This window comes from Macrobrachium nipponense, chromosome 37, assembly GCF_015104395.2.
Source record: "Macrobrachium nipponense isolate FS-2020 chromosome 37, ASM1510439v2, whole genome shotgun sequence".
Taxonomy (NCBI): Eukaryota; Metazoa; Arthropoda; class Malacostraca; order Decapoda; family Palaemonidae; genus Macrobrachium; species Macrobrachium nipponense.
In genome coordinates, this window is record NC_061097.1 from 45,722,536 (window position 1) to 45,788,282 (window position 65,747).

At 36.3% G+C, this 65,747-nt stretch overlaps 2 long non-coding RNA genes across 4 annotated transcripts; one reads left to right on the plus strand and one right to left on the minus strand.

The window, feature by feature from the left end:
* Positions 1-7,120: 7,120 nt before the first annotated feature.
* LOC135208979 (uncharacterized) lies at positions 7,121-38,213 on the minus strand. The gene is made up of 5 exons (XR_010313268.1): positions 38,150-38,213; positions 36,040-36,107; positions 11,601-11,716; positions 9,789-9,897; positions 7,121-8,554 (listed from the first exon to the last, which is right to left on the minus strand). It is a non-coding gene; the product is annotated as an uncharacterized LOC135208979 (long non-coding RNA).
* On the plus strand, positions 28,939-33,214 carry LOC135208978 (uncharacterized). 3 transcript variants are annotated; one of them, XR_010313266.1, is made up of 4 exons: positions 28,939-29,130; positions 29,428-29,565; positions 31,046-31,125; positions 32,806-33,214. It is a non-coding gene; the product is annotated as an uncharacterized LOC135208978 (long non-coding RNA). The 3 variants fall into 3 exon arrangements; XR_010313265.1 differs by having other exon boundaries at positions 28,944-29,125; XR_010313267.1 differs by having other exon boundaries at positions 29,074-29,176.
* Positions 38,214-65,747: the final 27,534 nt, after the last annotated feature.

Sequence of the window (65,747 nt, forward strand, 5' to 3'; positions counted from 1 at the left end):
CCTATTTAGTAGCTATAGAGAGATCTTGTTCGCAGTGAGACTTTTCTCTCGAATGACAGTGTCACAGTAACCATGTAATGCAGAATCGAAATGCGTCACTTTAATTTGTGTTCAAATTCTTACCTATAAATGCTTACAGGTTATGTTTCTAGTCTTTGCAAGGGGCAATGGTACGTCAACGAAGCGGAAATCAGTCCAATATTGAAAGCACTGCTTTCGACTTGATCAAGAAATCGAGAGAAAATGGACCCCTTTTGACAAGAAGTTTTCTTTGGAGTTTCAAGTGTAGGATGAAATGGGCTGTTGTCATTAGCCTATAACAAGATGCTATATAAACAAAGCTTCAGCCAACGGAAGAAGTAATAAACCACCAAAGTCTTTGGTAATACATCGTTCTTATGCCCTTTGTCGTTGTGGAGGCCTCTGATTGGCCCAGAACAGTCTTCTGCCACAGTTCAGTTCAATTCTCTGTGAACTCAGACCCAGTGCACACCTCAACACAGTACAGCTCTAGACTGTGTAACGTTTGGTTTGTGTCTGTGGCAATTTTAAACCTAATTTTCCCCGGTAGATCTATAGTACTAGTCCGCGGCGGCCTAGACTATGGCAGTTGCGGTTTTCTATGCAGTTTTACCTCCTGAACAAGAATTTAAAGTAATATTTATTCGGACGACTGTAATTAACCCCCAGGGACCAGTACTAAACATGGCGAAATACATTGGACGCCCCAATCCCTAGTGAATGTCGTATCCGCGGCCCGCGGGTACGTTCCTTGCAGTCCGTGCGGAACTATTCTGGAGAATTACATATCTGCTATGAAATTTTAATCAATAAAGTGCCTTAAACCAAGAAATAATTGTGGTGATTGAAGGTCGGTAAGCAGGAATTCTCGCCATTGTGAGAGCCGGTTGGACATTTTGAGGTTCTAGATTAAAAATGGCTCTTAGTTGTTTCGTGAATATGAAATAGTGATATTCTGGTGGAGGTCAAGAACTGCAAAGTTATTCCAGGCGACCATGTAGCCCCCAACACAGGCTGCTATGTATGGATTTGAAGTTGAAAAGGGAAAGAAAAACCAAAGCTAAAGGGATAAGGAAAATTAAATGGTACGAATTACAGAAGGAAGGGGATAAGAAGAGAGAGTTTAAGAGGAGGGTTTTGGAGGATATTGATATAGGGATTGAAGATGTTCAAGAATGGTGGGCACGAAATGCAGCAGTAATAAGAAGGCATGGAAAGGAGCTGCTAGGAGAGAACATCTGGTATCATATGGGAAGAAAAGGATAGTTGGTGGTGGGATGAAGACATTGAGAAAGTAGTAAAAGATAAGAAGGAGGCAAAGAAAAGATGGGAGAGTCACAGTCAGTGGAAGACAGAAATGGTACAGAGAGAAAAACAAGGTGGTGAAAAAGGTGGTAGACCCAAGCTAAAGCAAAGTCGTATGATTATGTGTATAATGAGCTGGGGGACAAAGGAAGGATTAAAGAAGATGATGAAGCTATCAAAGGCTAGAAATAAGAGCACCCAAAGATATAACCACATCAAACAAATAAAGAATCAAGAGGGTGTAGTGCTTAGAAAGGAGGAAGACATTGTGAAGAGATGGAAAGAATATTTCGAACAGTTGTTAAATGAAGAAAATAATAGACTAATAAGAGAGGATGGGGCAAGTGAACATTGGCATGGTAATGAGGTTTTCTAGGCAAGAGGGTACTAAATGCACTGAAGAAGATGAAGAATGGGAAGGCAACCGGACCAGACATGATCCCGGTGGAGGCATGGAAAGCATTAGGAGATGAAGGAGTGGATATACTGTACGATCTTATGATAAAGATCCTTGAACAGGAAAAGATACCAAATGAGTGGCGTGGGAGTATATTGATCCCAATTTTTAAAGGGAAAGGCGATGTCCAAGAGTGTGGTAATTATAGGGGCATTAAATTGATGTCCCACACTTTGAAGATACTGGAAAGGATGATAGATGCTAGACTGAGAGAAGAAGTACAAATAGGTAAAGAGCAGATGGGATTTTATGAAGGGAAGGGGAACAACAGATGGTATATTTTGTCTGAGGCAAATAATGGAGAAATTCGGGAAAGACAAAGGGACCTACATATGGTATTCATTGACCTTGAAAAGGCTTATGACAGAGTCCCGAGACAAGAGGTATGGAGGAGCCTGAGGGAGAAGATGGTGCCAGAGAAGTATGTGCGATTGATACAAGAGATGTACCGGAATGTATTTACCAGAGTGAGGAGCAGTGTTGGGGAGACAGAAGGTTTTGAGGTGAGAGTAGGATTACACCAGGGGTCGGCTCTGAGCCCATTTATCTTTAACATAGTGATGGATGTTATAATAGAGGAAGTAAGGGAGACAGTACCATGGAACATATTGTATGCGGATGATATTGTTCTGTGTGCAGAGAGCAGGGAAGATCTGGAAGTGAAATTGGAAAGATGGAGACAAGTACTGGAGGACAGAGGATGAGAAATAAGTAGATCCAAGACAGAATATATGTGTACCACCACTGAGGGGGATGATAGAGAAAGTATTCAGCTTGGTGGAGAGCAAATAAGGAGAGTTGATAAGTTTAAGTATTTGGGATCTTTTGTTAACGCTGGAGGAAGTATGGAAGAAGAAGTAAAACATCGGGTACAGGCAGGCTGGAACAACTGGAGAGCGGCCTCGGGAGTTCTTTGTGACAAAAGAGTGCGCTTAGGTTAAAAGGAAAATTTCACAAGACGGTGGTAAGAACAGCAATGCTGTATGGTACGGAAACAGCAAGCATGAGAAAAGCAGAGCAGAAGAAGATGGATGTGGCAGAAATGAGAATGCTTAGGTGGTATGTCTGGGGTAACAAGAGTGGATAGGATCAGAAATGACTACATAAGGGGGTCAACTAAGGTGGTGGAAGTATCAAAGAAAGTGCAGGAGGGGAGGCTGAGATGGTATGGACACCTGTTGAGGAGAGATGAGGACCACGCTGGGAGACATACTATGGGAGTGGAGGTGCAAGAAGAAGAAAGAGAGGGAGACCAAGAAAGAGATGGAAGGACTGTGTGAGAGGAGATTTACATGAGAAGGGAATTGATGAGGCAGAAGTGCAAGATAGAAATAGATGGAAACGGCTCATCCGAAACGGCGACCCCAATATAAAATGGGAAAAAGCTGGGAAGAAGAAGAAGAAGAAGAAATAGTGATATCATATGATTTTTTTCATGTGTTAATCGATTGCAGGCCCTTGTACTTGATCATATGAACCTTAGTGTGTTAGTTCTTAACAGGAAAAAGTAATTAACCTCAAAAGTGGTTTTTTAAGTATCGACGAAGGCTGGAAGTATCAAACAAAGTAATTTAGTATCTTTTATTATTTAGATTACATTACATATCGCTTATGTCAGTATTAACTGTGATTCCAGTTAGAACGTTCCCCTATAGTTGCAGAAGTATAGGATTAAAGGGTAGAAAAAGGTCTTGACTGGCGTCACTGTTCAGGAGACAATGGTAGTTATTTATACCAAATTTCGCTTTTACTATTCAAGGGAAAATTATCTGGCAGGAAAATTCTTTATTTTCTTTTTAACCTCGACTGATGTAATTTTAGTTTAAGGATGAATTTTTAAGGTGTAGGCCTAAAATTAGCGTCATTTAGATAAGGTGTATGGAAATGTTAAGGTGATACGATACATGATGTAGTTGGTGTTGATTTAAAATTTAACCATATTGGTAAAATGCTGATTTATAAGGATGTAATATTACTATTGAGTATAGTGTTGAAATAAGCTTAATCACAATAGTACTATGTAACTTGAAAACAGGCCTTATGGGTGTGATTTACGAGCTGTAACTAGTACCAGAGGCTTAAGTAACCATCAGTGAAATCATTAGACTAACCTCTAGTGAAAAGCTTTGTAGATTCAATATTTAATTTATTACGAATGGTAAAACTTACATCCCTAGGGAACTTATAATTTCCTAATAAGTGTTGTCATAAGTTAGTTTAGTTTTCACTCAGTTTTGAGTCAGTTTCGTGTCATAATTGTTTGGAAACCTCAGTTTTAGTTACTAGAATAAGTCATGGTACGAGTGCATATTCCTAAACAGCGTTACTTATGTAAAAAGTTAATGCACTTGATTCACCATTCCTTGAAGTTAAGTAAGGAGGAATACTTTCAAAATACTGGTTATAGTGAAACATGAATGAAGTATGATCCAAGCTTTTAAAAAAATATAAACTTGCTACGAAAGGTATAACTTTTTAATATATTAAAACAATTTTTATCACAAGGTATGTTTGTTTGTATGTTGTTTTTACGTTGCATGGAATCAGTGGTTATTCAGCAACGGGGCCAACGGCTTTACGTGACTTCCAAACCACGTCGAGAGTGAACTTCTATCACGAGAAATACACATCTCTCACTCCTCAATGGAATGGCCGAGAATCAAACCCGCGACCACCGAGGTGGGACCCCAACACCATAACAACCACGCCACTGAAGCGTGTTCACAAGGTATGTGTCAAACGGTGTAAACTTAAGATCTTCGAAAGAGTGTTGCTTTTAAATAAGTAATGATATTTAGTGAATTATTTTATCCAGTAATCAACTCTAAGGTCCCTTTGTATTAGTAATTTGACAGCAATTATATATTTTCCAGTATATTAAATCATGGTTGTCATAAGTAATATTCCTGATACAACCTATTTTATACAACCATGACTGGTAACTGAACGTATTTTAATTCGTAAATCTAATAGTTATCTGTATAGTTACTTAATTTCATTATAAACATTTTAAAGACTTTCATTTACGTAAAACCAAACCATATAAAAATCCACCTGTTTTCTACAACGTATTTCACATATTTCAATTTGTAATTTTGACAGCCGAGTTTTCCAAAGGTTACAAAAATTTCCAACCAGTTTATGAGTTCCATAAACTTCAGTGTTTTATGTTAGTGTTATAGATTGACCGAGTAAGCTGCATTTGTTACGTTCGTATCAGAACTAACTTTCGTCGTTTTTACAGATATGCAGGAGACTGAGAACCATTGGAACCCAAAGTAAATTATACTGCCTCTAAATTGGAGTACATTGACCACTGGATTCAGGTAAAAGTTAAGTATTAAGTCTTAAATTATTGGCCATTCAAGTGTAGCTTATTCCTCAGCTCAAAACTATATTTTTCCATATGAAATATTTGGAAAATGTACACCCTACAGAAATGGTAAAGTGGCATTTTGTTCATTTATGGTAATCTGTTCAACAGATGGATGCTAGCTTATAATTTTATTACTTCAAATATTTCTCAAAAGTTCCCTGTGGCTTTGTTTCAAGTCGATAAGTTTTACCTTTGAGTGTTGGTCTGCATTTGCAGTATCTAAATTCCATCTGTTCTTTAAATTCTTACCGTGATTGTCTTAATATCCTTCTCCTTCCAGTGTCTAGTTATTACAACCTGATTTAACTAAATTTTTGTATGGTTTTGGAGGTCAGTCCTTCATGTGTTAAGCCCCTAGTTTTCTAGGACACTGCTTGCAACTATTTAAACTACTTTTTTAATGTCTAGGTTTTTAGCCAACACTGAATTTTCTTTATTTATAAACTGGATACTGAAAGTAGTCTGTTCCTGGTGATGCTTGCTTTGCACTTTAGATTATCAGCCTAGAGGTGGTTTCCTCTCTTCAGAGGCTTTAAATCATAATTTTATCATAGGCCTTGTCGCTAGAGATGCAACATTTCTCCAGAAAGCTATTACCTTTTTCAGTTTAGTGATAGTTACACAAACCATATGGTATTTGTTTTGAAGTCCCCATGCACTTTGTTTGTGCTGGTGGTTTCGACTTTTCATGCTTTAGTAGCTCTCTTCTGGTTACTGGTCTAGAATCAGGACTTATTGCAACTAAGCTTACTGGTCATAAGGAAATTAGATTCTGATTCTCACCCTTATGTTCCACTAGATCCAGTCGAGTTATTGGGGTGGGAGACATTTTCCTGCTGTTTCAGAAGGAAAAAATTTATTTAGAAGAGAAAGGTACCACTCTTATATGCCAATTGTGTTGCAACTAGTTACTTTAAGACTTGGCTCAAAGGGTCATCTTGCTATTCCTATCAAGGCATTTGGCTGATCTCCCTATTATGATTTAAACCCCCTTCAATGATTTAAACTCACTTCAACATTCTTCATCTGGGATTTGACTCCATTGTCATGCTGATGTTGCTTCTTAAAACTTGCTACTTAAGTCTTCACTTTGCTTGTGAATACTGTGTGAAAGTTTGAATGGTAACCAACTCTTCAAGGTGACACCACCTCAACATTTAAGCTGAACTTCCACTCTTGTAAGATGCATTTAAGCCAGAAAAGTCTTGTCTCGTCTCACCAAGTTTGTATTGCTCAATAAGGGTATCTTCTTATTCATCACAAATGCCAGAATCAAAGCATTTCGGTTTCCTCCTTGATCTATTATTATACCACCTGCAATTAGTTATCAGAGGATGCATAATAAATTAAAATGGAATGGAAAGTACGCATACTATTCTTGTGTAAATGTGTAAACAAGATTTTTTAAAAGTTTAGATCTTACTTTTCTAGACTTTCAAATGTTTTTATTTAAAGTTGAAAATTCGATGAAATGCATAAAAATACAATGTTTCCATATTTGTCAAGTTCATTACTCAAAGCTAAAACCATTTTCAGCTCCATTTGAGAATTTGACTTCACTTAATTTTAATTTGTTTCTTTATTAAAATCTTTATTTGCTGCTTTACTTATTGAAATTTAGGTTTGATTCTTTACATTATTAAAGTTTACTTATGTTTTACAGGGTACATCTTTCAGTAACTGAAAGGCTGTAGGGGTCTGTAGGGGTATATACAAAGGCGTCAACCCTGAAGAAAGGTATTTGGAGGATATGCTACAAAGATCTATTTGAGAGCACTTTGCCTCCGACTAAACGTTTGCTACAAAAGTCTGTGGAGGACAAGTTGCTATGAAGATTTGTGCAAGGGAAGCTCCTGAGAGAACAGTTAATTTCTACCACAGAAATGCTATGAAGGTTTGCGTAAAAGAAACAAAGGCAAGCTGCCATAGTGCAAGGGAAGACCTACATCAAAACTGCTGTAAAGCTCTGCATCATTTTTTATTTAGGTCTTGCCTTACACATCATGGTAGTTTTACCTTTAGAGATATGTCTTGCACAGACCCTCGTAATGTATCTTGTGGCCAATGTTCTCTCTAGCATTAATCTCAGAACAATTTACTGTTCTCAGAATCTTCCCTTGCCCTATCTTCTTTGACTTGTACTTAAATGAAAATTAGTCTGTTGTTTAGGATTTTTTCATTTAGCCTGTTGTTTAGGACTTTCTGAGTTGAGAAACACCAGAACAAGCAATGAATGTTTCAGATAACGAAGAAATTAGACACCTGTACTGAGAGTATAAATAAAGCATGGAGTATAAATAAATGAACGTATGTTACCTAGTAATTTTTAATAACCATTCCATGTGAAGAGTATTTAATTTCCCTTATTCCATATTCTCTCCTACATTGGGCATTTCATGACAAAAGAATATCCTCATAGCTGATATCATGTCATGGCCCAAAAGATTTTAAATTTTAGGGAATTTCTGAGGGCAGAACATAATAGTCCAGAAAAGTGCTTCACAATTTAACTAGGCAACCAGGGTGATTGTAGGAAAAGGTCTGTACAACTAAATAAAATACTTAATGGAGTACGTAAATTGAAGAATTAGTTGAGTACCTAAATGGTCTGAACTATGAGGTAGGTACGTGAGCAGGTTATAAAAAGTTAAGGAATTGATCTGATAGCTAGTGTTACATCTATTATGTAACAACTAGCAGTTGATCTTCAGCTTTCCATAAACCTGGTATTACTTTGCATGGGTCTAAGTAATAACATTTTGACAGAATAAAGTTAAAGAATTGACTGGCTTGTAAGTTACATTATATATTATGTAACACCAGATATCAGTTCAATTAAATTTTCACAACCTGCTAACGTATCTACCTCTTGACTTCAGACCACCTATATATATTCCTCTGCATCTCTTCATATTCCAGGCAACAAGTAGTTTACAGTTGTACAGGACTTCCTCCTATAAAAATTACTCTGGTCACTGCCTATAAATTATGGAGCATTTTCCTGGATGTTCATGCATATTCTGTCCTCATGAAACTCCCTGTTATTTAATCTTTGGGTCTTGATGAATCGCCAACTCTGTAGAAGACGTCATTCTTGCAGCATAGGTAGTCTTTCCATTATGGGCTACATTTCCAGCTTCAGCAATATCCCGGCATATTTCCTGTAATCTTGTGCACGTTTTTTCCTCCTGTAATTTAGTCATGGTATCTTGAAATATTTTCAGGTCTGCGAAAGACTTCATTCCTGTGCCTATCCATGCAGAACTGGGTTTAGAGCATTTCCGACCTCATCAATGTCCTTGTATGTTCAGTTTCTTGACAAGATTTTAACTAACTTTCCATGCCATTTGGAGGACTCCATTCTTATACCGTTCCATGAAGAAAACCGTGTATTCCTAGAAGAGATGACATATATGTAATTACTACAGCAGAAAAAAAAGCTTCCCACAAAAAAAAATCTTTTGAAATCAATCTGGATTACCTACAACTAATTATGGGTGCATCTCAAGAAACACATTTGATCCTAAACACACCACTACTAACAAGCAAAGAATTAAGACAAAAGTATTCCATTTAGAACACCAAATGGTTGAAAGGAACAGAAGCAACGCAAGGCAAAAGGCTACAAGGCCTACGGAACTGGTGAATAAACAGACACTGCAAATATCCTTGTGCTGCCTACACTGCAACAACTGAGAGCACCATCCCCAAGGAGGACGCAATTAAATAAAAATGGAGAAATTTCTTAAAAATGGATCATAAAATTTAAAAACTCTACCAAAAGATTTAGCGTGAAAATGTGGCAAATTAACAGCATACAGAAATCCCTAAAACACTTGATAAAATATTTGTTTTAACCATAAGACAGGCTTGTAAACTTAGTTGACTAAGTCACAAACTAGTTACAAACATCCTACACATTTTACATTGATGTTTTACTGTACCTCCAATCATATTCTCTTTCTCCCATCTTCCTTTCCAACCTCTCCTAACAATTAATTGTTTTTCATCAACCTTAAGGATCTTGTGCAGTAAAATACATTTTTAACCATTCCTTTTCTTTTACATATAAATATTTTTTTTTATTCTTGAAATAATGATATAGAACACTTTTTTTCATTCAATACCTTATTAAAACTGGTTGAGAAAATATGCAAAACACAAGAGCTTATGGGAGATAAGTTTTAAATAAATGCAAGTACAACACAATTCCTTCTCATTATATATATATTAAAACTCACATTAGGTTCATGATGAAACAGTTTTTATTAAAATAATACCTTATTCTAAGATGAATGCTTACATCAAAATTAAATACCTTATGTCAAATATCGGTCAACTTTAAATGTAATGACAAGATGAGTCCGATATAATTGAATACAATTCTCTGCTAAGATTAATGAAATCCCCTACTTTACAGAATGAAAAAATCTATCTTAGTACCTAATGTACTTTTTTAAAAGTGCATTAGCTCACTAGCATACCAGTTGCACTATGTACAGTACGAATATAAGGTGTGTAAACTGGGTAATATATCTTTTTTTCTAATTACCTGTTGTAAAATTGACCTACAATGTTGAATAGTTAATTTTCCAGGACAAATTCCACATCCAAAATCTGTAAACTCACCTTTGATTTACATTCATTGTTTGACTGAAATTTCTCCTACAATATTAGTTAAGGCAGATGTTATCCAAAGCAGTTTTTGAAACTACCAAGTTGTTGTGATGTCTCCTTTCTGAAAGAGGGGAAATTAACATTAAGGCAAATCTTCAATTGCACAAATTATATGGCATTTCATAAGCTAATAAATAAATGAATACAAGTCCTACAGAAAAAAAATGAAAAATTTTAATCTTGTTCAAAATTTACCTAGAAGGGGTATCTATTACACATTGATAATTGATAATCTACTACAAAATGCTGATAGCTACCAAATTCCTAAAACAACCACACCAAAATGTTTGGAAAATCCTACACAGATCTCTCATTGTCTAAGTCTAATGACCTATTTTTGGCTAACAATCTGGCTTTCACAAGGTCATGGGAGTTTGTATATAATTCCACCAATTTCCAGAGCTTCCTAACTGGAGACCTGTGGTTGCCGACTCTCTCAGGAGAGATTTAGCTAAAATTAGACCATATTACCCAATGCAATATGGGGATTGACCTGAACTGTATCAAAACTCAAAAGTAAAAACATAAGTTATTTGGGAACACAAATTTCTTGACTTTTCTTAAATATATCTAAGTAAGCAGCAACCTTACATGCCTGACATAGAACCCCCTAACTATATTTCTAATGGCTGTTACCATTAGTATCAAATTGCAGAGAGAGAGAGAGAGAGAGAGAGAGAGAGAGAGAGAGAGAGAGAGAGAGATTTACATTGACATATCTATTTGTAAAAGTTGAATTATAGTTGTATTGATATAATAATGATAATTTTGATAAACCTGTTGTTTTACTGCATCCAATTATAGTGCACGTATTATTGCCATAATATTGTTTTACAAAATATGAGCAAAGCATCCATGTGCCACTTGCATTCTGGTTCCGTTTACATCTTAAAATGTTAAAATCATCGCCCGATTGCATTTTACTGCCATCAAGCTATATATTAAAATTGACTTCATTGATATGGAATTATTACTTGAATAGGCTGTTTATTACGACATGCCACTAATATATAAAATAAAAATAGTTTTTATTACTTTTCTCCTCAATTTATTTCATAATTTGAATCTTTTCGTGTATGTTGGTGGTTATCACCCTGAGGCCATAAGCCAGCCTACAGATAAACATCACTTTGGTCCCGTCCACACGGTCGAGCTTTGGTCGACGAACTTTGTCCGATGTGACGTCAGAAGCGGAGAAACAGCGGGAAAAGTCAGAACTTTACCGCAGTTTCTCTGCTTCTGACGTCACATCGAACAAAGTTCGTCGAGCAAAGCTTGGCCTTAGAATGCTAGGTTTGATTTTTAGAAAAGTCGTTGTAGGATGACCTCCAATTTTTAGGGGTGAATTTTAGGATTTAAAGGTCGTCTGATAGTGGAACGATATGGTACCTCATATAAAAAAAATGCTCAATAAATGTTCAAAAGTAAATACGAGGATAAAATCACATAACAGGATGAGTCTGATTATACTTGAAAATAGTGTGCAAAGGTTAACAGAATGTAGAATTAGGCCAAGCACTGAGACCTATGAGGTTAAGAAAGTCTCCAACTTCACAAAAACACATTGTGACCTTACTGCTAGTTTAAAAGTGCTTTAACCTACTCACATCCGAGTTCCGCTGTGTACAGCATGAATATGAGCTATGAAAACTCTGGTAATATCTTTAGGAATTTTATAAAATTTTAAAACCTAGTATAACTTTGAATATTAATTTTCCCAAGGAAAATATTACTTATTACTATCTCCAAAATTTGTAAACTCACCTTTAATTTCCATTCACTATTTGAATGACATTTCTCCAACTAACATATTGTTCTAAGCAGACGTTATCCAGTGCACCTTTTAAAACTGCTGTCTATGCTGCAGTGATGTCTCTTATCTGAAAGAGGGAATTCACAATAAATATTAAATAAAATGTCTTCAATTATGCAAGCTGTATGCTAATTTTGTAAGGTAATATATAAATGAATATAACTACATTACAAAATAAAAAACTGAAACTAGTTGTTAATCTTGTCAAAAATTTAATAGGTGCAGAGAAACCAGTTGTTAATCCTGAGTAAAAATTTAACAAAAAGGTGTAGTTTTTACACGTGTCGGAGAATTGATAATGACACCCCATTACACAACTGGTGAGCATTTACAAATTTCTAATGCAACCACATCTGAATTTTTGGAAAGTCTGTAAGAAGACATCTCTAGGTCTTAGATTAAAATAATCACCTCTTTTTCATTTACAATGTGGCTTTAACAAGGTCCAGGAGTTTGTGTAGCTTACACTTCCATCAAGCGTTTTTGTAAAATTTGCTGAATCTCTCAGGAGAGAGAAAGCTAAAATTAGTGTGAAGTACCAAATGCAGCATGGGGATTAAGCTGAACTATCAAGACCCAAAGATAAACTCTACAACAGATAAACCAGTAACCTTACATGCGAGTCGCTTTTATTTTAATGGCAAAAATAAAAGGCAAACCAACAGGAAACACTTATAAATGTAAACACCCAGTAACTTACCATTATTTCACTCTTAAAATATATGTGTGTCTATTATAAGTTAGAAAATTATGAATGTAATTTCTCTACATTTCTTTGGGTCCATTTTTGAGAAGACTGAAGTACAAACTAAAGAGATTCAACTCAAAAACATTTTCCAGTTCAGACCATATGAAAACATGAAAACAATAAGGATGAAACGTTAATATTAATCAAGATGTCTTAAAGATATTAATTCCTACCATTTTCTAATAAAAACAGTAGCAAAAAAAATGTTACAAGTAATTCCTACTTGGTGATTAAAAAACCTACACGTAGGTTTTTCATTACACATGATGGCTTAAGCCTGTTACAACCCATAGGTTAAAGGAAGAAAGGTTCTACAGTAGTTCTGAGAGGCAATTGCTATTAGACAGCTTAATTAAATGGAGTAAGTTAAGCATGGGGAATCCTGATGATGTTAGAACACTGCAAGCTAACTATCTATCTGAACTGGAATGTACAATTTTGGCCTAAAGCCAAACACTGGAACCTACGAAGTCATTCAGCATTAAAATTAATGTTTTATCAATTGATAAGCGAGGGTGGAAAGCACGGTGGAAAAAAGAGAATCTGAACAGAGGTACTGTAATAGTAATGAAAGAGTTGCAGCCAGGGGCCAAAGGGATGCTACAAGAACTTCAAGTAATGCCTACAGTACACCACTTGAAATGCACTGACGTCACTAAGTACCTCCTTATGTGGAATATCCCCTTGAGTACCCAGCTCCATAGGATACAGCATTTCTCTGTTGCCAAATAAGACAACAGTATCTCTGACATACAATTAGGGCTGTTGTGCCACAAACATACGGCTTGTTTGGTAAGAATCTCCTTTGGCAGGTGGTGATCTTTTGAAAGGTTATGTCATGACAATGCACCCCCTTGTGAAGCAGAAAGACAAATTGAGAGTAAAAAGGTTTTACAAGTGTATGAGGAGCAAAACCTAACAGATGCACTATGAAATATCTGTTAGGAGAAGGTGAAAGGTTAAATGGAAGAGAGAGAGAATATGAACACCTAGAAGGTGGAAGGTAAAATGGAAGAGAGAATATGAACAGAGGTACAGTAGAAGGCCTGGAAGAGGTTGCAGCTAGGGGCCAAAGGACACTGCAGAGAACCTAAAGAAATGCATACAGTGCACTGCACGAGATGCACTGATGGTGCTAACACCCCCATGGGACTTTCAAACTGGTATGCCATGACAATGCATACTGTTCTGAAGCACAATGCTCAAAGAAGGCAGTGCTTACATCTTATTTCTCTTGACAGTAGATTAGAGAGCAAAAATGAACCAAAGCAAACCCCCAATGATTCTTTGCACCACGGTATTTGAACTTTAAATAATGAGATGAGTACATTATCCAACCTGATACTAACCTTAAGATTTACATTAGAAATGTGAAATGTCTCTCTGACATACTAGGATGTTGGGGGGGGGGGGGGGCGGGGGGGGAGTGGGGGGGGGGGGGGGGGGGGGGGGGGTGTTTGTTCGACTTTGACAGCAACCTTAAACTAATATATATGAAACTTTTTGCCTTTCAAAATCTGTAATAAGGAAAACTGCGTAACCAACTCCAAAACAATTCTCACTCTCACGAGCAAACTTACAGTGACTTGACAATTTTGCCGCAGAGATGCTCTAACCGGGCACCATTCGACCAAAAAACTTGCTGCCATCCCTGAAAGATTTTTTATCATGAGTATGATGTAAATGTAGTTAACCAAGTTTTTTTTTTTTGTTACATAAATTTATTTTTTGAAAACAATGGACTAAATCATTAAAGTATAACAAATCAAGTGAAAATAAAACAAAACCATGTGTAAAGCTCTTTCTTCTTCTATATGATTTTGAATCGAATTTTTGAGTATGAAAAAATGTCATTAGCACAAATATTAAAACATACTACAAAAAAAAAAAATTACAAATGAACGAGAATTAAGGTTATTTGCAGATCATTCAGAGGACCATTTACGTTTCCCTGAATATGTTAGGGTAAAACTAAATTAATAAAATAGCTGTATATTTTTACTTGCGAACTAATGTAGAAAGCAGGGTCACGTTGATCTGGCATAGGATACCCCTTAACTGTACTAAGCGCTTCAAAAGGACATACAACCTAACCAGCCACCTCCCATTATCTAACGTAGCCTCAGATGCTACGCCTTTAACTCAAAAATCCAAGTTCCCCTTCCCTCCCCAAAAAGTAAGACTTCACTGCTCTTAGCCTGTCTGCACACTACCCTTGGTCAAACTGAAGACTACAACTATGACCCTCTAATTCAGTAAATACGTACCAGTTTACATGCAAAATAGTGCATGTTTAGTACAAGCCCCCTGGGGATAAATATGAAATATAAAACCAGAGAAGTTATATCAAAAACATAAACCGAAGACATAAACATACTAAATAAAGCAAAAGTCAGTAAACACTGCATCGGCAATCGGCAGGAAATAGGCCATAGTAGTAGTCTTAAATTTTAAACCAACCTTCACTTTTTCACGTATCGTGTTTGCTACCCTATACTTACGATGCGAAGTTTTCTTTTATAGACTAGGTATGGGCATAAGCATAGGCTATAGTAGCCTCTTTCCCTTTGCCTGTCATGCTGGTCCATGCTCCACATATAATGGTCTCCAAATACAGTTGGTTTATGAAGGATTGATTAATTTACTTAGTCCACACAACGATACTAGGCTCTAGTATCCAACAACAATATTACAACACTGAAAATTTCCATGTTTACTTGTTCATACCCATTCCTCCACAGGTCTAGACTACAAAATCTGCTAACCAAGTATGTACCCACACTACGATAAGAGCGAATAGTAGGTAAGAGGTTAGGGCTGCAGTAGAGTAAGCAGGCATACCTGTAGTAGACATTTCAGAGGTAGCTAGGGTAAATCACCAAAGCCCCGGCGACATAGCAGCCACCTCTCTCGGAACGTGGCCAGTTCCCAAAAAAAGTGCTTGAATCATCCCATTATTTCATCATTTAGGAGAAAACACTTTATTTCCAGGGAGCGTTGAGGTTTCAGTGTGCTGCCTGGATGGGCTCATGGCAGCGAAATTAATTCAAGTACTTTTACGCTAATAGCCTACCTATGGCCAAACCAAACTTACCTTCAAACACAGACGAGTCCTAACCTGGCCAAAGGGACTTTGCTCTCCTCCCTGGACCCCAAAAGTAACTTGCAACCCTTTACTCTGCATTCTAACCCCACGCAGCGTTCAGGGGGCTTAGGGTAGACACTTGAAATCTTGAATTTTTAGGGGGAACTAAAAGGAATACCTAAATCTACATAGGCTCGGCCTATTTGAGTGGAAACAAGCTTTGATTGGGGAGCGGTCAAGTTAATTACCCTAGGATGGATTAGCAAATACCATAATCTGGTAGTATAGCTAATACCTAGCTATCCTTGGACTGACCTCGTTGCAGTAATATGGTATAAATGACCTTGGAAGTCACGTCTGGGGTAAAAATCCAATAACATCATAGCTGTACATTACACTTCTTTCAGTTACACAATATTTCAGCCATGTAAAACTAGTAATAAAGCTACTACTTGACCTATAACAGAAGGAAAACCGTCTGACTTGGAGTGACCTACCTATCAAGAACAGCTGAACTGACACCTTATACCTAGTTATAAATCACTATTTCAGAAGAAATTTACTGTAATTATGCGTCTTAGGGCATTGTCCAACGTATATACACATCGCGGCAACATCTTACCAAATCCAGAAGTTAATCCGACGAGGGAGCAACGAAAAATTTACTAATGAAAAGTGGTACACGTTTACTACTCAGCCGGTAAGGACAATATGGAAGTGCCCAGGAGGTCTCTGCCCTCTAGTCAATCTGCCCACCTTGCGGGATGCCCGAGGGGAAGAAAATGGGAATTTTAACGACTTTCAATTTCAATTCATAACTAGATTATGAAATAGGTTATCAAAATTAAAACGCTTATATGGATCATGGTAAATACTAAAGGAGCTCCCATTTATATTCTATCTATTTAAATGGTTTAAATTTGCGTAAATTCTCGTTTTCTTTGACGAAATCACCAATAGAAAAGGAACTTCAGGTCATGTATATTAAACAATCATAAATAATGCGTCAGCGTTGGCAACGCTGTCAAAGGTGGCGTTTTCAATTATACAATTTTCCTTAGGTTACACCACGAGATTGTAAATATCCTTACAAGAATTTCGTAATGGATTAATTCGTTAGTTATCTTTCTTGTTTATTGTCAATACAAGAATGAAATTTTCGTGGATTCTTATCTCTTGAGTGGTCGATTGCTACGAAAGTACATGACTCCAAGGAAATACGAATCAATATACAGGTTTTTAAAGACATTTTTTTTTATAACCACAGAATAATCATTGCTTCATTGTATATTGGCCAAAAAGGAGATTTACATTTGCATATCCTGGTCATAAAAAAACAAAAGAACTGGTAACAATTAAGACTTTTAATCATATTTAATTCATTTTTCTGATTTAACTTGTATTACTGTCAGTAGCGTAATCATTCACCTGACAGTTACAAAAAGTTGCTGCAATATGTATTAGTAGCCCAGAACCGTAACACATATATTGCTCACGATAAAAAGAGATTGCTTCCAAAGTTTTTTTTTTTATCTATATTAATAGTTGTCTCCAAGATATCTCGAATCACACTTGAACATAAGATCAGCTCTAAGCCCGAGTTAAGTCGAAAATTGATACAAAACACTTTAAATTATTTGTTTTTTTTTTAATGAAATAGTTTGTATTCATTTAAAATGCATCTTTTGCACATGATATAACACATTTTATAAAGTTTAAGATGGTATTTAAATTTAGGACCTTTCTAATCTGCAAACAATTCACTGTTTTATTCGTTCACTGTGGGCTCATATTGTTCTGGGTACTCGACATCTCTTTGTGAGACACTGAAGCGCTGATTCTGTCAAGGGAGGATTTTTCCCTCACCATGACATTAAGATATACGAGAATAATAATACTATTAGTATACATATGCACTGTTGTCAGTCTTCTTGCCCGGAGACAGGAGTCGGAGAATGGTACTGTGTCATAGTTGACACGGTGGGTATGAAGACTGACGTTTACGCTGCCTGGGAATTAGGGTAGGCCTGTCCTACCTGCTATTACATGATATTCCTTGTGTGTATGGGTCTTATTACTGATGAGGCCAGGTGATGTCTTCCCACTGAGAGGCAACTGAAGTGCTGATTTCCATTTTTGGGGTAAGGTACGATGGCACTGAAGGAAATTCCTGGTACTCAGTTCGTTTCTTTATTATTCATTACATCATGCCAAATTTCTCCCAGGCCTAGCCTCCTAGACTTGGTTAATTTACGGACTAGATCCCTGGACTAGATCCCTTGCAAGGGATAGTTAATCATTTGTATTAATAATTTGGTAAAATAGCCAAATGAAGGGTGGACCAGTTGACGTCCTTCTCACACGAGAGCATGAATTCGTGATTCTTACATGTTTTGCTAGTGTTACCAAAATGCAGACGAAAGATTCAGGACAGAGCTCCCATACTCAAAGTGAAAGATAAACAAAACAGAGGACTGGTTACACTGCTATGCACTCGTGTCCACAACAAAAATGAAAACATTTTACAGTTCCAATCACTCTTACAACAGTAGTGTAAAGATATTAGAGGAGGATGGTGAATCAATTCCTGAATAAATCACTAATAATTAAAGGAATATTTTTCCCATTACAATTCAGCTGTCTTATAGATTAGCCGGGCCTAAGGTAATTTCAAGTTATATATAAACGTGAAATTATCTTAGACCTAGGCTAATGTACAATACAAGAATCAGTACTTCAATGTGAGACATTGAAGTACTGAATCCTGTCTTGCGGGTTAGCCTAGGCCTAAGATAATTTTAAGTTATATATCAACGTGAAATTAACTTATACCTAGACTAATCTACAAGACAGGAGTCAGTACTTCAATGTCTCATAAAGAGAATCAATTAGTCGGAGGAACATAGGCCTACATTTAACAAATCACATACTTTAAATAAAACAGTAATCCTTTGTATCCATACTAACTTTAAAAATGTGATAACATCTTTTGAAAAGAAGCATTCTAAATGAATAAAAAAAAACCATTTAAATGAATAGAAATGGTTTAAACTGTATTGCATTTATTCACGACTTAAACTCGGCCTAGTCGAATCAATCTTATACGTCTGCTCACATATGATTCGAGATCTTTTTAAAGAGAATATTAATTCAGATAAGAAACTTTTGAAACAATTTTTCTTTTTCAGTATGAGCAATATATAACTGTTACAGTTCTTCAAGTACAAATTACGGCATCTCCTTGTATATCTTGCCACGTAAAAACTTGACAAAAAGTGGTCATATTGGTGGCATTAAGAATTGAGTCAGCCTAGTTCACCTTACTCGTTTTGCTTCCGTGTGGTTAAAACGGCGTAAAAAAATAAATACTAATAATTTTTCAACGCTTATCCCACTAACACCAATACAAGTTAAATTGGAAACATTTGTAAGATTTGATTAAAATGTGTTACTGGAGTTATACACCATGCTCTAGACACATAACTTTCTGTGAATTAACCTTAGACCTATACCTATTATCTATCGTGTTGCAGCAAAACCGAAAGCAAAATAGTAATTGTTTTTCACGGGTAAATTTTGAATCGTGAAACATATTGACGAAAAATATCCTTGATTATATTACTCAACTTAATGCGCTTACTTTACATATCAAAACAAATATATGCAGCACAGTTATACACACACACACACACACACATATATATATATATATGTATAGATAATATATATATATATATAGATATATACTTATTTATATTATATATATATATATATACTATACTATATATATATATATATATATATATATATGATAGATATATATATCTATATTCAAAGGCCTCTAAACCTGTAGCGCGCATAACGGTAATATTTATAAACTTCCTCTGAAGGTTTGACCTTAAAAGTCCTTTAACCTTTCAGTCTCAAATCCACGTAACCTTTTCTAAAACAAATCCTCAGACGTAACCATGTCACGAATCGTGTTGATAAACGGGTTTATTGTATCAATATCTATTTTATCTGGCCCCCGCAATATTCAGCAGTGGAACCCTATGAACGCAGCATAGAGAAGATAAACAAAAAAAGGCTATTTTTAATATATGTTCATATTTCCACGGAAAACAAATGACTGGGATTCAGCTCTTCACGGTATGAAATAAAAGTAGAGTATGTATCTTAATGAATCTGGGCATTCATCATCTATACAGTGATAAAGATATATAGGCTGTCTTTTACGTCATGGCGTGCCGATATGATAATCAATAGATAAAAACATTGGAAAAAATATATATATAACTATGCACAAGAAATGACGAATCGCAGCACCAATTTCGAGTTTGGGTTATAAATTGGAATGACTATTACAGCAAACGTATAGATTTCAATTTGGTACCCAACGAGGTAAAATTCGAAAATGGTTTGCTTTCAAATTAAAGAAATAAAAGAAATAATATTTTAAATGAAAAATCAATGATTAAATCAGTTTGATTTAATCATTGCTAAACCTGTTCATTACTGAAAATACTCATAAACACCAGAAAAATATTTGCAGTTTACGTCTCTAGTCAATGCACAGATACTGAACTGATAAACTCAAATACAAGAGAATAAAGCTATTCATATATACATTATAACTTTGTACATAAGTAGAGCTTTATCTTCACATCATAAAAGAGATTCACTTCCACATACAGTGGTACCTCGTTTGTCGAACGTTTCATATGTCGAACTTTCCGTTTTTCGAACAAAATTTTCGAGAAAATTGGTATCGTTTGTCGAACAAATTCTCGTACTTCGAACTGACTGATTATCTAGTTTATACTTGTATTCGACGGCCTTCTGGGCCTTACAAGTTAAACTGTATTAATTTATTTTTTCATTTACAATATATAGTTTATTGATAACAATATTCGACAAAATACAATAAAGTATAAAGCATTTAATATAAAATTTAGCATAAAAGATGTATAAAATCGTAAGTAACCTTGGTGACGTCACGCCCAGCTGACTTGAGACTGAACGAGGGAGCGTTGATATGTTGAGGAGCGAAAAAGAGTGTTAAAATATTACTGTATGTATGTAAAAGCAATAACAATGCACACAAAAAGGGAATTTCTCAATAAATTTAAAGCAATGATAAAGTATGAAAACAATCAAATGCAATAAAAAAAAATTCTTAATTGAGCCAGTGTCCAGTGCGCCGAGTGAGACGGTCCAGTTGAACAATATTAACAAAATAATAAATGAAAAAACAAAGACTTTCAAGTAAAATGTAGCACAAATGATTAACAAAATCATTCGTCATTGCGGTGATACACAGCTAACTTGAGGTAGAAGGAGGGAGGTAGCGTTTATATTTTTTAGGAATAATGAACGAATGATTTTAAGTTATCGTGCGTCGTGGTATTGTTGAGGAGAGAAGAAGAAGCGGTAAAATCTTTACTATAATATGTACGTAAAAGCAGTACCAATTCACAATAAATTGAACGTAATGATAAAATATGAAAACAATCAAATGCAATACAGAAAAAAGGAAAAAAAATCTTAATTGAGCCAGTGCTCGGTGTGCCGAGTGAGAGAGACGGTCCAGTTGAACCAAGGTCTAGAGAATATAAGGTCTTTTCATGCACAGCTTAAACTTGGGTACAGGATTAAACGGCTAGGTGCGTGACATCACAATAACCGCAGTCAGGCCCCTTAACCTATAGCAATCCTGCCTTTACTTTCTCTTTTTTTTTTCTTTTCTAAATACTTTAAGCTATTCGATAATTAAATTAAGTCAGATGTAGGTTCTTCATTCTACCATATTAAGAAGAATAATGGAAAAGTAAATCCACAATAATATGTCTGATCTTGTTATTTAAAATACAAAGCAGAAAGCTTTCGAAGACCTGCACGGTCGTCCTTGTCAATCTGAACAGATCAAACGACTCAAGAGACGAACCGCCACTTCGAAGATCTAGGCGTTTAGCTGGTTTGCCGTTGGAGAACGAGAGGATAACGTGAAGAGCCAACTACATCATCAAACAGGCTATTTATAAACGAGTCAAAAAACAAAGTTCTTGTATGGTCACACTATTAATAATTGTAATATTAATAATATATAATAATATTATTATATTATATATATTATAATTATAATATTATTATATAAGATATATATATATATATATAAAGGTATTCAGATTGACAAGGAGGACCGTGCAGGTCTTCGAAAGCTTTCTGCTTTGTATTTTAAATAACAAGATCAGACATATTATTTGTGGATTTTACTTTTCCATTTTATTTTATTAACTCATGTGATTATGAGGTTTCTTTGAAGAAGAATATTCATAAGAGAGATCATTAGAACATTTTCGCCAAATAACATTGAAATTATAGAAAACCTACCTGTGGTTTCTTCTTTTTATACGCTATTAAATACTATTATCTGTTTCCGAAGGAAAATAATAGCCAGAATAAAAAACTATATCTTGATATATTAAATAATCATGAGCGAGTTCTAAAGACTATTCTAAACAATAATATAAATATATGTCTAAATTACACATTTAACAGATCTCCATAAATTCACATTTTGCACTTATATAGTAATATCGCTAACTTTTTCAATCTACGCACAGCTTTTCTGGAACTACTAATGTGTCTGTTCAAATCTCGAATTCTAAAAACTGTACGGCATGGAACAAAATATTTCGACTTCTGAAGTTATTTGGATGTGACTGCTAATTATATCCGCTAATTTAATTATCGCTCCTTTTAAGGCTGTTAAAACATTTTCCTCCCATGGTGAGAATCAAACATCTTATCCATACATTTCAAATGATCAAGAAACACTAGTTTTCATTAGTTTCCCTTCACTAAAGCTTATGGCACCAATCTTTGTGTCATCTCCCTTTGTTACTTTTGCTCCTAAATATTCCAGTTGTGGAAACTTGCGAGCAATGAACCCGCCAACATATGGGTCTTCAACTTCCTGGTCTTTGAAGTCATCACTTTTATCATCCTTATTAAATACTGGTAAGCAAAATAAAATTGCTGATATACTGGGTTCTTTCTGAAGGGAATTTCCTTCGTCTTCGAATAATGAGTGTTGCTTGTCAGGGATGTGGGAAAATGAGGCAGATGTTTCCTTTTCACTGTTGCAGTTTTAAACGTTGCTCTTTGAGCTTACAAGTGTGCTGTCTTTTCCTAAAAGGTGGGCTCTGAGACTGTTTAAATGCAACTGGTGACAGTTGCTGATCGTATGCTCCCATTTGACTTTTGCAACCAAAAAAGTGACCCAGCCCAGCCTGATTTAGTCTGCAATTTAGAGTATACGTCATGCCACGTTTTTATTTTGCCATTTTCAGCAAGTTAGACAAAGGATAGTGCATTGTACTTTTCTTCACTTTCATTTCTCTAGCGGTTCTATTCATCTCTTGAAGGATTTTGTCTTGCATTTACAGGTTTCGTCACATAAGCATTTCTTGATGATTGTCTATCTGTTGGCAGTCGAGAATAAAACGGATCAAACTATCTATCAACAAGCCGAATGAAATGGCTTGTAATTTTCCAGCCCTTCTCTTCAAATACCCTTGGTTGTCGAAGTGATCAAAAGATTTATAAGTAATTTTGGACAGCAGTTGCACGGCAAGTTTAACTTTCATTCGTTGCATACCTATAATAACATTGATATGTTTTTCAGAAAGTTTATAAGCTGTCCAAAGATCACTTCATTACTCTTTATTAGCTCTCTAACTGGACCATTGTGAGCGGGTAACCGTTTTTACTACATACTAAAAACAGTTGCCTTAAAAGTGTTCCTTTACCCCATCCCCTTATGTTTCATGAAAATGGTCTGGTAACACAGCAATGAAGCTTATTCGTCTTGTAACGACAAACGTGAATGGTCGATAGATTGGATGCCAAGGCTCATATTTTCCAATCACTACTGTAGACAATGTGTTAATGATATTAATGAAATAAGAATAATAGTTTACATTACCAGTGAATTAAGTTGATAAACATATAGAAAAATCGTATAATAACAGAATAAAAATAGCAATGGTGAAAATCATATTCAGTGCTTACTAACCATAACCGTCAACCTTTGTTCCATTCAGGTGTGGCTGAGGCAGGCGTTTGCTGGGATTATACTTTTGTCTATGGTAGATTATTATTCAGTGTCAACTCCCTGGCATTATTTATGTTGTTATCCTACAAGCCAATATAAGTAATTCTCTATTCTCCCATAAAAAATAATAATGATAAATAATTATAAATTTTTCAACCAGTGTATGCGACTACGTCTAATGGCCATTGGCTCTAAGAAGCCAATAATAACCCTTCGACGATCAGCTTCCGTTATTATTTTCTTTTCTGTGGCTTGTTTCATAAGAAGACATTTTGAATTATATGTACAATTACTGTTCGGTGATTTTCCCTTGCTATTTTCTTTTGTTTTCCCTGTTTCAAAAGAAGGTAGTTTGATTTCTCCGCACCAAAGATTTTTCATAAAATCAATAACAACCATTTCGAAAAAATATATAATTTTTTTCTGTTGCAATGACAGGATGTTATGTTAATTAGCTGTGTTAATTATGAGACGAATATTAACTGTATTAACAGAAGATTAATCATTTACATCCATCAAGACAACAACATTGTCTAGGCGTAAGAGAATTCTCAAAATATATTCAAGAAAATTACTTTTTTTTTATTGCCAAGATTGTATTTCCAGGAAATATTTTATTGTTTTTTTTTCAACGGCGAGAGGACAGAAAAACGAAAAAATCCAATTGATATATTTTACGTATTATAACAGAGATTATTGGTCTATTTGCCGAATGTAGATAACTACTTACTGGAGGCACCATTGAAGTCTCCAGAAATACAGATAGCTACTTACTGGAGGCATCATTGAAGCCTCCATAAATGTAGATCACTACTTACTGGAGGAAGCATTGAAGTATCCCAGAATATAGATCACTACTTACTGGAGGCAGCATTGAAGTCTCCAGGGATATGGATAACTACTTACTGGAGGTAGCATTGAAGTCTCCAGGAACATAGATAACTACCTTACTTTGGGTGGAGGCCCCAGCATTTGAAATCTTCCCAGGGAACACAGGATAACTTACTTGGCTGGTAGCAATGGAAGGTTTTCTCCAGGAACCCCAAGGACAGATAAAACTACTTTAAAAAAACCCTTGGGAGAAAACAGCATTGAAATCTCCAGGAACACGGATAACTACTTACTAGAGACAGCATTGAAGTCTCCAGAAATAGATCACTACTTACTGGAGACAGCATTGGAGTCTCCAGGGATGTAGATAACTACTTACCGGAGAGAAGCATTGAAGTCTCCAGGAATATAGATCACTATTTACTGGAGGCAGCATTGAAGTCTCCAGGTCACAGATAACTACTTAGTGGAGACAGCATTGAAGTCTCCAGGGATGTAGATAACTACTTACTGGAGGCAGCATTGAAGTCTCCAGGTCACAGATAACTACTTAGTGGAGACAGCATTGAAGTCTCCAGGGATGTAGATAACTACTTACTGGAGGCAGCATTGAAGTCTCCAGGTCACAGATAACTACTTACTGGAGGCAGCATTGAAGTCTCCAGGGATGTAGATAACTACTTACTGGAGACAGCATTGAAGTCTCCAGGGATGTACATAACTACTTAGTGGAGACAGCATTGAAGTCTCCAGGGATGTAGATAACTACTTATTGGAGGCAGCATTGAAGTCTCCAGGTCACAGATAACTACTTACTGGAGGCAGCATTGAAGTCTCCAGGGATGTAGATAACTACTTACTGGAGGCAGCATTGAAGTCTCCAGGTCACAGATAACTACTTAGTGGAGGCAGGATTGAAGTCTCCAGGTCACAGATAACTACTTATTGGAGGCAGGATTGAAGTCTCCAGGGATGTAGATAACTACTTACTGGAGATAAGCATTGAAGTCTCCAGGCCACAGATAACTACTTACTGGAGGCAGCATTGAAGTCTCCAGGTCACAGATAACTACTTACTGGAGGCAGCATTGAAGTCTGCAGGTCACAGATGACTACTTAGTGGAGAGAAGCATTGAAGTCATTAGGCCTTTGAAGGCAAATTAGATGCTTAAGTGAAAATGTTTAAATTAAAGTAAATTAAATTCCTCCTACTATGCATGACATATCAAAAGGAACAATGATCAGGCAAAGGAAAATTTGATTTAGATCTTTGAAAGGCTAATGAAATTTTGCTTCCCTGAACCAATACAAAGACAAAAAATGTAAATGATATATTGTGTGTATTTCCTCCTCAATATTTAATCTTTTATACAAAAAAATCCAATTTACTTTTTTAAAATGCTAAAGACCATGATTTAAAAAGATCAGATGCATATTAATGACTTTCCAAGTGTTGCATCAAAAACTTTGAAGCAAATTCATCTATTCATTTTTAATTTTTCCAAAAAATTCTTCCATACATTATGAATGCCACAGAGGTTTGTCCCATCCTCTTTGGAGGCCAATGCATGCATTATAAACTATTTTGTTAGGACCTTAACTGCCCATTCTTTATGATGTCATCTACATAATTCATCTGCATACAAACAAGAATGTCAAGACATCTTAAACCCTTAGATAGTAAGATTAGTCTTCTGAGATAAATATTTTGGTTAAAAGTGGGTCTGAAAATATCTGCTTTTTAGGATTCAGTATGTACTGCAATTCACATATCACAGGAAGTACGAAAGATCCAGGTCAGGACACAGCACCCAAGGTTATGATAGGTTAAGGTAAGTCTGATTAGGTTAAATTCACTCTGAAATCCCTACAAGGCCTACAGTAACCATGACACCTCACTCTGCATTTGCTCCAAAAGTTCAATGAAATGTTATCTCTAGTGTGGCCTAGGATATTTTAATATGACCCTCAGCCTTTCATCATTCCACCTGGAACAACTGAAGCAGACAGCTATGTTGGTGAAAGTAGTGTCTATAATGATCCTGTCTAACCATCAAAACTTAGGATAAGCTTTTATAGTGAGCATATCAACTTTCCAAGAGCCAAAAGAGTCCTGCTATAATCTACAGACCTAGGCTATAGGCTGCATCACTTTTTGGGTAATTTTTATAGACTTGTGTGACACCTGCAATATCCTGGCCTATTTGGTCTGTTTGCATTTGCTAGAATTGAATAAAATATTTTACTATAGTTAATTGCTGCTGTGGCTAGCTTGGCTTAAACTTATATGTAAATATCGATATATGCACTTTATGCAATAATAGAAAAGTTCTAGGATAGTCAACTTTACAGGAACAAACCTTCCACACCTAAGTACGACGAAGTTAGTATGCCTAAGCCTGCTTTTGATTATAACTTGAGCCAAAGATAGGATGACTAGTATTTAGGTCTATAATCAAAAATGACAACTTAAAAAATAACCTACCCCTAAGGACTGTACATTAATAACATTAGGTATGAAAGATTAAGTGATCACGAGATAGTTAACTGACTGGAATCTAACTAGGACGACTTCAACGCACTACTAACGACGATGATCAATAGGCATTTTAGCCATGTGTGGACATTTCGTACTAATCAAAATATAAATCCAACCCTATTTGATCATCCTCAAGTGAGATTTAATCTCGAAAACCAAAGGCCTTGCTTCAAAACGTAAACAAATGCGGCAAATCTACTAAAAAGATCTATGCATGGGCGGCCATCTTTGTTGACGCGTGACGTCACAACACGTCATAATAAGTCTTTTGCTATTATTATTATTATTATTATTATTATTCAAAGGCTATCTACCCTCACAGTTATGCTTAACAATACTGACAACAATACTCTTAAGAGAAAAAAATGTGCATTGTGAAGATATGCAAATAGCATCCATCTTCTTTTACTAAAACAAGACTGCCTGTCCGAACACGACAAATGCGTATAGCCATCCACATCCAACGAAGATAATAATCCGATAAATCATTTATCGTCTGAAATAAAATTGAACTATTAGTCAAAATCGACGTGAATAGTGCTATGCCATTGAAGGATCTATATCGTCATTGATCACTGTAGACAAGACAAGGTTCCGTGGATCCTTTTATTCTTCAGATTCAAATAATGAGACCCGAGAATGCCGAAAGAGAGAGAGAGAGAGAGAGAGAGAGAGAGAGAGAGAGAGAGAGAGCTCTATGGTGTGGCCAAAAGAAGGGAATTCTTCATTTGTTCAAACTGATTGCTCTCTGGTCTGTGAATAATTGCAGGCTGTATATCACTGTATATGATACACCTACAGTGAGTACAACCCTTAAGAAAATTCATTTATACTCTCCTACAGGTACTTATTGCCGGTACAACTTTGATTGATTAATATCATCGGTTAAAATCAAGTTTCACGATGCCATTCGCGCGCAAACGCGCAGATCTGCTACGCATTTAGTATGGGAGCTAGTATATATTTACTATAAGTTCAGACTTCAGACAGGGCAGGTGTCTATTTCCACCTTTTACGGGCTGCTCTGTGAGCAAGAGCCGTGTTGTATAAAGCTCTTAAGAAAGCCTTAATATTACAATTTCCTATAATCACTAACTCTAAAACAGAACAATACATTGAAAACACACTCATCAAAAACAATTGAAATTTTGTATTAGTACTATAATATGTATAAACATTTTACTTAAACTTTTTCCTCCTTTGGCAGATCAGCTAACAAAGAAAAACAAAGACATCTTGGCTTCGTCAAAGCTGCTGCTGCTTCTCTCCTCATTAGTAGGATCTGGGATCTGTAGTATCCAGTCCTACAGGTTCAAGTGGAAGTCCTACGGACGCTGTGGTCAGCCCTTCCTAGTGAGTGACACGACCTCTCGTGTCAGGTGTGCTGCTGCGTGTTCTTCAGGTGACGTTGTTTCCTAATTTATAATAGGCCTAATATTAGCCCCTCTACCGGAATTGTCTGGAAGTGCACTTCTTATGTGACTTACGCCACTCTTTTTCGATTATGCAACTCTATATTTCACGTTTCTCGGTCTCTCTCTCTCTCTCTCTCTCTCTCTCTCTCTCTCTCTCTCCTAGGTAAATCTGTAGTTTGCGATAAAATATAACAATCGCAGTTATTGGCATAGTATGTGGGGGCCTATTTAAGTAGCTGTAGACCTTGTTTGCAGTGAGACACTTTTCTCTCGAATGACAGTAATGCAGAATCGTCACTTTAATTTAAATGTTCATTGTTATTCTTACTTATAAATGCTTACAGGTTATGTTTCTAGTCTTGCAAGGGGCAATGGCATGTCAACGAAGCGGTAATCAGTCCAAAATTGAAAGCACTGCTTTCGACTTTCTCAAGAAATCGAGAGAAAATGGACCCCTTTGGACAAGAAAGTTTTCTTTGGAGTTTCAAATGTAGATTGAAACGGGCTGTTGTCATTAGCCTACAACACGATGCTATACAAAGCCCTCAGCCAATGGAAGAAGGTAATACATCGTTCTTATGCCCTTTGTCGTTGTGGAGGCCTCTGATTGGCCCAGAACAGTCTTCTGCCACAGTTCAGTTCATTTCTCTGTGAACCCAGACCCAGTGCCCTGCCCACCTCAATCGTGGCCACCGAGAGTTTTCCCGGTGGCCATGCCTCAATACGGTACAGCTCTAGCTGTGTAAGGTTTGGTTTGTGTCTGTGGCAATTTTAAACCTATTTTCTCCCTAAGGTTATGTGTTATCTGTATTTTTCATCAATTATTTTAAATGTGTAACTGGTTATAAGCCTAATGTACATATCTGCTATGAAATCTTAATCAATAAAAGTGCCTTAAATAAAAAAAATAATCGCCATTGTGAGAGCCGGTTGGGCATGTTGAAGTTTTTGGTTGAAGTTCTAGATTAAAAATGGCTCTTAGTTGTTTCGTGAATATGAAATAGTGATATCATATGATTTTTTTCATTTGTTAATCGATTGCAGGAACTTATACTACCAACAGGGGATACCAGACTCTGCTTGATCATATGAACCTTAGTGTGTTAGTTCTTAACAGGAAAAAGTAATTGACCTCAAAAGTGGTTTTTTAAGTATCGACGAAGGCTGGAAGTATCAAACAAAGTAAGTTAGTATCTTTTATTATTTAGATTACATTACATATCGCTTATGTCAGTATTAATTGTGATTCCAGTTAGAACGTTCCCCTATAGTTGCAGAAGTATAGGATTAAAGGGTAGAAAAAGGTCTTAACTGACGTCACTTTTCAGGAGACAATGGTAGTTATTTATACCAAATTTCGCTTTTACTATTCAAGGGGAAATTATCTGGCAGGAAAATTCTTTATTTTCTTTTTAACCTCGACTCTAGTAATATGCAAATAATTAAGGTTTATGATGTAATTTTAGTGTAAGGATGAATTTTTAAGGTATAAGCCTATAATTAGCGTCATTTAGATAAGGTGTATGGAAATGTTAAGGTGATACGATACATGATGTAGTTTGTGCTGATTTAAAATTTAACCATATTGGTAAAATGCTGATTTATAAGGATGTAATATTACTATTGAGTATAGTGTTGAAATAAGCTTAATCACAATAGTACTATGTAACTTGGAAACAGGCCTTATGGGTGTGATTTACGAGCTGTAACGAGTACCAGAAGCTTAAGTAACCGTCAGTGAAATCATTAGACTAACCTCTAGTAAAAAACATTGTAGATTTCAAATTTAATTTATTACTTATGGTAAAACTTACATCCCTAGGGAACTTATAATTTCCTATTAAGTTAGTTTAGTTTTCATTCAGTTTTGAGTCAATTCAGTGTCATAATTGTTTGGAAACCTCAGTTTTAGTTACTAGAACAAGTCATGGTACTAGAGCATATTCCTAAACAGCGTTACTTATGTAAAAAGTTAATGCACTTGATTCACCAATCCTTGAAGTTAAGTCTGGAGGAATACTTTCAAAATACTGGTTATAGTGAAACATGAATGAAGTATAATCCAAGCTTTTAAAAAATATAAAAACTTACTACTAAGGGATAAAGTTTTAATATAATAAAACCATTTTATCACAAGGTAGTATGTGTCAAACGGCGTAAACTTAAGGCCTTCGAAAGAGCGTTACTATTAAATAAGTAATGATATTAAGTGAATTCTTTTATCCTGTAATCAACTCTAGGCTCCCCTTGTATTAGTAACTTGACAGCAATTACATTTTTTCCAGTATATTAAATCATGGTTGTCATAAGTAATGTTCCTGATACAGCTTATTTCTTAATTATAACCATGACGGGTAACTGAACGTACTTTAATTCGTAAATCTAATAGTTATCTGTATAAATACTTAATTTCATTATAAACATTTTAAAGACTTTCATTTACGTAAAACCAAACCTTATAAAAATCCACCTGTTTTCTACAACGTATTTCACATATTTCAATTTATAATTTTGACAGGAGTTTTCAAAAGTTACAAACATTTCTAAATTTTCAACCAGTTTATGAGTTCCATATACTTCACTGTTTTATGTTAGTGTTGTGAATTGACTGAGCTGCATTTTTTTACGTTCGTATCAGAACTAACTATCGTTGTTTTTGCAGATGTGCAGGAGACTGGGAACTGCAAAGTACATTATACTGCCTCTAAACTGGAGTACATTGACCACTGGATTCAGTGAAAAGTTAAGTATTAAGCTAAATTATTGGCCATTTAATGAGTAGCTTATTCCTCAGCTCAAAACTATATTTTCCAAATGAAATGTATATTTAGAGAACGTACACCCTACAGATATAGGAAGCTGGCATTTTGTTCATTTATGGTAATCTGTTCAACAGATGGATGCTAGCTTATAATCTTATTACTTCATATATTTCTCAAAAGTTCCTTGTGGCTTTGTTTTTCAAGTTGTTAAGTTTTATGTTTGAGTGTTGGTCTGCATTGCACTATCTAAATTCCATCTGTTCTTTAAATTCTTACCGTGATTGTCTTAATATCCTTCTCCTTCCAGTGTCTAGTTATTACAACCTGATTTAACTAAATTTTTTATGGTTTTGGAGGTCAGTCCTTCATCTGTTAAGCCCCTAGTTTTCTAGGACACTGCTTGCAACTATTTAAACTACTTTTTTAATGTCTAGGTGTTTAGCCAACACTGAATTTTCTTTATTGATTAACTGGACACTGAAAATAGTCTGTTCCTGGTGATGCTTGCTTTGCACTGAAGATTATCAGCCTAGATGTGGTTTCCTCTCTTCAGAGACTTTAAATCATAATTTTATCATAGGCCTTGTTGGTACAGATGTAACATTTCTCCAGAAGGAAATTGCCTTTTTTAGTTTAGTGATAGTTACACAAACCATATGGTGTTTGTTTTGAAGTCCCCATGCACTTAGTGTTTGTGCTGGTTACATGTTTCAGTAGCTCTCTTCTGGTTACTGGTCTAGAATTAGGACTTAATTGCAACTAGGCCTACTGGTCATAACAAGGAAAGTAGATTCTGATTCTCACCCTTATGTTCCACTAGATTAAGTTGAGCTATTAGGGTGGGAGATTTCCCTGCTTTTCCAGAATGAAAATTATGTATTTTTTAATTAAAGGTACCACTCTTATATGCCAAGTGTTACAATTAGTCTTCATGTAATTACTTGACTTTAGCTTAAGGCTTTGCTCAAAGGGTCATCTTGTTACTCCTAACCCACTTCAACATTCTTCATCTGGGATTTGACTCCTTGGTCATGCTGATTTTGTTTCTTAAAACAAAAACTTGCTACTTAAGTCTTCACTTCGCTTGTCAATACTTTGTAACAGTTTGAATGGTAACCAACTCTCCAAGGCGACACCTTGTCAACATTTAAGCTGAATTTTCACTTGTAAGATACATTTAAGTCAGGAAATTCTTGTTTTGTCTCACCAAGTTTGTATTGCTCAATAAGGGTATCTTCTTATTCATCACAAATGCCAGAATCAAAGCATTTCGGTTTCCTCCTTGATCTACTATTATACCACCTGCAATTAGTTATCAGAAGATGCATAATAAATTAAAATGGAATGGAAAGTACTATACTATTCTTGTGTAAATGTAAACAAGATTTTTTTTTAATTTGTATCTTACTTTTTTAGACTTTCAAATGTTTTATTTCAAGTTGAAAACTCTATGAAATGCATAAAAATACAATGTTTCCATACTTGTCAAGTTTATTACTCAAAGCTCAACCCATTTCCAGCTTCATTTGAGAATTTGACTTCACTTAATAATTTCAATGTTAACATTTTTATCTGCTGCTTTTACTTATCGAAATTTAGGTTTGATTCTTTACTCTTTACATTACGTATTAGTTTACTCAAGTTTACCTATGTTTTACAGGATACATCCCTCAGTTACTGAGAGAAAGGTATTCCATTTCTCCACGGAGGATGATACATGCTACAAAGATCTACTCGAGAACACTTTGCCTGTGACTAAACGTGTGTTACGAAAGTCTGTGGAAGACAAGTTGCTATGAAGATTTGTCAAGGGAAGCTCCTGAGAGAAGACAAGTTGCTATGAAGATCTGTGCAAGGGAAGCTCCTGAGAGAACAGTTTTCTACCACAAGAAATGCTATTAAGGTTTGTGTAAGAAACACAAAGGCAAGCTGCCATATGTGCAAGGGACAACCCTAAATTAAACCCTGCTGTAAAGCTCTGCATTATTTTTTATTTATGTCCTAAATTAAAAACTTTTAAATTGAGGTCTTCCCTTGCAACAAAGGCAAGCTATCAATGTGCAAGGGAAGCCCCTACATTAAAACTACTGTAAAGCTCTACAGCATTTATTATATTTAGGTCCTAAATTAAAAATGCTGTAAAGCTTTGCAGCATTTTTTATATAGGTCTTGCCTTCCACATCATGGTAGTTTTACCTTTAGAGAGGTCTTGCACAGACCCTCGTAATGTATTTTGGGTTAATGTTCCCTAGCATTAATCTCTGTACAATTTAATGTTCTCAGAAACAGCGGGAAAAGTCAGAACTTCACCGCAGTTTCTCCGCTTCTGACGTCACATCGAACAAAGTTCGTCAAGCAAAGCTCGGCTGTGTGGACGGGGCCTTAGAATGCTAGGTTTGATTTTTAGAAAAGTCGTTGTAGGACGACTTCCTATTTTTAGGGGTGAATTTTAGGATTTAAAGGTCGTCTGATAGTGGAAAGATATGGTACTTCATATAAAAAAAAATGCTCAATAAATGTTCAAAAGTAAATACGAGGATAACATCACATAACAGGATGAGTCTGATTATACTTGAAAATAGTGTGCAAAGGTTAACAGAATGTAGAATTAAGGCCAAGCACTGAGACCTATGAGGTTAAGGAAGTCTTCAACTTCACAGAAACACATTGTGACCTCACTGCTAGTTTAAAAGTGCTTTAACCTACTCACATCCGAGTTCCGCTGTGTACAGCAGGAATATGAGCTATGAAAACACTGGTAATATCTTTAGGAATTTTATAAAATTTTAAAACCTAGTATAATTTTGAATACTAATTTTCCTAAGTAAAATATTACTTATTACTATCTCCAAAATTTGAAACCGGCTGTTAATCCTGTGTAAAAATTTAACAAAAAGGTGTAGTTTTTACACGTGCCGGAGAATTGATAATGACACCCCATTGCACAACTGAGGAGCATTTACAAATTTCTAATGCAACCACATCTAAATTTTTGGAAAGTCTGTAAGAAGACATCTCTAGGTCTTAGACTAAAATAATCACCTATTTTTCATTTACAATGTGGCTTTAACAAGGTCCAGGAGTTTGTGTAGCTTACACTTCCATCAAGCGTTTTTGTAAAATTTGCTGAATCTCTCAGGAGAGAGAAAGCTGAAATTAGTGTGAAGTACCAAATGCAGCATGGGGATTAAGCTGAACTATCAAGACCCAAAAATAAACTCTACAACAGATAAACCAGTAACCTAATATGCCAGTTGCTTTTATTTTAATGACAAAAATAACAGGCAAGCCAAAAAGAAACATTTATAGATGTAAACACCCAGTAACCTACCATTATTTCACTCTCAAAATATACGTGTGTCTATTATAAGTTAGAAAATTATGAATGTAATTTCTCTACATTTCTTTGGGTCCATTTTTGAGAAGACTGAAGTACAAACTAAAGAGATTCAACTAAAAAACATTTTACAGTTCAGACCCTATGAAAACATGAAAACAATAAGGATGAAACGTTAATATTAATCAAGATGTCATAAAGATATTAATTCCTACCATTTTCTTATAAAAACAGTAGCAAACAAAATTTTACAAGTAATTCCTACTTAGTGATTAAAAAGCCTACACGTAGGTTTTTCATTACACATGATGGCTTAAGCCTGTCACAACCCATAGGTTAAAGGAAGAAAGGTTCTACAGTAGTTCTGAAAGGCAATTGCTATTAGACAGCTTAATTCCATGGCATAAATTAAGGAAGGGGAATCCTGATGATGTTAGGACACTGCAAACTAACTATCTATCTGAACTGGAACGTACAATTTTGGCCTAAAGCCAAACACTGGAACCTACGAAGTCATTCAGCATTAAGATTAATGTTTTATCAATTGTTAGGAGAGGGTGGAAGGTAAGGTGGAAGAAAGAGAATCTGAACAGAGGTACTGTAATAGTAATGAAAGAGTTGCAGCTAGTGGCCAAAGGGATGCTACAAAGAACTTCAAGTAATGCCTACAGTACACCATTTGAAATGCACTGATGTCACTAAGTATCTCCTTATGTGGAATATCCCCTTGAGTACCCAGCTCCATAGGATACAGCATTTCTCTGTTGGCAAATAAGACTACAGTATCTCTGACATACAATTAGGGCTGTTATGCCCCAAACATACGGCTTGTTTGGTAAGAATCTCCTTTGGCAGGTGGTGATCTTTTGAAAGGTTATGCCATGACAATGCACCCCCTTGTGAAGCAGAAAGAGAAACAGAGTAAAAAGGTTTTACAAGTGTATGAGGAGCAAAACCTCACAGTTGCACTATGAAATATCTGTTAGGAGAAGGTGAAAGGTTAAATGGAAGAGAGAATATGAACAGAGGTTCAGTAGAAGGCCTGAAAGAGGTTGCAGCTAGGGGCCAAAGGACACTGCAGAGAACCTAAAGAAATGCATACAGTGCACTGCACGAGATGCACTGATATGGTGCTAACACCCCCATGGGACTTTCAAACTGGTATGCCATGACAATGCATACTGTTCTGAAGCACAATGCTCAAAGAAGGCAGTGCTTACATCTTATTTCTCTTGACAGTAGATTAGAGAGCAAAAATGAACCAAAGCAAACCCCCAATGATTCCTTGCACCACGGTAATTGAACTTTAAATAATGAGAAGAGTACATTATCCAACCTGATACCTAACCTTAAGATTTTCTACATTAGAAATGTGAAATGTCACTCTGACATACTAGGATGAGGGGGGGTGGGGGGGGGTGGGGGGGGGGTGAGTTTGTTCGACTTTGACAGCAACCTTAAACTAATATATATGAAACTTTTTGCCTTTCAAAATATGTAATAAGTAAAACTGCGTACCAACTCCAAAACAATTCTCACTCTCACGAGCAAACTTACAGTGACTTGACAATTTTGCCGCAGAGATGCTAACCGGGCACCATTCGACCAAAAACTTGCTGCCATCCCTGAAAGATTTTTTATCATGAGTATGATGTAAATGTAGTTAACCAAGTTTTTTTTTTGTTACATAAATTTATTTTTTGAAAACAATGGCTAAATCATTAAAGTATAACAAATCAAGTGAAAATAAAACAAAACCATGTTTGTAAAGCTCTTTCTTCTTCTACTATGATTTTGAATCGAATTTTTGAGTATGAAAAAATGTCATTAGCACAAATATTAAAACATACTACAAAAAAAAAATTACAAATGAACGAGAATTAAGGTTATTTGCAGATCATTCAGAGGACCATTTACGTTTCCCTGAATATGTTAGGGTAAAACTAAATTAATAAAATAGCTGTATATTTTTACTTGCGAACTAATGTAGAAAGCAGGGTCACGTGATCTGGCATAGGATACCCCTTAACTGTACTAAGCGCTTCAAAAGGACATACAACCTAACCAGACCTCCCATTATCTAACGTAGCCTCAGATGCTACGCCTTTAACTCAAAAATCCAGTTCCCTCCCCAAAAAGTAAGACTTCACTGCTCTTAGCCTGTCTGCACACTACCCTTGGTCAAACTGAAGACTACAACTATGACCCTCTAATTCAGTAAATACGTACCAGTTTACATGCAAAATGAGTGCCATGTTTAGTACAAGCCCCCTGGGGATAAATATGAAAATATAAACCAGAGAGTTAATATCAAAAACATAAACCGAAGACATAAACATACTAAATAAAGCAAAAGTCAGTAAACACTGCATCGGCAATCGGCAGGAAATAGGCCATAGTAGTAGTCTTAAATTTTAAACCAAACCTTCACTTTTTCACGTATCGTGTTTGCTACCCTATACTTACGATGCGAAGTTTTCTTTTATAGACTAGGTATGGGCATAAGCATAGGCTATAGTAGCCTCTTTCCCTTTGCCTGTCATGCTGGTCCATGCTCCACATATAATGGTCTCCAAATACAGTTGGTTTATGAAGGATTGATTAATTTACTTAGTCCACACAAGATACTAGGCTCTAGTATCCAACAACAATATTACAACACTGAAAAATTTCCATGTTTACTTGTTCATACCCATTCCTCCACAGGTCTAGACTACAAAATCTGCTAACCAAGTATGTCACCCACACTACGATAAGAGCGAATAGTAGGTAAGAGGTTAGGGCTGCAGTAGAGTAAGCAGGCATACCTGTAGTAGACATTTCAGAGGTAGCTAGGGTAAATCACCGAGCGGCGACATAGCAGCCACCTCTCTCGGAACGTGGCCAGTTCCCAAAAAAAGTGCTTGAATCATCCCATTATTTCATCATTTAGGAGAAAACACTTTATTTCCAGGGAGCGTTGAGGTTTCAGTGTGCTGCCTGGATGGGCTCATGGCAGCGAATTCAAGTACTTTTACACTAATAGCCTACCTATGGCCAAACCAAACTTACCTTCAAACACAGACGAATCCTAACCTTGCCAAAGGGACTTAGCTCTCCTCCCTGGATCCCAAAAGTAATTTGCAACCCCTTACTCTGCATTCTAACCACAGGCAGTGTTAAGGGGGACTTAGGGTAGACACTTGAAATCTTGAATTTATGGGGGGAACTAAAAGGGATACCTAAATCTACATAGGCTAGGCCTATTTGAGTGGAAACAAGCTTTGATTGGGGAGCAGTAAAGTTAATTACCCAAGGACGGATTACCAGATACCATAATTTAGTAGTATAGCTACTACCTAGCTATCCTTGCACTGACCTCGTTGCAGTAATATGGTATAAATGACCTTGGAAGTCACGTCTGGGGTAGAAATCCAATAACATCATAGCTGTGCATTACATTTCTTTCAGTTACACAATATTTCAGCCATGTAAAACTAGTAATAAAGTTACTACCTCCTTGACCTACAACAGAAGGAAAACCGTCTGACTTGGAGAGTGACCTATCACGAACAGCTGAACTGGCACCTTATACCTAGTTATAAATCACTATTTCAGAAGAAATTTACTGTAATTATACGTCTTAGAGCATTGTCCAACGTATATACACATCGCGGCAACATCTTACCAAATCCCGAAGTTAATCCGACGAGGGAGCAACGAAAAATTCACTAATGAAATGTGGTACATGTAGAAAATGGGAATTTTAACAACTTTCAATTTCAATTCATAACTAGATTATGAAACAGGTTATCAAAATGAAAACGCTTAAATGGATCATGGTAAATACTAAAGGAGCTCCCATTTATATTCTATCTATTTAAATGGTTTAAATTTGCGTTAATTCTTGTCTTCTTTGACGAAATCACCAATAGAAAAGGAACTTCAGGTCATGTATATTAAACAATCATAAATAATGCGTCAGCGTTGGCAACGCTGTCAAAGTCGGCGTTTTCAATCATACAATTTTCCTTAGGTTACACCACGAGATTGTAAATATCTCTTACAAGAATTTCGTAATGGATTAATTCGTTAGTTATCTTTCTTGTTTATTTTCAATACAAGAATGAAATTTTTATGGATTCTTATCTCCTGAGTGGTCGATTGCTACGAAATCACATGACTCCAAGGAAATACGAATCAATATACAGGTTTTTAAAGACATTTTTTTTCATAACCACAGAATAAGGGTAGGCTCCACTTTGGAGGGGTGCCGATCGTAAAAATATTTGCCAAAAATACACTAATCAAGACAGGCTAATGAAATTATCAGGTATTACTAGCACTATAATAACGCATATTCTCTGTGAGTTTTATTAGCCTACAGGGAAAATAATTGATTTTATGAAAAAAAAAAAAAAGTGAAATTCAGTGTCCCTTGTACAAGAGTTTAGTTGGCGGTCGGTGAGAAACTACAGTCTTGAATAGAAATTCGGTCTGACAGAATGTTGGTATATTCACATGGAACATGCACATAAAGTATTATAAAAATAGAACATTAAATAAGCACGTAATAACAAAAAAAAGAGCAACAACTTCAGCGAAAGCCCCGCCGATAAATATGCAAGTCGCAATTTTTATAGTATATCTCTCAAAAATTGGTCTACGTCGTTTTCTACGTTTTCTAAGATTAGTTTCATCACAGAAAACTAATTTAGGGGTATTTAAACTAATTTTTCAGGTTTCTTGTCCTCAGAAAAAATCGTTTTTTCGCTTTTTCTCTGATTTGTTTTTTTTCGGGAAGGAGGGGGGGGGGGGTATTTCTTTGATTGTCTTAAATAATATAATTTTTTAGATGTTTTAGGCTATTAAGTGACATAATAACTACAAACTTTCAAAAGGTTTTGTCCCTAAATCGAGGCTTGAATTGAGAGCATTCGTGATTCTTACATGTTTTGCTAGTGTTACCAAAATGCAGACGAAAGATTCAGGACAGAGCCCCCATACTCAAAGTAAAAGATAAACAAAACAGAGGAGTGGTTACACTGCTACGCACTCATGTCCACAACAAAAACGAAAACATTTTACAGTTACAATCACTCTTACAACAGTAGTGTAAAGATATTAGAGGATGATGATGAATCAATTCCTAAATAAATCACTAATAATTAAAGGAATATTTTTCCCATTACAATTCAGCTGTCTTGTAGATTAGCCGGGGCTAAGGTAATTTCAAGTTATATATAAACGTGAAATTATCTTAGATCTACAAGAATCAGTACTTCAATGTGAGACAGTGAAGTACTGAATCCTGTCTTGCGGGTTAGCCTAGGCCTAAGATAATTTTAAGTTATATATCAACGTGAAATTAACTTATTCCTAGACTAATCTACAAGACAGGAATCAGTACTTCAATGTCTCATAAAGAGAATCAATTAGTCGGAGGAACATAGGCCTACATTTAACAAATCACATACTTTAAATAAAATAGTAATCCTTTGTTTCCATATTAAACTTTAAAAATGGGATAACATCTTTTGCAAAAGAAGCATTCTAAATGAATAAAAAAAAACTATTTAAATGAATAGAAATGGTTTAAACTGTATTGCATTTATTCACGACTTAAACTCGGCCTAGTCGAATTAATCTTATGCGTCTGCTCACATATGATTCGAGATATTTTAAAGAGAACATTAATTCAGATAAGAAACTTTTGAAACAATTTTTCTTTTTCAGTATGAACAATATATACAGTTACAGTTCTGGTCTTCAAGTACAAATTACGGCATCTCCTTGTACATCTTGCCACGTAAAAACTTGACAAAAAGTGGTCATATTGGTGCCATTAAGAATGGAGTCAGCCTAGTTCACCTTACTCGTTTTGCTTCCGTGTGGTTAAAACGGCGTAAAAAACAATACTAATAATTTCTCAACGCTTATCCCACTAACAGCAATAAAAGTTAAATTGGAAACATTTGTAAGATTTGATTAAAATGTGTTACTGGAGTTATACACCATGCTCTAGACACATAACTTTCTGTGAATTAACCTTAGACCTATACCTATTATGCTATCGTGTTGCAGCAAAACCGAAAGCAAAGTAGTAATTGTTTTTCACGGGTAAATTTTGAATCGTGAAACATATATACGAAAAATATCCTTGATTATATTACTCAACTTAATGCGTTTATTTTACATATGAAAACAAATATATGCAGCACAGTTATATATATACACACATTCACACACACACACACACACACACACACATATATATATATATATATATATATATATATATATATATATATCAAAGGCCTCAAACCCTGTAGCGCGCATAACGGTAATATTTATAACTTCCTCTGAAGGTTTGACCTTAAAAGTCCTTTAACCTTTCAGTCTCAAATCCACGTAACCTTTTCGAAAACAAATCCTCAGACGTAACCATGTCACGAATCGTGTTGATAAACGGGTTTATTGTATCAATATCTATTTTATCTGGCCCCCGCAATATTCAGCAGTGGAACCATATGAACGCAGCATAGAGAAGATAAACAAAAAAAGGCTATTTTTAATATATGTTCATATTTCCACGGAAAACAAATGACTGGGATTCAGCTCTTCACGGTATGAAATAAAAGTAGAGTATGTATCTTAATGAATCTGGGCATTCATCATCTATACAGTGATAAAGATATATAGGCTGTCTTTTATGTCATGGCGTGTCGATATGATAATCAATAGATAAAAACATTGGAAAAAAAATATATATATATAACTATGCACAAGACATGACGAATCGCAGCGCCAATTTCGAGTTTGGGTTAAAAATTTGAATGACTATTACAGCAAACGTATAGATTTCAATTTGGTACCCAACGAGGTAAAATTCGAAAATGGTTTGCTTTCAAATTAAATGAAAAATCAATGATTAAATCAGTTTGATTTAATCATTGCCAAACCTGTTCATTACTGAAAATATTCATAAACACCAGAAAAATATTTGCAGTTTACGTCTCTAGTCAATGCACAGATACTGAACTGATAAACTCAAATACAAGAGAATAAAGCTATTCATATATACATTATAACTTTGTACATAAGTAGAGCTTTATCTTCACATCATAAAAGAGATTCTCAATAAATTTAACGTAATGATAAAGTATGAAAACAATCAAATGCAATAAAAAAAAAATCTTAATTGAGCCAGTGTCCAGTGCGCCGAGTGAGACGGTCTAGTTGAACAATATTAACAAAATAATAAATGAAAAAACAAAGACTTTCAAGTAAAATGTAGCACAAATGATTAACGAAATCATTGTGATACACAGCTAACTTGAGGTAGAGGGAGGGAGGTAGCGTTTATATTTTTTAGGAATGAATGAATGATTTTAAGTTATTTCGTGCGTCGTGTATTGTTGAGGAGCAGAAGGAAGAAAGCCGGTAAAATCTTTACTATAATATGTACGTAAAAACAAAGCAGTACCAATTTCACAATAAATTGAACGTAATGATAAAATATGAAAACAATCAAATGCAATACAGAAAAAAGAAAAGAAAAAAAAAAAGTCTTAATTGAGCCAGTGCTCGGTGTGCCGAGTGAGAGAGACGGTCCAGTTGAACCAAGGTCTAGAGAATATAAGGTCTTGTCATGCGCAGCTTAAACTGGGTACCAGGATTCAAACGGCTAGGTTGCGTGACGTCACAATAACCGCAGTCAGGCCCCTTAACCTATAGCAATCCTGCCTTTACTTTCTCTTTTTTTTTTTTTCTTTTCTAAATACTTTAAGCTATTCGATAATTAAATTAAGTCAGATGTAGGTTCTTCATTCTACCATATTAAGAAGAATAATGGAAAGTAAATACATATGTCTGATCTTATTTAAAATTCAAAGCAGAAAGCTTTCGAAGACCTGCACGGTCGTCCTTGTCAATCTGAACAGATCAAACGACTACAAAGAGACCGAACCGCCACTTCGAAGATCTAGGCGTTTAGCTGGTTTGCCGTTGGAGAACGAGAGGATAACGTGAAGAGAACCAACTACATCATCAAACAGGCTATTTATAAACGAGTCAAAAACAAAGTTCTTGTATGGTCACGGTATTTACTATTATATCTATTATATCTATATATATATATATATATAAATATAATAATTATATGTATATATATATGTATATATATATATATATATATATATATATATATATATATATATATTATATATATAATATATAGCTCCATCAGTTTGGGGAACCATAGGGAAAGGCATCGTACTCAGGTACATTTATTTCGCCGACGTTTCACGACTCATAGTCGCATTCTCAAGGCTATAATTAAAGATAAAACATCACACGAACATTAAAAACTACGCACTGCATAATTCATAAACAATTACGCAATATTTATTCAATGAACATCAACATCAGAATGTAGAACATTTAAAAAATTTATGAATCTCTTAAAACAGAAAAAAACATACTGAGCGCTAAAATTACAGTACAGTTACATTAAATATTTAAAAATTACAGAAAAAAGTATACAAAAATTACGATATGGGTGTAAAAAAATAAAAATAAATAAATAACACTAAAACAGTAAGGCTATTCTATACCTTATCCTCGCAAAGGGACGGGCAGTGACTGAGAGAATTTTTAGAAAAATAAAAAATAAACAAGCACTCTAGGCGATAAACAACTGAACAGAGGAGGATGCGCATTTAAGGACGAACTATCTTTTTTATCATAATGGATTCCAAGGTTGTTAGGTCGTTTTCGTTTTGCGTTTGGCCTATAATAATAAAATCCTTATCAATTAATATATGTTTTAACATTATATATGTTTTACTTATAGATTTAGTGATTTCTGATATTTGACTGTTCGGGGTTTGTTAATCTGCTGCCCGTTCTAAAACTTAAGCCCCTGTGAGAATCTATTCTCACTTTTAGTAACCTCTTCGTACAACCCACATAAGTCCCGTGATCACATCTCGGGCACGTATATTTATATACAACATTAGATTTTAGAAGAGGACTAAGGCGGTCTTTCGTCTTAAACAGGGATCCGATAGTTAATGGATTTTTTGGGACGATATTTAGGTTCAGTGCCGGGAATTCCTTTTGAATAATTGCCAGGAACTTTTTTCTGAAGAGGTTGTCATGAAGAAAAGGGAAGCTAGCAAAGAGATAATTTGGGACTGTCAAAACCGTTGGCACCTCTATGAATCGGGCATCAAGCATTTTCTTAAGCATTTTGAACAAAAGTTTGTCTGGAAAGCAGTTATTTTTAATTGATATTGGGAAAGAAAGTTAATTTCTTCATTAAAAGTAAACCAATTAGAGGTATGGGTAAAGGCCCTGTGTAGGAGAGTTGAGATAGTATTAAGTTTAAAATTATAAAAGCAAGAAACTATAAAAGTGATACCCAACCCAGTAAAAGTCTTTTTTTTTCTGTAAAAACACCCGTGTAGAAGCCTTCCTCGTTCCTGGACACTAGAACATCCAGAAAGGGAAGACTTGTTATTTTCTTCTTCATCGAGTGTAAATCTGATATTAGGGTGCAGGGCATTGACAAATTCTAAGAATTGTTCCGCATTAAACTTGTTTCGGAATAAGGCGAAAGTGTCATCAACGTATTCTACGATAAAACTGAGGCAAGAAGCTAAGGGGGCAATCATCAAATCATACGCTCCTCCAAAGAGCACATAAAAATATTAGCAAGTGTCGGACCCAGTGGGGGATCCCATTGCTACTCCTTCCACTTGTCTGTATAAAAGCCATTAAAAAATGAAAGTCGTGTCCTGCACGGCCAGTTCTAAACTGTTTAAAAAACTCATGACTAAAATTATGAAAAGTAGAGTCCGGCTCTATAAATAACTTATTTAAAATAATGTCAATCGTTCTCCCCTACAGGGACATTAGTAAAAAGTGACTCAACGTCCAGACTAACCATAAGTAATTCTGAATCTTGTATAAGAATATCCTCCTTGAATTTATGAGAGTTGCTTAAAGAAAATTCATTTTTAGTGAGAGGCTCAAGTAAAGGAACTAGAAATTTGGCAAGCTTATAACTAGGAGTGTTCACTGAGGAAAGAATGGGCCTTAATGGGACATTTTCTTTATGTATTTTGGGCAACCCATACAAAACCCCATACGAAGACCCTGTAGGGAATAGTTCCTGGTATATATCATCATCAATTATCTATTTTGTTTTAGCAACCTTAGAAACCTTACAATTTTGTCCTCTGGTTTAATGATATTATATAAATCTGGGAGCACCTATTTCTCACAATTTTGTATGATCGTTTAAGATAATATCCATCTTCTCAATATAAAGTATCCTTATCCAAAATTACGCACCCTTACCTTTGTCTGGTTTTGTAATAATAATACTGTCATCATTAGCCAAGTTTTTTAAAGTGTCAAAATCATATTTGTTGAAGAAAGGAGTCCATCTAGTGTTTAGCTTATGATATGCACCAATGAGCTAAAGATGATAACTGAGATCTAAGGTTGTCCAAATTAACATTGAAAGGGAGGGATTTAAGACGGCGAAAGAGAGATTCTATGGTAGAAAAAACTTGCTATAGTTCGGCCTGTAATTCGGTAAACAAAATTCTAAGCCTAGAGAAAGTAAGAACTCTTCCCTCTTGACAATAACCTTTTTGAAAAGTTAAAAACGGTACTCTTATTGTTATTTCTACAGATTTGAGGGGTGATGATTCCCAAGCTCCTTAGTTTTCTGTTATGTCTTTCATTTACATCGTTGATGAAATTCAAAACGGTATTATTGAAAGACGTACAAAAATTACCTTGTCTAAAATGGTGAGACAACTACTTACGAACGGTTTTCTGCTCAGTTACCAGCTTGTTTAACCTTTCAATATTTTTCTGCTTAGACACAATCTCCATCTCTAACCAGTCGTTTAGTAGTTTCAATATAAAAATTCTGAATGATAGAGTGAGGTTTTATGCACCAAATTAAATTTCACAAAATTAGGCACTACATTATTTAGCTGACAAAACTGTAGAAATGTCAAATCCAATTTGGCTTTCTCTAACTTCTTGGTGAATCTCTCCAGCATTCTGCATCTTGCTAATAGTTGTGCACCATATCTCCTCCGAATAAGTTCTTGAAAGTGGTTAAAGCCTCTTGATCTGATGCGAAGAAGGAACAGAACTCGAAGAAAAAAAACTGCTGATGTTCATCGTGATTGGTGTAGCCTTTGTATGAGTTATCCATAAATATCCTTAGAAGACGGAGCTGCCGCTCTATGTACATCTCATCAGGGGAACCATAGGGAAAGGCATCGTACTCAGGTACATTTATTTCGCCGACGTTTCACGACTCATAGTCGCATTCTCAAGGCTATAATTAAAGATAAACACACGAACATTAAAACTACGCACTGCATAATTCATAAAAATTACGGCCCAATATTTAAAAATTCAATGACATCAACATCAGAATGTAGAACATTTAAAAATTTATGAATCTCTTAAAACAGAAAAACATACTGAGCGCTAAATTACAGTACAGTTACATTAAAATATTTAAAAATTACAGAAAAAAGTATACAAAAATTACGATATGGGTGTAAAAAAATTAAAAATAAATAAATAACACTAAAACAGTAAGGCTATTCTATACCTTATCCTCGCAAAGGACGGGCAGTGACTGAGAGAATTTTTAGAAAAATAAAAAATAAACAAGCACTCTAGGCGATAAACAACTGAACAGAGGAGGATTGCGCATTTAAGGACGGAACTATCTTTTTTATCATAATGGATTCCAAGGTTGTTAGGTCGTTTTCGTTTTGCGTTTGGCCTATAATAATAAAAATCCTTATCATTAATATATTGACATAATTTAGAGTGATTTCTGATATTTGACTGTTCGGGGTTTGTTAATCTGCTGCCGTTCTAAAACTTGAAGCCCCTGTGAGAATCTATTCTCACTTTTAGTAAACCTCTTCGTCAACCCACATAAGTCCCGTGATCACATCTCGGGCACGTATATTTATATACAACATTAGATTTTAGAAGAGGACTAAGGCGGTCTTTCGTCTTAAACAGGGATCCGATAGTTAATGGATTTTTTGGGACGATTTTTAGGTTCAGTGCCGGGAATTCCTTTTGAATAATTGCCAGGAACTTTTTTCTGAAGAGGTTGTCATGAAGAAAAGGGAAGCTAGCAAAGATTTTTAATTTTGGGACTGTCAAAAACCGTTGGCACCTCTATGAATCGGGCATCAAGCATTTTCTTTTTCTTAAGCATTTTGTTTTGAACAAAAGTTTTGTCTGGAAAGGCAGTTATTTTTAAGATATTGGGAAAGAAAGTTAATTTCTTCATTAAAAGTAAACCATTAGAGGTATGGGTAAAGGCCCTGTGTAGGAGAGTTGAGATAGTATTAAGTTTAAAATTATAAAAGCAAGAACTATAAAAGTTGATACCCAACCCAGTAAAAGTCTTTTTTCTAAAAACACCCGTGTAGAAGCCTTCCTCGTTCCTGGACACTAGAACATCCAGAGGGAAGCTTGTATTGTTTTCTTCTTCATCGAGTGTAAATCTGATATTAGGGTGCAGGGCATTGACAAATTCTAAGAATTGTTCCGCATTAAACTTGTTTCGGAATAAGGCAAAGTGTCATCAACGTATCTACGATAAAACTGAGGCAAGAAGCTAAGGGGGCAATCATCAAACATACGCTCCTCCAAAGAGCACTAAAAATATCAGATTTACACTCGAACGAAGAAAATAAACAAGCTTCCCTTTCGGATGTTCTAGTGTCCAGGAACGAGGAAGGCTTCTACACGGGTGTTTTTAGAAAAAAGACTTTTTACTGGGTTGGGTATCAACTTTATAGTTCTTGCTTTTATAATTTTAAACTTAATACTATCTCAACTCTCCTACACAGGGCCTTTACCCATACCTCTAATTGGTTTACTTTTAATGAAGAAATTAACTTTCTTTCCATATCTTAAAATAACTGCTTTCCCCGAGCAAACTTTTTGTTCAAAATGCTTAAGAAAATGCTTGATGCCCGATTCATAGAGGTGGCCAACGGTTTGACAGTCCCAAAATTAAAAATCTTTGCTAGCTTCCCATTTTCTTCATGACAACCTCTTCAGAAAAAGTTTCCTGGCAATTATTCAAAAGGAATTCCCGGCACTGAACCTAAAAATCGTCCCAAAAATCCATTAACTAATCGGATCCCTGTTTAAGACGAAAGACCGCCTTAGTCCTCTTCTAAAATCTAATGTTGTATATAAATATAACGTGCCCGAGATGTGATCACGGGACTTATGTGTGTACGAAGAGGTTACTAAAAGTGAGAATAGATTCTCACAGGGGCTTAAGTTTTAGAACGGGCAGCAGATTAACAAACCCCGAACAGTCAAATATCAGAAATCACTCTAAATTATGTAAAACATATATTAATGATAAGGATTTATTATTATAGGCCAAACGCAAAACGAAAACGACCTAACAACCTTGGAATCCATTATGATAAAAAAGATAGTTCCGTCCTTAAATGCGCAATCCTCCTCTGTTCAGTTGTTTATCGCTAGAGTGCTTGTTTATTTTTATTTTTCTAAAAATTCTCTCAGTCACTGCCCGTCCTTTGCGAGGATAAGGTATAGAATAGCCTTACTGTTTTAGTGTTATTTATTTATTTTTAATTTTTTTACACCCATATCGTAATTTTTGTATACTTTTTTCTGTAATTTTTAAATATTTTAATGTAACTGTACTGTAATTTAGCGCTCAGTATGTTTTTCTGTTTTAAGAGATTCATAAATTTTTAAATGTTCTACATTCTGATGTTGATGTTCATTGAATTTTTAAATATTGCGTAATTTTTATGAATTATGCAGTGCGTAGTTTTAATGTTCGTGTGTTTATCTTTAATTATAGCCTTGAGAATGCGACTATGAGTCGTGAAACGTCGGCGAAATAAATGTACCTGAGTACGATGCCTTTCCCTATGGTTCCCCTGATGAGATGTACATAGAGCGGCAGCTCCGTCTTCTAAGGATATTTATGGGATAACTCACTACAAAGGCTACACCAATCACGATGAACATCAGCAGTTTTTTCTTCGTTATTCTGTTCCTTCTTCGCATCAGATCAAGAGGCTTTAACCACTTTCAAGAACTTATTCGGAGGAGATATGGTGCACAACTATTAGCAAGATGCAGAATGCTGGAGAGATTCACCAAGAAGTTAGAGAAAGCCAATTGGATTTGACATTTCTACAGTTTTGTCAGCTAAATAATGTAGTGCCTAATTTTGTGAAATTTAAGGTGCATAAAACCTCACTCTATCATTCAGAATTTTATATTGAAACTACTAAACGACTGTTAGAGATGGAGATTGTGTCTAAGCAGAAAAATATTGAAAGGTTAAACAAGCTGGTAACTGAGCAGAAAACCTTCGTAAGTAGTTGTCTCACCATTTTAGACAAGGTAATTTTTGTACGTCTTTTCAATAATACCGTTTTGAATTTCATCAACGATGTAAATGAAAGACATAACAGAAAACTAAGGAGCTTGGGAATCATCACCCCTCAAATCTGTAGAAATAACAATAAGAGTACCGTTTTTAACTTTTCAAAAAGGTTATTGTCAAAGAGGGAAGAGTTCTTACTTTCTCTAGGCTTAGAATTTTGTTTACCGAATTACAGGCCGAACTATAGCAAGTTTTTTCTACCCATAGAATCTCTCTTCGCCGTCTTAAATCCCTCCCTTTCAATGTTAATTTGGACAACCTTAGATCTCAGTTATCATCTTTAGCTCATTGTGCATATCATAAGCTAAAACACTAGATGGACTCTTTCTTCAACAAATATGATTTGACACTTTAAAAAACTTGGCTAATGATGACAGTATTATTATTACAAAACCAGACAAAGGTAAGGGTTTTGCGTAATTTTGGATAAGGATACTTATATTGAGAAGATGGATATTATCTTAAACGATCATACAAAATTTGAGAAAATAGGTGCTCCAGGATATAATATCATTAAACCAGAGGACAAAATTGTAAGGTTTCTAAGGTTGCTAAAACAAAATAAGATAATTGATGATGATATATACCAGGAACTATTCCCTACAGGGTCTTCGTATGGGGTTTTGTATGGGTTGCCCAAAATACATAAAGAAAATGTCCCATTAAGGCCCATTCTTTCCTCAGTGAACACTCCTAGTTATAAGCTTGCCAAATTTCTAGTTCCTTTACTTGAGCCTCTCACTAAAAATGAATTTTCTTTAAGCAACTCTCATAAATTCAAGGAGGATATTCTTATACAAGATTCAGAATTTATTTATGGTTAGTCTGGACGTTGAGTCACTTTTTACTAATGTCCCTGTAGGGGAGACGATTGACATTATTTTAAATAAGTTATTTATAGAGCCGGACTCTACTTTTCATAATTTTAGTCATGAGTTTTTTAAACAGTTGTTAGAACTGCCGTGCAGGACACGACTTTCATTTTTAATGGCTTTTTATACAGACAAGTGGAAGGAGTAGCAATGGGATCCCCACTGGGTCCGACACTTGCTAATATTTTTATGTGCTCTTTGGAGGAGCGTATGTTTGAATGATTGCCCCCCTTAGCTTCTTGCCTCAGTTTTATCGTAGATACGTTGATGACACTTTCGCCTTATTCCGAAAACAAGTTTAATGCGGAACAATTCTTAGAATTTGTCAATGCCCTGCACCCTAATATCAGATTTACACTCGATGAAGAAGAAAATAACAAGCTTCCCTTTCTGGATGTTCTAGTGTCCAGGAAACGAGGAAGGCTTCTACACGGGTGTTTTTAGAAAAAAGACTTTTACTGGGTTGGGGGTATCAACTTTTATAGTTCTTGCTTTTATAATTTTAAACTTAATACTATCTCAACTCTCCTACACAGGGCCTTTACCCATACCTCTAATTGGTTTACTTTTAATGAAAGAAATTAACTTTCTTTCCCAATATCTTAAAAATAACTGCTTTCCAGACAAACTTTTGTTCAAAATGCTTAAGAAAATGCTTGATGCCCGATTCATAGAGGTGCCAACGGTTTTGACAGTCCCAAAATTAAAAATCTTTGCTAGCTTCCCTTTTCTCATGACAACCTCTTCAGAAAAAAGTTCCTGGCAATTATTCAAAAGGAATTCCCGGCACTGAACCTAAAAATCGTCCCAAAAAATCCATTAACTATCGGATCCCTGTTTAAGACGAAAGACCGCCTTAGTCCTCTTCTAAAATCTAATGTTGTATATAAATATACGTGCCCGAGATGTGATCACGGGACTTATGTGGGTTGTACGAAGAGGTTACTAAAAGTGAGAATAGATTCTCACAGGGGCTTAAGTTTTAGAACGGGCAGCAGATTAACAAACCCGAACAGTCAAATATCAGAAATCACTCTAAATTATGTAAAACATATTAATGATAAGGATTTTATTATTATAGGCCAAACGCAAAACGAAAACGACCTAACAACCTTGGAATCCATTATGATAAAAAAGATAGTTCCGTCCTTAAATGCGCAATCCTCCTCTGTTCAGTTGTTTATCGCCTAGAGTGCTTGTTTTATTTTTATTTTTCTAAAATTCTCTCAGTCACTGCCCGTCCTTTGCGAGGATAAGGTATAGAATAGCCTTACTGTTTTAGTGTTATTTATTTATTTTTAATTTTTTTTATTTTTTTCACCCAATATTCGTAATTTTTTTGTATACTTTTTTCTGTAATTTTTTAATATTTTAATGTAACTGTACTGTAATTTAGCGCTCAGTATGTTTTCTGTTTTAAGAGATTCATAAATTTTTAAATGTTCTACATTCTGATGTTGGATGTTCATTGAATTTTTAAATATTGCGTAATTTTTATGAATTATGCAGTGGCGTAGTTTAATGTTCGTGTGTTTATCTTTAATTATAGCCTTGAGAATGCGACTATGAGTCGTGAAACGTCGGCGAAATAAAGGTACCTGAGTACGATGCCTTTCCCTATGGTTCCCCTGATGAGATGTACATAGAGCGGCAGCTCCGTCTTCTAAGGATATATATATATATATGTTATATATATATATATATAGATATATATATATATATATATATATATATATATATATATATATATATATATATATAGTAAAAGGTATTCAGATTGACAAGGAGGACCGTGCAGGTCTTCGAAAGCTTTCTGCTTTGTATTTTAAATAACAAGATCAGACATATTATTGTGGATTTACTTTTCCATTTTATTTTATTAACTCATGTGATTATGAGGTTTCTTTGAAGAAGAATAATCATAAGAGAGATCATTAGAACATTTTCGCCAAATAACATTGAAATTATAGAAAACCTACCTGTGGTTTCTTCTATTTATACGCTTTTAAATACTATTATCTGTTTCCGAAGGAAAATAATAGCCAGAATAAAAAACTATATCTTGATATATTAAATAATCATGAGCGAGTTCTAAAGACCATTCTAAACAATAATATAAATATATGTCTAAATTACACATTTAACAGATCTCCATAAATTCACATTTTGCACTTATATAGTAATGTCGCTAACTTTTTCAATCTACGCACCGCTTTTCTGGAACTACTAATGTGTCTGTTCAAATCTCGAATTCTAAAAACTGTACGGCATGGAACAAAATATTTCGACTTCTGAAGTTATTTGGATGTGACTGCTAATTATATCCGCTAATTTAATTATCGCTCCTTTTAAGGCTGTTAAAACATTTTCCTCCCATGGTGAGAATCAAACATCTTATCCATACATTTCAAATGATCAAGAAACACTAGTTTTCATTAGTTTCCCTTCACTAAAGCTTATGGCACCAATCTTTGTGTCATCTCCCTTTGTTACTTTTGCTCCTAAATATTCCAGTTGTGGAAACTTGCGAGCAATGAACCCGCCAACATATGGGTCTTCAACTTCCTGGTCTTTGAAGTCATCACTTTTATCATCCTTATTAAATACTGGTAAGCAAAATAAAATTGCTGATATACTGGGTTCTTTCTGAAGGGAATTTCCTTCGTCTTCGAATAATGAGTGTTGCTTGTCAGGGATGTGGGAAAATGAGGCAGATGTTTCCTTTTCACTGTTGCAGTTTTAAACGTTGCTCTTTGAGCTTACAAGTGTGCTGTCTTTTCCTAAAGGGTGGGCTCTGAGACTGTTTAAATGCAACTGGTGACAGGTGCTGATCGTATGCTCCCATTTGACTTTTGCAACCAAAAAAGTGACCCAGCCCAGCCTGATTTAGTCTGCAATTTAGAGTATACGTCATGCCACGTTTTTATTTTGCCATTTTCAGCAAGTTAGACAAAGGATAGTGCATTGTACTTTTCTTCACTTTCATTTCTCTAGCGGTTCTATTCATCTCTTGAAGGATTTTGTCTTGCATTTACAGGTTTCGTCACATAAGCATTTCTTGATGATTGTCTATCTGTTGGCAGTCGAGAATAAAACGGATCAAACTATCTATCAACAAGCCGAATGAAATGGCTTGTAATTTTCCAGCCCTTCTCTTCAAATACCCTTGGTTGTCGAAGTGATCAAAAGATTTATAAGTAATTTTGGACAGCAGTTGCACGGCAAGTTTAACTTTCATTTCGTTGCATACCTATAATAACATTGATATGTTTTTCAGAAAGTTTATAAGCTGTCCAAAGATCACTTCATTACTCTTTATTAGCTCTCTAACTGGACCATTGTGAGCGTACGTACTACATACTACAGTTGCCTTAAAGTGTTCCTTTACCCCATCCCCTTATGTTTCATGAAAATGGTCTGGTAACACAGCAATGAAGCTTATTCGTCTTGTAACGACAAACGTGAATGGTCGAGAGATTGGATGCCAAGGCTCATATTTTCCAATCACTACTATAGGAAAATGTGTTAATGATATTAATGATATAAGAATAATAGTTTACATTACCAGTGAGTTAAGTTGATAAATATATAGAAAAATCGTATAATAACAGAATAAAAATAGCAATGGTGAAAATCATATTCAGTGCTTAATAACCATAATCGTCAACCTTTGTTCCATTCAGGTGTGGCTGCTGCAGGCGTTTGCTGGGATCATACTTTTGTCTATGGTAGATTATTATTCAGTGTCAATTTCACACCCTCACCGATATCGCTGTGTCTTCGTGGACAGCGACACAGCGATATTAGTGAGGATGTGAAACAAGTTATTGAAGTCAAACTAGCTGTTTCAAATATCTCTTTCAATATTTAAAATTTCCCTCCACATGTGACCTAACAATACATCAAGAACAAATCATCAATTGTATTTTCATTTTTATGAAAGTAAACTCCACGATGATCATTCGCAGAATAGTGAGGTTCATATGAGTTCATGACAACTATGGTGGTAGTTCGAGAATTCATCGATTGTTAAAGACCCACTTGACAATGGAATTACCCTGTGTAATGTGATTAAGTGCTTTGTAAGGTTTAGGTATTTCACTTTCAATACGGAATATTTATATGTATACATATAGCAATTTGACCTTGCAACCTGAGGCACCTTAAATGGGTAGATACATAGAAATAAGAGCTGGATTGACTTGCTTTTGCTTTCAGTATTCGTCAGGTTTTGATTTTATTTCTTTACATTTAACTTAAATGGCTAAATTTCTCCCCTCATTTGAGCTGGTCCTTGGTCATAATCATTGCTAAAAAGTAAAACACCCAATCTTTATGTAATTATATATTTATGAGTTTTCTTAATTAAAATCAGCTGGTTTCATCAATGAATTTATAGCAAATATCTAAAAACTATGTAGTAATACACAATCGTCATGTTCAGTGTTTTTCACAACCATAATTTCATATTAGCCTTTGTTATAGGACTCAAGCAATACAGATTGATTGAAGCTATATGTCTTTTTTTTTTTGTCAAATTTCCATTCTCGTAAAATTCCTTACATTGAAAAAAGAAACCCACAAGATTACTGAGTATAAATTGTTTACTTGTGAGTATTAATATAGTATTTTACTAAAACTTACGTACTTTCAGGCCTTAACTGTGGCCCATTCTCAAGGAATATGGATAACACCTTACTAGAGAGAAAAATTAAAGTTTACACGAATGTAGATAACTACTTACTGGAGGCACCATTGAAGTCTCCAGAAATACGGATAGCTACTTACTGGAGGCATCATTGAAGCCTCCATAAATGTAGATCACTACTTACTGGAGGAAGCATTGAAGTCTTTAGAATATAGATCACTACTTACTGGAGGCAGCATACAAGTCTCCAGGGATATGGATAACTACTCACTGGAGGCAGCATGGAAGTCTCCAGGAATACAGATAACTACTTACTGGAGAGAGCATTGAAGTCTTCAGGTACACAGATAACTACTTACTAGAGGCAGCATTGAAGTCTCCATTAATATAAATCACTACTTACTGGAGACAGCATTGAAATCTCCAGGGATGTGGATAACTACTTACTGGAAACAGCATTGAAGTCTCCAGGAACACAGATAACTAGTTAGTGGATGCAGCATTGAATTCTCCAGGAATATGGATAACTACTTACTGGAGACAGACAGCATTGGAGTCTCCGGGGATGTAGATAACTACTTACTGGAGGCAGCATTGAAGTCTCCAGGACATAGATAACTACTTAGTGGAGACAGCATTGAAGTCTCCAGGGATGTAGATAACTACTTACTGGAGGCAGCATTGAAGTCTCCAGGTCACAGATAACTACTTAGTGGAGACAGCATTGAAGTCTCCAGGGATGTAGATAACTACTTACTGGAGAGAAGCATTGAAGTCTCCAGGTCACAGATAACTACTTACTGGAGGCAGCATTGAAGTCTCCAGGTCACAGATAACTACTTAGTGGAGACAGCATTGAAGTCTCCAGGGATGTAGATAACTAATTACTGGAGAGAAGCATTGAAGTCTCCAGGTCACAGATAACTACTTAGTGGAGGCAGCATTGAAGTCTCCTGGACACAGATAACTACTTAGTGGAGACAGCATTGAAATCTCCAGGGATGTAGATAACTACTTACTGGAGAGAAGCATTGAAGTCTCCAGGTCACAGATAACTACTTAGTGGGACAGCAAATTTGGGTGAAGTCTCAGGAGGAAGGATTAACCTACAATTACTTATGGGAGGAAAGCATTGAAAGTCTCCAGGCAACAGGACTAAACTTTAATTATTGGATGCGAATTGGAGTCTCCGGTCAACAGATAACTACTTAAGTCCAGGACAGCATTGTTCAGTCTCCGGGGATTAGATAACTACTTACTTGGAGACAAGCTTGGAAGTCTCCGGTTACAGATTAAAAAATTCTTACTTGGAGGCAAGCTTGAAGTCTCCAGGACCACAGATAACTACTTACTGGAGGCACCATTGAAGTCTCCCGGGAAGTAGAATAACCTACTTACTGGAGACAAGCATTGAAGTCCTCCCAGGTCAGAATAACTTACTTGAGACAAGCATTTGAAGTCTCCCGGGACACAGGGGATAACTCTTACTGGGAGACAAGCCATTGAAAGTCTCCAGGGTACAGAATAACTACTTACTGGAGGCAAGCATTGAAGTCTCCAGGTCACAGATAACTACTTAGTGGAGACAGATTGAATTCTCCAGGGAATGTAGATAACTACTTACTGGAGAGAAGCTTGAAGTCTCCAGGTCACAGATAACTACTTACTGGAGGCAGCATTGAAGTCTCCAGGTCAAAGATACTAATTAACAGGAGAGAAGCATTGGAAGTCCGGCCAAGTACAATAACTACTTACTGGAGCAACAATTGGAAGTCTCCCAGGTCACAGATTAACTACTTAGTGGAGACAGCAATTGAAGTCTCCGGGATGTAAGATAAAACTACTTACTGGAGAGAAGCGTTGGATCTCCAGGTCCACGATAAACTACTTCTGGAGGCAGATTGTGAAGTCTCTCAAGGTTTCACAGTACTACTTAGTGGAGACGCATTGAAGTCTCCAGGTATGTAGATAACTGGCTTACTGGAGAGAAGCATTGGAGTCTCGCCAGTCTACAGATAACTACTTACTGGAGACAGCATTGAAGTCTCCAGGGATGTAGATAACTACTTCACTGGGAAGAGCATTGGAGTCTCCAGGTCCACAGGATAACTACTTACTGGAGGCAAGCATTGGAGTCTCCAGGAATGTAGGATAACTACTTACTGGAGAGAAGCATTGGAAGTCTCCAGGTTCACAGATAACTTCGGACTGGAGAAGCATTGACTTATTAGCTGATCTGGGGATGATTATTCCCCCACTTCTTTCACTTCCACTCGATCTGCCCAAATCACTTTTATTTTTGTTAAGGTAAAATATCAATCTAGTGATAATTGCTTTTTACGATATTTTTACTACTGTAAAAGTAACTCGGGTCTTTAATCCTTAAACGCCAAGCCGCTATTTCCCAAAGTGTCTCTCTTATGGCGGCGGCGTTCGGGAGTCAGCGCCGAAGCGGAAAAAAAGTTTTTTTTTTTTTTTTTTTTTTTTTTTTTTTTAATCACAGCACGCTTAGTTTTTAAGATTAAGAGTTTATTTTTGGCTTCTTTTTTGGCATTGCCTGGAGTTTAGTATGCAACCATCAGAAATGAAAAAAAATATTATTATTATATATAAATATTGGAATATATGACAGAACAAAAAAAAGTTCATATATAACTATATACAAATAGCGCTGTGAAGAAAATGGTTAAAGCTAATGAGTTAATTTTTTTCATTGTATTGTACACAAAATTGCAATGATTTTGGTATATAACAAATTGTAAAACGATCGAAGCAACACAGAAAAGATCACAAAATGATGCGTGAATTCGTAACGAGCAGACATAAAAAAAGTTTTTTTTTTTTAAATTCACCATAAATCGAAATATTGTGCTAAAAACTACCCGTTTGTTGCAAAATGAAGGTAATTGATTGAATATTACTAGACTGTAAGTGTTTTAGCTTACAATTGCCGTTTTCGACCATTTCGGTCGAGTTGAAGTTGACCAAAGGTAAAATTTTTCTATATATCGTGATTTATATGAAAATATTTCAAAACTGATAAAAGCTACAAACATGAGTTATTTTTGTTGTATTCCACATGAAAATGCGCACATTCTCATGTATAACACTTTACAATGTAAGGCCTAATATAAAATGGTGCGAAAATTACGACAAGGTGACTAAAGCATTTCTGAGATCTTCGGCCGAGTGACCGCATGCGGAGGGAAGGAAAAAGTTTTCTTTAAATCACCATAAATCGAAATATTGTGCTAGAGACTTCCTGTTTGTTGAAAAATGAAGGTAATTGATTGAATATTACTAGAATGTAAGAGTTTTAGCTTACAATTGCATTTTTCAACCATTTCGGTCGAGTTAAAGTTGACCAAAGGTCAAATTTTTTCTACTTATTGTGATTTATATGAAAATATTTCAAAACTGATAAAAGCCACAACCATGAGTTATTTTTTGTTGTATTCTACATGATATTGCACACATTCTCATGTATAACACTTTATGTAAGGCCTAAAATAAAATGGTGCGAAAATTACGACAAGGTGACTAAAGCATTTCTGGGATTTTAAGCCGAGTGACCGGCGTGGAAGGAAAAAGTTTTTTTCAAAAAATCACCATAAATCGAAATATTGTGCTAGAGACTTCCAGTTTTTGGAAAATGAAGGTAATTGATTGAATATTATTAGACTGTAAGAGTTTTGGCTTAAAATTGCATTTTTCTACCATTTCGGTCGAGTTAAATTTGACCGAAGGTCAAATTATTTCTATTTATCTTGATTTATATGAAAATATATCAAAACTGATAAAAGGTACAACCATGAGTTATTTTTTTTTTTTTGTATTTTGCATGAAATTGTGCACATTTTCATATATAACACTTTATGTAAGGCCTAATATAAACCAGTGCGAAAATTACTACAAGGTGACTAAAGCATTTCTAAGATTTTCGGCTGAGTGACCACGCGCTGAGGGAAGGAAAAAGTTTTTTTCAAAAAATCACCATATATATATATATCTATATCTATATATATATATATATATATATATATAGATATAGATATAGATATATATTATATTTATTTTATTCTGGTACGAATACATAACTAAAAGGAATGCAGGTGAAAAACTTTTTTTTTTTTTTTTTGCAGAAAACGAAATAATATACAAAACACCAATAAATACAGATATATAAAACTAAATATAAAATCAATGCAGAATACTCACTCGTAATCCTGACTCTTTGTTCTATTCTTTTTTTCTCCCTCCTCCATTGAAGAGTATTGCATTTTTTTCCTCTCGACATGACGGGGTACAGGTGGAGGAGGGAGAAGCACGCCCTTACTGCCGACGGGCCGCCGTTCAGCGGTCTGCTGCGCCCTCCATTGTCCCTTGCGTAGGCGGATTCCAATATATGACCACAGTGTGGTATTTGCGGTCACACTCCCTGTATTTGCAGTAAAGTGCTACCTTGCAGGTGCGACAGACATACCAGGTGTCTCTTCTTCTGCCATTCATATGGCAAACCCAGCAATGTTTCTGCCTGCGCCCTTCTAGGAGCTCCAGTGTGTGATTCCCTGGCTGCAGCCGACACACAGGGCCCACTATCCAAAGGGAAGTCAGAATCTGCAAGAGGGCAACATCATCAAGGGTGGCGGCAGCAGGGGCGGCATCATCAAGGTCGGTGGCAGCAGGGGTGGCATCATCAAGGGCGGCGGCAGCAGGGGCGGCGGCAGCAGGGGTGGCATCATCAAGGGCGGCGGCAGCAGGGGCGTCGGCAGCAGGGGCAGCGGCATAAGCAGCTGCAGGAGCAGGACGACCGAGGTTGGCCGTCCTAACATCTGCCCTTTCCTCTAGGGGCATTCCCGGCCACCTTAAGAAACTGCATGTGGGACTACCTCCGGGGGTCGGAATTGTACCCACAGTAGAGGGTGTAGGCATTCTGGAGGGCCAACTGAAGGATGTATTTGAGGAGTTTCTGTGTCCACCTCCTGGTTCTCCTGGCGAAGGAATAATACTGGATGAGTTGATCAAAGAGATCAACTCCTCCCATGTGCCTGTTGTAGTGCCCAATGACAGTAACTCATAAGTAACTCGGCCCTGCCGATGTGTCTTCTTCTGCTGGACGATCTCTTCTTGGATGGGCTCATGACTCGTCGTAATCATGGGCACAAGTCGGACACCCTTCCAACAGATGACGAAGACATCTTCCTTCTGCCACCACTCTGTCTCTCCTCTTGTCAGATGTTGCGGTTGGCTAGCGAACCTCTTGAGGACATTCGGGGCCCCACGCACCAACTGAAGGGTACCACTGACGTGCACACCTGCTTCATACAGTTCCTGGGCCAGGCATCATTCCAAAAAAAATGTGAAGCCCCAAAAAATGCACCATGTCCGTGAGGTTGCAGCCCAGCCAGCGATACGACAACATCGTCCGCAGTTCATCATGGCAGTACCGAACGTAATCCGTTGTCTCTGCAACCAGGTATTCCAGCAATTCCCGCGTCAGGAACAGCTGAATAAACCCCAGTGCAGTGAGAGGAACAGGTACGGTCAGTCAAGGTGCTGCCGTGAATGGGTGCATGTTAGGTGGGGTGGGGTCCTCCAACCACCCATCATCACTTTCAAACGAACGGCCTTCTCCTAGGCTGGCGCGACGTTGCGACCTACTCTGGGCCTGTACGCTCACACGTGCACATGCTCGGGCACGGCTTTGCACTCCCCCCCCCCCACCCCCGCCCCAACTGGCCCAGTTCTCTCACTTTCACCATTGCTCTCTGTCTCGTCCCCAACAGCAAAACTCGGCGCCTCCTCCTCCTCCTTAGACTCTCCCTCATACGACTAAAACCACTAAATTCGAGCTCACTTTCAGCCTGTGGCTCCCGTATGGACATTGGGGGCAAATATTCGTCATCACTGACATCGGGCGTGATGTCCTCGACACTAGATGACCAACTGCCATCAAAATGAGGACTTTCGAGCTGCTCTTGATCGAGCTCCAACAAGTATTCGTCTATGTCCTTTTGTTGGAGACCTCCCAAATATTTACGAATGCCCCTCAGGACACCCCGATGCTTCCTAGGGGTCGTAAAAAAAAGGCACAGGATGTGGTCCTTGGACACTTTCAGCCACACGAGGCCGCACAACACGGCGTTGGAAAGCTGGGTCACCTAGGGTGCTTGGTCCCTCACCTGCATCCAAGTCTAAAAATCGCCTCACACTATCACTACCCACAGGCAATACGTGCCTTTCACGCTCCTGACGACGTTGGGACATCTCTGTGAACGTCCTGTTACGTCACAAATACTCTAACACTCGCAAAAGTTCTGCAAAACATGAATGCGGCAAGAGATCACTCTCAGACAACGCGTCGCTGATGCTTGCTGGTGCGAGAAGAAAGCAATTCGCGCATGCGCAGCTGGGTAATGCTTGTAAACAAAACAACAGCTTGATCCGTGAACTCCCAGCATCCCTCAAGGCGCGCGATTTCAAATTTTTCGCAAACCAGGCCTATAACTATTTTTCTGTGAATATTTAAAAAAACTTTTTGAAGTCGACGTATTGTACGTCCGTTAAGCACCCGACAGACAATTTTAGTCGATGTAAATTCCGTCCAATAGGAGTTTAAGGGGTAATAAACAAACTGGCGCCGCTTTCAGCTTCTGCATGCCTTCGATTGTTTGTTTAAACGGCTTCCTTTCCTTTTCTTGCATTCTTGACTTATTACTTATTTTTTTGTAAAATCCTCATATTTGTTTTAAAAGTCTGCCGTTTGCCAATAGTAAGTTGATGTATTTCGTGCACTTAAGAACCAAGTGTAAACACGCTGATTACTCTCTCTTTCTCTCTCTCAGACACAATCGGACACACACACTATCGATTCCTATAATTATCTTTGTATACCTAATGTGAATAAAATGTATTTTGTTATCAACCTTTGCATACTGCAATCAATTCGGTTGCTCAAAAGGGTTCCCGTCTCTCCTCCCTCCATCCACTAGCCAGCCGGCGCCATTCTACCAAACAGTTCGTAAATCATACACAGAAAAAATAAAATTGAGAAAATTTTACTTCATATAACGTACTGTTTCATTACTTTAGTCGTGTTTGGCTATTTTGTACCAATCAAAACATAAATCCAACCCTATTTGATCATCCTCAAGTGAAATTTAATCTGGAAAACAAATGGCCTTTCTTCAAAACGTAAACAAATGCGGCAAATCTACTAAAAAGATCAATGTTTGGGCGGTCATCTTTGTTGACGCGTGACGTCACAATACGTCATAATAAGTCTTTTGCTATTATTATTATTATCATTATTATTATTATTATTATTATTATTATTATTATTATTATTATTACTATTATTCAAAGGCTATCTACCCCCACAGTTATGCTTAACAATACTGACAACAATACTCTACAGAGAAGAAAATATGCATGGTGAAGAAGATATGCAAATAGCATCCATCTTCTTTTACTAAAACAAGACAGCCTTTCCGAACACGACAAATGGGTATAGCCATCAACATCCAACGAAGATAATAATCCGATAAATCATTTACCGTCTGAAATAAAATTGAACTATTAGTCAAAATCGATGTGAATAGTACTATGCCATTGAAGGATCTATATCGCCATTGATCACTGTAAGACAAGACAAGGTTCCGTGGATCCTTTCATTCTTCACATTCAAATAATGAGACTTGAGAATTGCCTAGAGAGAGAGAGAGAGAGAGAGAGAGAGAGAGAGAGAGAGAGAGAGAGAGAGAATGACAAGCTATATAGTGTCGCCAAAAGAAGGGAATTCTTCATTTGTTCATACTGATTGCTCTCTGGTTTGTGAATAATTGCAGGCTGTATTTCACTGTACATGATACACCTACAGTGAGTACAACCCTTAAGAAAATTCATTTATACTCTCCTACGGGTAATTCTACAGGTACTTATTGCCGGTACAACTTTGATTGATTAATATCATCGGTTAAAATCAAGTTTCACGATGCCATTCGCGCGCAAACGCGCAGATCTGCTGCGCATTTAGTATGGGAGCTAGTATATATTTACTATAAGTTCAGACTTCAGACAGGGCAGGTGTCTATTTCCACCTTACGGGCTGCTCTGTGAGCAAGAACCCGTGCTGTATAAAGCTCTTAAGAAAGCCTTAATATTATATTACAATTGCCTATAATCACTAACTCTAAAACAGAACAATACATTGAGAACACACTCATCAAAAACAATTGAAATTTGTACTAGTACTATAATATGTATAAACATTTTACTTAAACTTTTTCCTCCTCTGGCAGATCAGCTAACAATGAAAAACAAAGACATCTTGGCTTCGTCAAAGCTGCTGCTGCTTCTCTCCTCATTAGTAGGATCTGGGATCTGTAGTATCCAGTCCTACAGGTTCAAGTGGAAGTCCTACGGACGCTGTGGTCAGCCCTTCCTAGTGAGTGACACGACCTCTCGTGTCAGGTGTGCTGCTGCGTGTTCTTCAGGTGACGTTGTTTCCTACTTTATTATAGGCCTAATATTAGCCCCTCTACCGGACTGGAAGTGCACTTCTTATGTGACTTAATTAAGGGGAATTGTATTTTTTTAGTGACATCTTTGCTGACAATTCTACTTTTAATGAGACCTATGTTCAGTGACCTGCAATTCTTGCGTGTCTTGTCAGTGGGAACTCCTTTATGTGACCTGTATTGGGGAACTGTACTTCTCATGTGAAATGTGTGGTATTTGTACTTCTAATGTAACCTGTGTTTGGGAAACTTCACTTCATATGTGACTTATGTGTGGGCAATTTCACCTTTTAAGTGACCTAAGCATGTGGCAACTGTTATGTGACATTTATGTAGGAAAACTGCACTTAGGTGACCTATGTGTGGGGGCAATTGTACTTATGTGACCTATGTGTGGGCAATTTACTTATGTAACCTGTGTATGGGCATCTCCACTTCTTATGTGACTTATGTGTAGGAAACCTCACTTATGTGAGAAATGTTAGGGTAACTGTACGTACTATGTGACAGATTTTATACCAGAATAACATTTTAGTCCTAACCCAATTACTCAATACATTCCCCAACTCAAATCTTTGCTTTGTTCACCACAGATGCAAAATGCCTGGCCTTTACCCTAAGGTCGCGGACCGTGCCAACCGCAGCGTGTGAACTGACCCAGCAGCTGGACCAGGATAGTGATTCCGTCGGCAACTGCTTTGTAAGAGGTGAGTTGGCTTTGAAATGCTTTGTAAAAGGCAAAAAGGTAATAAAAATGGTGTGGTAAACAAAAAACTACTTAGTACTAAACACTTCGGCGCTTTGTAAAATAGAAAGAATAAGAAGCTGGTTCTTTGTAAGGTAAATTATTTTTAAATGCTTGTTGTTTTGCGAAATGCAAATTAATGCTTTTGTCAAATACAACTGCTCACTTCGAGAGAGAGAGAGAGAGAGAGAGAGAGAGAGAGAGAGAGAGAGAGAGAGAGAGAGAGAGAGAGAGAGGGAGTTATAAAAGGTCTTTCCGTTTTTTGCAGACTCGCTGATCGAGAACCTGGCGACCAGCAGCACCACCAGCGGAGAAACAACACAGTCATCCTCATCAACAACAACAGACACGTCAACAACGACGACAACAACATCGGTGTCTGAGTCTCCAACAACAACAACAACAACGACTACAACAGCAACTGATTCCTCCACCACCACAGCAGCAACAGAAACAGCAGCAACAACAATTATAGCAACAACCGAAGCCGTCGAAGTGATCACGACCGTCGCCCTCGACGGCGCCACGGGAATCAGAGCCGTCGGCTTCGTCTCAGACTCCTTCACCTTCCTGGAGGTCCTCCTATCGACGTCCCTCGGCCCAGCCGTGACCTCCACTGACTACATCGTCAAGAGCGTGGTCCTCAAGGACGCGGACGCCGGGCGGGAGTCTTGCCCTCAGAGCAACCAGGTCTTCGTCGGGTACGGAGACGTCAACACGAACGACGGGGAGAAGGACGACCAGAGACTCTATTGCTCGGCGTTGCTCGCGCCGTACAGTCTGACGAGCAACTGCTCCAATGTCCGGCTCGGCGAAGGGGAGCATCCGGCCTTCGAGAACGTGGACACTTCCAAGTGGAAGAACTGGCTGGTGTGTCCCGAAGGGGCCATGATGATTGGGATTAACTGGGACTACCTGACTGCTCAGACACTCACCAACTACAGTTACAAGTTGGCAACTTGCTGCATGGCGGAGGACCGGACTTCTGCCTGACTTACTGATATGTCTGCTTAGGAAAATAAACTTACTGACTTGTCTGTTATAGAAAAACAATTCCCTGGCATTAATTATGTTATTATCCTACAAGCCAATATAAGAATTTCTATATCATCCAACGAAAAAAAAAAACTTTATCATTTTTCAATCAGTGTATGCGACTAGGTCTAATGGCCATTAGCTCTAAGAAGCCAATAATAACTGTTCGACGATCAGCTTCCGTTATTGTATTCTTTTCTGTGGCTTGTTTCATAAGAAGACAACTCCCTGGCATTATTTATGTTGTTATCATTATAAGTATTTCAATAATCTCCCCAAAAAATAATAATGATAATAAATAATACAGTTTTCAACCAGTGTATGCGACTACGTCTAATGGCCATTGGCTCTAAGAAGTTAATAATAACCCTTCGACGATCAGCTTCCGTTATTATTTTCTTTTCTGTGGCTTGTTTCATAAGAAGACTTTTTGAATTATATGTACAATTACTGTTCGGTGATTTTCTCTTGCTATTTTCTTTTGTTTTCCCTGTTTCATAAGAAGGTAGTTTGATTTCTCCGCACCAAAGATTTTTCATAAAATCAATAACAACCATTTCGAAAAAATATATACTTTTTTTTCTGTTGCAACGACAGGATGTTATGTTAATTAGCTGTTTTAATTTTGAGACGAATATTAAGTGTATCAACAGAAAAGATTAATTATTTACATCCATTAAGACAACAGCATTGTCTAGGCGTAAGAGAATCTCAAAATAGATTCAAGAAAAATTACTTTTTTTTTATTGGTCAAGATTGTATTCCAGGAAATATTTTATTGTTTTTTTTTCAACGGCGAGAGGACAGAAAAAAAAAACATTGATATATTTTACGTATTATAACAGAGATTATTGGTCTATTTGCCGATATACTTTATATGCACTGTATGTTTGCAATCTCATGTAGGTATTGACACATAATGATGCAATGGTGTAAGCGCTCGGTATGTTCAGGC